The sequence below is a fragment of the Hemitrygon akajei genome, chromosome 5 (genome assembly GCF_048418815.1).
Source record: "Hemitrygon akajei chromosome 5, sHemAka1.3, whole genome shotgun sequence".
Taxonomy (NCBI): Eukaryota; Metazoa; Chordata; class Chondrichthyes; order Myliobatiformes; family Dasyatidae; genus Hemitrygon; species Hemitrygon akajei.
Window position 1 is genome coordinate 37,406,562 of NC_133128.1, and position 72,089 is coordinate 37,478,650.

Consider the following 72,089-nt stretch of genomic DNA (forward strand, 5'->3'; position numbering starts at 1 on the left):
TCCAATGCTCATAAATCTTTCCTCTCAGGATCTTCTCCATCAGCTTACAAATCACTGAAGAAAGACTCACTGGTTTATAATTTCCTGGGCTATCCCTACTTCCTTTCTTGAATAAGGGACCACAACCCTCCAATCCCCTAGAACCTCTACCGTCCTCATTGATGATGCAAAGTTCATTGCCAAAGGCACAGCAATCCTCTCCCTTGTTTCCCACAGCAGCCTTGGGTACATCCTGTCCAGTCCCACTGACTTATCCAACTTGATGCTAGCACATCCTCTTCCTTAATATCCACATGCTTAAGCTTTTCAGTCCATTGCAAGTCGTCCCTGCAATCGCTAAGATCCTTTTCCGTAGTGAATACTGAAGCAAAGTATTCATTAAGTACCTCTGCCATCTCCTCCAGTTCCATACACACTTTTCCACTGTCACACTTGATTGGTTCTATTCTTTCACGTATTATCCTCTTGCTCTTCACATACTTGTAGAATACCTTGGGGTTTTCTTTAATCCTGTCCACCAAGGCCTGCTCAAAGCCCCTTCTGGGTCTCCTATTTGCATTCTTAAGCTCCTTCTTATTAGCCTTATAATCTTCTAGATCTCTATCATTACCTAGTTTTTTTTAACCTTTTGTAAGCTCTTATTTTCTTCTTGACTAGATGTACAACAGCCTTTGTAGACCATGGTTCCTGTACCCTACCATCCTTTCCCTGTCTCATTGGAACATACCTACGCAGAACCCCACACAAATATCACCTGAACATTTGCCACATATCTTCTGTACATTTCCCTGAGAACATCTGTTTCAATTTTTTGCCTCCAAGTTCCTCCCTGATAGCCTCATATTTCTCCTTACTCCAATTAAGTGTCTCCCTAATTTGTCTGTTCCTATCCCCTCCAATGCTATGATAAAGGAGATAGAATTGTGATCACTGTTTCCAAATGCTCTCCCACTGAGAGATCTGACACCTGACCAGGTTCATTTCCCAATACCAGATCAAGTACAGCCTCTCCTCTTGTAGGCTTATCTACAAACTTTTGTACATATTGTGTCAAGAAACCTTCCTGAACACACCTGACAAACTCCACTCTATCTAAATCCCTCACTCTAGGGAAATGCCAATCAATATTTGGGAAGTTTAAGTCTCCCACCACAGCAACACTGTTATTATTACTCCTTCCCAGAATCTGTCTCCCTATCTGCTCCTTGATGTCCCTGTTACTATTGGATGGTCTATGAAAAACATCCAGTAGAGCTATTCCTAACTTCCACCCACAGAGACTCCATAGACAATCCCTCCATGATTTCCTCCTTTTCTGCAGCCGTGACACTATCTCTGATCAACAGTGCCATGCTCCCACCTCCTTTGCCTTCCTCCCTGTCCTTTCTGAAACATCCAAAGCCTGTCACTTGAAATTACCTAGGGTTACCTATATCCCTCTTTTTTCAAGCTCCATGTATCTATCCAAGAGTCTCTTAAGATATCCTATCATATCTGCCTCCACCTCCATCACCGGCAGCCCATTCCATGCACTCACCACTCTCTGTGTAAAAGAACTTACCCTTGCCTTCTTCTCTGAACCTACTTCCAAGCACCTTAAAACTGTGTCCTCTCGTGATGGCCATTTCAGCCCTGGGAAAATGCCTCTGACTATCCACACAATCAATGCCTCTCATCATCTTATACACCTCTCATCCTGTGCCGCTCCAAGGAGAAAAGGCCAAGTTCACTCAACCTGTTCTCATAAGGCACGCTCCCCAATCCAGGCAACGTCCTTGTAAATATCCTCTGCACCCTTTCCATAGCTTCAATTTTTTTAATGTCTTTTATTACCTCACAGCTCTTAAACTCAAACCCATGGTTGATGAAGACCAATGCTCCATATGCTGCCTTAACCACATAGTCAACTTGCACAGCAGCTTTGAGTGTCCAATGGACTTGGATCCCAAGATCCCTCTGATTCTCCAAACTGTCAAGAGTCTTACCATTAATACTGTATTCTGCCATCATACTTGACCTACAAAAATGAACCACCTCACACTTATCTGGGTTGAATACCATCTGCAACTTCTCAACCCAGTTTTGCATCCTATCATTGTCCTGCTATAACCACTGACAGCCCTCCACACTATCCACAACACCCCCAACCTTTGTGTCAACAGCAGATTTACTAACCCATCCCTCCACTTCCTCATCCAGGTCATTTATAAAAATCATGACGAGAAGGGATACCATAGAACCATAGAACACTGCAGCACATTACAGGCCCTTCAGCCCTCCATGTTGTGCTGACCCATATAATCCTTTAAAAAGTACTAAACCCACACTACCCCGTAACCCTCCATTTTTCTTTCATCCATGTGCCTCTCCAAGGGGCTCTTAAATACCCCTCATGTTTTAGCCTCCACCACCATCCCTGGCAAGTCATTCCAGGCACTCACAACCCTCTGTGTAAAAAACTTACCCCTGATGTCTCTCCTAAACTTCCCTCCCTTAATTTTGTACATATGCCCTCTGGTGTTTGCTATTTGTGCCCTGGGAAACAGGTACTGACTATCTACCCTATCTATGCCTCTCATAATTTTGTAGACCTCGATCAAGTCCCCTCTCATTCTTTTAGGCTCCAAAGAGAGAAGTCCCAGCTGTGCTAACCTTGCTTCATATGACTTGTTCTCCAAGCCAGGCAACATCCTGTAAATCTCCTCTGCACCCTCTCCATAGCTTCCACATCCTTCCTATAATGAGGTGACCAGAATTGAACACAATACTCTAAGTGCGGTCTCAGCAGAGATTTGTAGAGTTGCAACATGACCTCTCTACTCTTGAACTCAATCCCCCTGTTAATGAAGCCTAGCATCCCATAGGCCTTCTTAACTACCCTATCAACCTGTGCAGTGACCTTGAGGGATGTATGGATTTGAACCCCAAGGTCCCTTTGTTCATCCACACTCTTAAGTAACTGACCATTAATCCAGTACTCAGTCTTCTGGTTTGTCCTTCCAAAATGCATCACCTCACAGTTGTCTGGTTTGAACTCCATCTGTCATTATTCTGCCCAACTTTGCACCCTGTCTATATCCTCTTGTAACCTTCGACAACCTACAGCTCCATCCACAACTCCTCCAATCTTCGTGTTATCCGCAAACTTACTCACCCATCCTTCCGCCTCTACATCCAGGTCATTTATAAAAATCACAAATAGCAGGGGTCCCAGGACAGATCCCTGCAGCACTCCACTAGTCACCAACCTCCAGGTAGAATACTTTCCTTCCACAACTACCCTCTGCTTTCTTCCTTTAAGCCAATTTTTTATCCAAATAGCCAAGCCTTATCCCATGCCTCGTGACTTTCTGGATGAATCTCTCGTGAGGGACCTTGTCAAATGCTTTGCTAAAGTTCATGTAGAACACATCCACCGCTATACCCTCATCAATTTCTTTTATTACCTCTTCAAAAAACTCAATCAGGCTCATGAGGCATGATCTTCCCTTCACAAAGCCATGTTGACTATCCATGAGTAGACTGTACTTCTCCAAATGCTCTATCCTTAAGAATCCTTTACAGCAGTTTGCAGACCACCGACGTAAGACTCACTGGTCTATAGTTCCCAGGTTTCTCCCTATTACCTTTTTTAAACAAGGGAACTACATTTGCCATTCTCCAGTCCTCTGGCACATCCCCTGTAGCCAAAGAGGATACAAAGATCATAGCTAATGCTCCTGTGATCTCTTCTCTCAATTCCCACAACAACTTGGGGTGTATCATATCCGGTCCTGGGGATTTATCAATCTTAATGTTTTTAAGAAGATCCAGCACTTCTTCTTCCTTAATCTCCACACTGTCCAGCACACAGGCCCACTCTACTTCAACCTCATCCTGATCACGATCCTTTTCACTTGTGAATACTGAAGCAAAGTACCAGAATAGATCCCTGAGGCACACCACTGGTCACTGACCTCCATGCAGAATATAACCTGTCTACAACCACTTCTGTGGGCAGGCCATTTCTGGATCCACAAAGCATGGTCCCCTTGGATCCCATGCCTCCTTACTATCTCAATAAGCCTTGCATGGAGTACCTTATCAAATGCCTTACTGAAATCCATTTACACTACATCTACTGTTCTACCTTCATCAATGTGTTTAGTCACTTCCTCAAAAAATTCAGGCTCGTAAGGCACGACCTGCCTTTGACAAATCCATGTTGACTATTCCTAATCATACTATGCCTCTCCAAACGTTCATAAATCCTGCCTCTCAGGACCTTTTCCATCAATTTACCAACCATTGAAGACTCACTGGTCTATAATTTTCTGGGCTATCTCTACTCCCTTTCTTGAATAAGGGAATAACATCTGCAACCCTCCAATACTCTGGAACCTCTCCCATCCCCATTGATGATGCAAAGATCATTGCCGGAGGCTCAGCAATCTCCTGCCTCACCTCCCACAGTAGCCTAGGGTACATCTTGTCCCATCTCAGTGACTTATCCAAGTTGATGCTTAACAATAGCTCCAGCACATCCTGTTTCGTAATGTCTATATGCTCAAGCTTTTCAATCTGTTGTAAGTCTTCCCTTCAATTGCCAGGATCCTTTTCTGTAGTGAATGCTGAAGCAGCTGATCTGAAAGCTTCTGGGGACAGAGTTCCTCGGTACCCATAATTAATGCTGGGAATTCTGACTCTGAGTACACAACCCTTCCAACTATTGACAGATTAGTTATGTGATGTGCTATGTGATGGTATCAATCTGGTCTGCAAGCTTCCTTTCTGAGCAAATTCCTTGTCTGGTTCGATCCAAGTTCAATTAGTAGAACACCTTTGACTTCCACTACATCTAGCCCAGTTCTGGGGGCCTGCATCCTGTGTTCAATAGACAGTGCTGTTTTGTTTGGAAAGTAGTCCTTTTAACTTCAAACCAATTATTGCTTGCTACTTACTTTAAGAACCAAAGACAGATTCTTGTTTAAACCAAGAAGCTGAACAATGAATATTGGTTAGAAATTTAACTTACTCAGAACAGCTCTTTGATCTCTAGAAGCTCACAGCTGCTAGGTTAGAAAGCTGAGTTTGGCAAAAAGGCTGACTGGCCCTGGACAGTGATTATACATCACAAAACAATGTCACTTTGTATAAGATTCAAAATTAAGATGTGCGTTTCTGACAGGTCAGGGTTAAAGTCAAAGGACAAATGTGATTTAATTATGTCTGGGTTAAAGTCTGTAAACAAGTGTGATCTAATTATGAATGCAGAAGCCTTGACAAAATTAACTGTTTGTGGAATCATTGAAGTCCTGAGATATGGACTATTGTTTTACAGAAACGTGTAAAAAAACAACTCCAAATATGGAATGGGAAAACACTGTGTACCTCCCGAGTCAGGGAGGGGAGGGGTAAGGAAGAAGGATAAAACCTGCTGCCCTGTAAGGTTCAGGGTTCCCTTCTCTGAAGGGGCCCAGCTCTGCAGAACTGTTAATAAACTTTGTTTCCTTGAATTTGTCTTGAAGCCATTATTCGGGAGCATGGCTCATTTCTGACACTTTGTATGCATACAGTCTATGTACATTATGTATATACAGCACTTGTACATTATGTTTACGGGATTGTTTTTATTTTTATATATATCATGTCTTTTAGTTTGTTATTTTTGTGTTCTTTATGTTTTTTATGCTGCATCAGATCCAGAGTAATGATCATTTCATTCTCCTTTAAATTTTTGTACTGAGGAATGACTCTAAACATTCTTGGATCTTAAATCTTCCGTCTGATGGAAGAGGGGAGAAGAGGAATTACTTGGGCTGTGTGGGGTCTTTGATAATGCTGGCTGCTTTACTGTGGCAGCAAAGTGTACAGAGAGAGTCAGCGGAGGGGAGGCTGGTTTATATGTTGTGCTGAGCTGCATCCACATCTCTGTAGCTTCTTGTTGTCATGGGCAGAGCAGCTGCCCCATTATGCATCCATACAGGATGTTTCTCGTGGGGTTAAATTGATAAGGGCTGATGGGGATGTGTCAAATTCCTCTTGCTTCTTGAGGATATCAAGGAATTGTTGAGCTTTCTTGGCCATGGTGTCTACATGGTTGATTCAGGACAGGCCATTTGTGATATTCACTCTCTGGAATCTGAAACTCTCAACCCACTTGACACCTCTGATATAGGTAGGACTTCAGTCACTTCCCCCTTCCTAAAGTCAATGACCAACTCTTTTGTTTTGCTGACACTACAGGAAAGATCATTGTCAGGACACCATGTCACTAAACACTATACCTCCTTCCTGTACTCCAACTCTTTGCTATTTGAGATACAACCCACTATGGTGGTATCATCTGCAAATTTGTCAATGAAGTTAGAAAAGAACCTGGTCATAGAGTCATGTGTACACAGGGGGTATAAGAAGTGGCTGAGGACACAACTTTAAGGAGCAACAGTGTTTAGAATAATTGTGGTAGAGATGTGTCTGCCTATCCTTACTAATTGCCGTCTGTTGGTCAGGAAGTCAAAGATCCATTTGCAGGGGTAAATGTTGACCCCAGAGTTCAGAGTTTGCAGATGAGTTTGCTTGGAGTTATAGTACTGAAGGTGGAGCAGTAGTTAATAAACTACAATCTGACAAAGGTGTTTTTATTGCCCAGATACTCCAGATATGAATGTAGGATAGGAGATGTTATCCACTGTTAACCTGTGTTGGCAGTGGGTAAATTGTAATGGGTTGAGGTTGTAGGGAAAGCTTGACTTAATAAATACCATGACCAGCCTCTCAGAGCATCTATGATAGTGGATATTAGAATTACTGTGTGGTAGTCATTAGGCATATTGCCATGTATTTCTTGGACTCATGTTGATAATGGCCTTCTTAAAGCAGGTGGGAACAACAGAAAGAAGCAGGGAGAGGTTAAAAATGTTTGCAAATACCCCCACCAGCTGTCTGCACAGGATCTAAGTACACATCCAGGGACACCATCTGGGCCAAATGCTTTCCACAGGTTCACTCTCCAGATGGCTAATCTAATACCTGCAATGGTGAATGTGGGTTCAGCTGCACTGTCAAGATGTGTGGTGATGTACTCATTCCCTTCTGTCCAAAACAAGCACAGAATGTGTTCTAAACACATCAGGAAGGGAAATGCTGTTGTCGGCAATGCTGTCCGATCTAATTTTGTTGCCTTTTAAGCATGTAAGCCCTGCCATAATTGACCGCTGTGTTGGAACTCAATTTTTGTCTGGTGCAGTTACTTGTCATCTTTAATAGCTTTTCAGAGGTCATATTTTGGTTTCTTGTGAAGGTCAGGTTTAGTTGATTTGAATGCAGCAGAGCTGAACTTTAGTAGGGTTGGATCTCCCAGTTCATTTGTGGATTTTGGTTTATCCTTTTTGGTACAGTCCTTAACATGGTGTGTGAAGAAAGAGAAGCTGGTGCAGTTACTATTACAAGAGAGAAGGTGCTCAAAACGCTAAAAGACTTAAAGGTACATAAGTAACCCAGACCAGATGAACTGCACCCTAGGGCTCAAAGGTAGCATTAGAGATTGTTATGGCATTAGAAATGATCTTTCAAAAATCATTGGACTCAGGCATAGTGCCAGAGGACTGGAAAATTGCAAATGTCACTCTGCTCTTTAAGAAAGGAGGAAGGCAACAGAAAGGAAATTACAGACCAGTTAGCCTGACCTCAGTAGTTAGGATGATGTTAGAGTCAATTGTTAAGGATGAGGTACTGGAGTACTTGGTGACACATGACAAGATAAGACAAAGTCAGCATAGTTTCCTTCAGGGAAAATCCTGCCAGATGAACCAGTTGGAATTCTTTGAGGAGATTACAAGTAGGATAGATAAAGGGGATGCAATGGATGTTGTATACTTCGACTTTCAGAAGGCCTTTGACAAGGTGCCACACATGAGGCTGCTTGCCAAGTTAGGAGCCCGTGCTATTATAGGGAAGTTACTAAGACTTACTAGAGCACTAGAGTTACTAGAGCATTGGCTGATTAGAAGAAGACAGTGAGTGGGAATAAAAGGACACTTGTCTGGTTGGTTACCAGAGACTAGTGGTGTTCCACAGGGGTCGGTGTTGAGACCACTTCTTTTGATGCTGTATATAAATGATTTAGATGATGAAATAGAAGGCTTTGTTCCCAAGTTTGCAGATGACATGAAGATTTGTGGAGGGGCAGATAGTGTTGAGGAAACAGGCAGGATGCAGAAGGACTTAGACAGACTAGGAGAATGGACAAGGAAGTGGCAAATGAAATATAATGTTGGAAAATGTATGGTCATGCCCTTTAGCAGTAGAAATAGATGCACAGACTATTTTCTAAATGGGGAGAAAATCCAAAAATCTGAGATGCAAGAGGCCTTGGGAGTCCTTGTGCAGAACACCCTAAAGGTTAACCTGCAGCTTGTGTTTGTGGTGAGGAAGGCAAATGCAACATTAATATTCATTTCTAGAGCTCTAGAATACAAGAGTAGGGATGTGATGCTGAGGCTTTATAAGGCACTGGTGAGGCCTCATGAGTATTGTGAACAGTTTTGGGCTCATCATCTTGGAAGAGATGTGCTGGCATTGGAGAGGGTCCAGAGGAGGTTCACAACGATTATTCCAGGATACGAGGAATGTTTGATGGCTCTGCGTCTGTACTCGTTGGAATTTAGAAGGATGAGGGGTGATCTCATTGAAACCTTTCAAATGTTGAAAGGATGTTTCCATTGGTGGGAGAGTCTAGGACAAGAGGACACAGCCTCAGGATAGAGAGGCACATTCATTCAAAACAGAGATGCAAAGAAATTTCTTTGGCCAGAAGGTGGTGAATTTGTGGAATTTGTTTCCACATGCAGCTGTGGACGCCAGGTTGTTGCATGTATTTAAGGCAGAGATTGATAGGTTCTTGATTGTACATAGCATCGAAGGTTATGGGGAGAAGGCAGGGAAATGGCATTGAGGACGAGAGGAAAAGGATCAGCTATGATTAAATGGCGGATCAGACTCGATGGGCCAAATGGCCTAATTCTGCTCCTATGCCTTAAGGTCTTAAAGATCGGTTATGCAACTGTCTGTGTTCTCCTCTGCACTTGGGCCCACCTGGTCTATGTCTCTCCTGGTAGTTCATTGGTTAAAGGTACAGAAGCATTCCATAGCTTCCCCAGCCCGATGATAGATCGGCCTACTGTGCGGCTTGTGGGCTCCCATTATGTTGGCAAGCTACTATGATGCCACTAGCAGGACCACGTGGTCTACTGACTTTCTCACCTGTGGTGTTTCTAGTCTCACTGAAGCTGAAGTGGGTCCTCATTTGTTAAAGGTTACTTTCATTGTAGTGTTCTTGCAACAGTTGATCAAAATGTGAATGGAGAGTGACCGTCCCCAGATGCGGTTCTGAGCTCTGTGTTTGAACAAGTCGAGGGTACTCAGCAGCAAATGGAAACAGGAATTCTCAGTGTTCCGTACCATGTAACTGAGATGAGTAGTGTCCACCTACACTTCTTCATAGGCTTCATCCCAAATGTGGTGCACCCACTTTCCCACACCATACTGGGGTACAGACTTGCGTTAGACACCTGACCGAAATTGGTAAAATTAATTAATTAGATTAGCTGAGCCTCCTGAAAAACAATCATAGTTCTCAATCCATACAGGTGTTTGAGAAGACAAATGCTCCCCTCATCCCTGCAAGGAATCCTTGGGCCCCATCTCAGCCTTTTCTTTTCTCTAAGCAAGGATCATCCATCTGGAGTCTTCCAGTCATTTGCTGGTCAAATGCCACGTTGTTTTAACGGTTGGGTAGCTATATCCTACTAACCTTAGGAATATCTTGTTTGGCCACTGTCATGCTGTCGTCACCGATCTTTTGAAATTAGCAGTATGTCCCTGGTGCCACTGCTAGTTGGCCAAATGCTCATACAGCTGCAGAGAGATAATATCAAACCAGTTCTGGGGATGGCATGTAAGATAGACAAACACTGAGATTTATTTACAAGATGATTGCAAGGGCCTTTATGATGCAAATGAGATACAAAGTTTAAAATAGAATACTGCAAATACTTCTGGTTGTGACAACAAAGTATATGGAGACTTGGAAAGGGTGGCGAAGAATTTCACCACAATGTTATCTGGACAAACTTGAAATGTTTACTCTGAAACGTCAGATTTTGAAGGGTGATCTGATAAAGGTTTTAGAAAAACATAAAAAGGATAGATAAGGTAGACACACCGAACTTTATCTGCAGAATGGAAATGTCAATTTGTAAGCTTTAACATAAGGGGTAGGAAAGTTGAAAGGAGATTTGCGGGCAAGGTTTTTTATAAACAGAGTGGTAGTTGCCTGGAATGTGCTTCCAGAGGAGGTAGTGGAAGCAGATACAATAACAATGCTTAAGAGGCATTTAGACAGACACAGGAGTAAGACAGAGATCAGAGGGATAGAGTACAAGAAAAGAGGATTAATTAACCGGCCCCATAGGCAGTGCAGACCTGATAAGTCTAAGGTCCTGTTCCTGTATAGAGGAGCGGAGTTAATGACAAATTATAATTTTAACCAACGAAATATGGCAGTCCAATCTGTGTTTGTGTTTTCTAGTTTAGTTTTTTTTTTAGTTTGGGGTTTTTCTTTCTCTTTTTTTTCTTTTTATAATTATCTTTTTCATGGTTAATTACTAGGAAACTGGGAGGTTGGAGTCCATTTGCTACTTGGAATATGTGTTTTTACATCTTAACCGTTATTAATGTATTCCTGATCTCTATGTTCCATTATCAATATTGATATGTTTCTTAATTGGAAACTTAATAAAAATATTAAAAAGAAAGAAAGGGAGGCAAATGCAACGTTAGCATTCATTTCAAGAGCTCTAGAATACAAGAGCAGGGATGTGATGCTGAGGCTTTATAAGGCACTGGTGAGGCCTCACTTGAGTACTGTGAACAGTTTTGGGCTCCTCATCTTTAAAGAGATGTGCTGGCATTGGAGAGGGTCCAGAGGAGGTTCACAAGGATGATTCCAGGATACGAGGAATGTTTGATGGCTCTAGGTCTGTACTCACTGGAATTTAGAAGGATGAGGGGTGATCTCATTGAAAGCTTTCAAATGTTGAAAGGACTAGACAGAGTAGATGTGGAAAGGATGTTTCCATTGGTGTGAGAGTCTAGGACAAGAGGGCACAGCCTCAGGATAGAGAGGCACATCCATTCAAAACAGAAATGCAAAGAAATTTCTTGGCCAGAGGGTGGTGAATTTGTGGAATTTGTTGCCACGTGAAGCTGCGGAGGCCAGGTTGTTGGGTGTATTTAAGGCAGAGATTAATAGGTTCTTGATTGGATATAGCATCAAAGGTTACGGGGAGAAGGCAGGGAAATGGCATTGAGGAGGAGAGAAAAAGGATCAGCTATGATTAAATGGCGGATCAGACTTGATGGGCCAAACAACCTAATTCTGCTCCTATGTCTTAATGTCTTAAAAATTGGTTATGCAACTGTCTATGTTCTCTGCACTTGGGCCCACTTGACACAATATGTAGATAAGCCTACGAGAGGAGAGGCTGTACTTGATCTGGCATTGGGAAATGAACCTGGTCAGGTGTCAGATCTCTCAGTGGGAGAGCATTTTAGAGATAGTGATTATAATTCTATCTCCTTTAGCATAGCATTGGAAAGAGATGGAACAGACAAGTTAAGAAAGCATTTAATTGGAAGTAAAGGGCAATATGAGACTATCAGGAAAGAACTTGGAAGCATAAATTGGGAACAGGTGTTCTCAGGGAAATATATGGAAGAAACGTGGCAAATGTTCAGGGGATATTTGTGTGGAGTTCTGCACAGGTACGTTCCAATGAGACAGGGAAAGGATGGTAGGGTACAGGAACCGTAGTGTACAAAGGCTATTGTAAATTTAGTCAAGATGAAAAGAAGAGTTTACAAAAGGTTCAAAAAACTAGGCAATGATAGAGATCTAGAAGATTATAAGGCTAGCAGGAAGGAGCTTAAGAAAGAAATTAGGAGAGCCAGAAGGGGTCATAAGAAGGCCTTGGTGGACAGGATTAAGGAAAACCCCAAGACATTCTACAAGGATGTGAAGAGCAAGAGGACAAGATGTGAGAGAATAGGAGTGACAATCAAGAGTGACAGTGAAAAAGTGTGTATGGGACTAGAAGAGATAGCAGAGGTACTTAATGAATACTTTGCTTCAGTATTCACTAAGGAAAAGGATCTTGGTGATTGTAGGGATGACTTGCAGTGGACTGAAAGGCTTGAGCATGTAGATATTAAGAAAGAGGATGTGCTGGAGCATTTGGAAAGCATCAAGTTGGATAAGTCACCGGGACTTGATGCGATGTACCCCAGGCTACTATAGAAGGCGAGTGAGGAGATTCCTGAGCCTCTGGAGATGATCTTTGCATCATCAATGGGGATGGGAGAGGTTCCAGAGGATTGGAGGGTTGCAGATGTTGTTCCATTATTCAAGAAAGGGAGTGGAGATAGCCCAGGAAATTAAAGACCAGTGAAACCTCAGTGGTAGGTAAGTTGATGGAGAAGATCCTGAGAAGCAAGATTTATGAATGTTTGGAGAGGCATAATATGCTTAGGAATAGTCAGCATGGCTGTGTCAAAGGCAGGTTGTGCCTTATGAGCCTGATTGAATTTTCTGAGTATGTGACTAAACACATTGATGAAGGTAGAGCAGTAGATGTAGTGTATATGGATTTCAGCTAGGCATTTGATCAGGTACCCCATGCAAGGCTTATTGAGAAAGTAAGGAGGCATGGGATCCAAGGGGACCTTGCTTCGTGGATCCAGAACTGGTTTGCCCACAGGAGGCAAAGGGTGGTTGTAGACAGGACATATTCTGCATGGAAGTCAGTGACCAATGCTGTGCCTCAGGGATCTGTCCGGGGACCCCTACTCTTTGTGATTTTTATACATGACCTGGAAGAGGAAGTGGAGGGATTGGTTAGTAAATTTGCTGATGACAAAAAGGTTGGGGGTGTTGTGACTAATGTGGACGGCTGTCAGAGTTTACAGCGGGACATCAATAGGATGCACACAGGACTGAGAAGTGACAGATGGAGTTCAACCCAGATAAGTGTGAGGTGGTTTATTTTAGGAGGTCAAATATGATGGCAAAATATAGTATTAATGGTAAGACTCTTGGCAGTGTGGAGGATCAGAGTGATCTTGGTGTCCGAGTCCATAGGATACTCAAAGCTGCTGCACAAGTTGACTCTGTGGTTAAGAAAGCATACGGAGCTTTGGCCTGCATCAATTGTGGAATTGAATTTAGGAGCTGAGAGGTAATGTTGCAGCTGTATAGGACCCTGGTCAGACCCTGATGCACCATCAACAACTCTCGGAGATGTGAGTTAAGGTAGGGTTTTATTGGCTGGAAGAAAGCACAAGCAGCAAGCGACCACCACACAACATCCTGGAGACTGAGGAAGAAGCAGTGCCTCCAATCGCCTTTATACCGGGGTCTGTGGGAGGAGCCACAGGAGCAGTCAGTGGGGCGGGGGGGGGGCGTGTCCAGACAGGTATATGTAGTTCACCACATTCACCCCCCCTTTGTTTTAAAAGAGAGTCCCCATGGGGCAAATTTTCTTACAAGTATATTTACAGGTTAAGTCTATCAGGTGGTCGAATCTGTCGCTGCGATCTAAGTAGCACCGGTGGTGATTGCACAAGTGCCGGTGGTGGTGATTGCACAGATGCTGGTGGTGGTGATTGTACAGGTGCCGGTGGTGATTGCACAGGTGCTGGTGGTGGTGATTGTACAGGTGCCGGTGGTGATTGTACAGGTGCCGGTGGTGATTGCACAGGTGCCGGTGGTGATTGTACAGGTGCTGGTGGTGATTGTACAGGTGCTGGTGGTGGTGATTGCACAGGTGCCGGTGGTGATTGCACAGGTGCTGGTGGTGGTGATTGTACAGGTGCCGGTGGTGATTGCACAGGTGCCGGTGGTGATTGTACAGGTGCTGGTGGTGGTGATTGCACAGGTGCCGGTGGTGATTGCACCGGAGGCGGAGGTTGTGCTGGTTCCGGCCTGACTGGAGGTGTCAGCCCACTAGGCGTCAGTGATCCCTCACGCGTGTGCGAGGCGCCCGGTATGGGAGTGTCATGAAGAGTCTGTGTAGGGCTGAGTGTGCGCGGTGTCAGATGGTTATACACCTCGGTGGGTACAGGGTTCATAGTTACCGTGGAGTGTTCAGGGTAGTGGTCTGCTGCTCCTGCGGGCGCCAGGTCGCGGTCAGAGACTGTGTCCTCCCGCCCATCAGGTAAAACCACGTAGTCATACTGGGGGTTCGCATGTAATAGGTGAACTCTCTCGACCAGCGGGGAGTATTTATTGCTCCTCACATGTTTCCGGAGCAGCACTGGCCCTGGGGATGTCAGCCAAGCTGGTAGGGTGGTCCCAGTGACAGACTTCCTGGGAAAAGAGAATAGGCACTCGTGGAGGGGTGGCATTGGTGGACGTACATAACAGGGAGCGGATAGAGTGGAGTGCCTCAGGGAGGACCTCCTGCCATCGAGAGACCAGCAATCCCTTTGACTTAAGGGCTAAAAGTGTGGCCTTCCACACTGTGGCATTCTCCCTCTCCACCTGTCCATTTCCCCGGGGATTATAGCTCGTGGTCCTACTAGTAGCAATGCCCCTAGCCAGCAGGTACTGGCGCAGCTCGTCACTCATAAACGAGGACCCTCTATCACTGTGGATATAGCAGGGATATCCGAACAGAGTGAAGAGCTGGCGCAGGGCTTTTATGACTGATGTGGCAGTGGTGTCGGGGCAGGGGATGACAAAGGGGAACCGCGAGTACTCGTCGATAATGTTGAGAAAGTAGACATTGCGGTCGGTGGAGGGAAGGGGGCCCTTAAAGTCAACACTCAGTCGCTCAAAGGGGCGGGTGGCCTTGATAAGTTGCACCTTTTCAGGACGGTAGAAGTGCAGTTTGCACTCAGCGCAGACTTGGCAGTCCCTGGTCATCGTCCTGATGTCCTCAAGGGAGTAAGGCAGGTTCCGGGCTTTCACAAAATGGTAAAATCAGGTGACCCCCAGGTGGCAAAGATCTGCATGGAGGGCGTATAGCTGGTCGAGCTGCGCGCTGGCACATGCTCCCTGGGATAGGGCATCAGGGGGCTCATTGAGCCTTCCAGGCCGGTACAGGATATCATAGGTGGAGAGTTCTATTCTCCACCGCAAAATTTTATCATTTTTGATTTTGCCCCACTATTGGTTGCTGAACATGAACGCAACTGAGCGCTGGTCGGTCAGCAAGGTGAACCTTTTGCCGGCGAGATAGTGCCTCCAGTGCCTAATAGCTTCCACTGTGGCCTGGGCTTATTTCTCCACCGTAGAGTGCCGAATTTCAGGGCCTTGAATGGTATGAGAGAAGAATGCTACTGGCCTGCCTGCCTGATTGAGGGTAGCAGGCAGCACAAAGTAGGAGGTGTCACTCTCTACTTGGAAGGGAATGGTCTCATCCATCACATGCATCGTTGCTTTGGCAATGTCCCCTTTAATGCGGCTGAAGGCCGCGCAGGCCTCGGCAGAGAGGGGAAATGTGGTGGACTTGACCAGGGGGCGGGCCTTGTCTGCGTAATGAGGGACCCATTGTGCGTAATAGGAAAAGAAGCCCAGGCACCGTTTGAGGGCTCTGAGGGTGGTGGGAAGAGGGAGTTCTAACAGGGGGCGCATACGGTCGGGATCAGGGCCAATGACCCCGTTCTCCACGACATACCCAAGGATAGCGAGTCGGGTGGTTCCGAACACACACTTGTCCCTATTATAAGTAAGGTTCAGGGCTTTGGCCACTTGTAAAAATCATTGGAGGTTGGTGTTGTGATCCAGCCAGTCATGACCACAGATGGTGATGTTATCCAGATATGGAAATGTGGCCTTCAGTTGGCACTGGTCCACCATCCAGTCCATTTCCCTCTGGAAGACAGAGACACCATTCGTGACACCGAAGGGGAGGCACAGGAAGTGATAGAGCCTGCCGCCCGCCTCGAAGGCTGTGTATGGGCGGTCCTCCGGGTGGATGGGGAGCCGGTGGTAAGCGGATTTCAGAACTATGGTCGAGTACACCTTGTACTGAGCTATCTGGTTGACCATATCCACGATGCGGGGTAGGGGGTACGCGTCAAGCTGCGTGAACCTATTGATGGTCTGGCTATAGTCCACGACCATCCCATTTTTCTGCCCGGTCCGAACAACAACCACCTGGGCCCTCCAAGGACTTGTGCTTGGCTCAATGATCCCCTCCCTGAGCAGCCGCTGCACCTCAACTGAATGAAGGCCCTGTCCCCCGCGCTGTACCTCCTGGTTTTAGTTGTCACAGGTTTACAGTCGGGGGTCAGGTTGGCGAACAGCGGTGGGGGAGGGATCTTGAGGGTGGAGAGGCTGCAAGTGGTGTTGGTAGCGCAGCTGTCGGCATGGTGCTGGGTGGGATGTGCGGGTTGGTGTGTGTGTGTGGTCAGTAGCAGGGTATATGATGAAACCCCACAAAACTGAGGATTCCTGACAGTGAGTGGTGGGAGGGGCCCGTCATATGCCATAGTCACACTTTCGAGATGGCTCTGGAAGTCGAGCCCCAATAGCACAGGTGCACACAGTTGAGGCATGACCAGTAGAGCAAAGTCCTGATATTCTGTGCCCTGCACCACCAATGTTGCTACACAACCCCCCCCCCCCGGATGTCAGTGGAATGCAACCCTGAAGCCATGGTGACCCTCTGGCTTACCGGCCATGTCACGAGTCCACAGCATTGCACCGTGTCCAGGTGAATAAAACTCTCAATGCTGCCCATGTCAAGCAGGCAGCTAGTCCTGTGCCCCTCCACCAGGATGTCCATCATTGACCTTGCAAGCTGGTGTGGGGCGTTTTGGTCGAGGGTTACGGAGGCCAGAGTTGAATCGCCATCTTGGTGCCCGATAAACACCCATGGGTCGGAGGTGGGGCGAGGTGGCGCCGACAAAGATGGCCGCCCCCATGCCTCGCACGAGGCGGGCAGGCAAGATGGCGGTGACCAAGATGGCCACCCCCATGCATCACACACGGTACTGCTCGACCCCGCTCATGGTTTAGACTTACAGACCTTGGCGAAATGGCCCTTCTTTCCGCAGCTGGAGCAAGTAGCTTCTCGGGCCGGGCAGCGTTTTCTGGGGTGCTTTTCGAGTCCACAGAAGTAACACTGCGCGGACTTGTGACTGGCAGCAGCTGTGGTCGCTTCGCCGGAGAGTTTCGGGGAGTTCGTGGACTCGCGGGTGGCAGCAGCTGAGGTCGATTCGCCGGTGGGTGGCGGGGTCTGCGGCGTCCACGGAACCGGCGGGAGATTGTGCGGCTGGACAGCGTCGGCGTTGTGCAGAGCAGCCTCCAACGTGTTGGCCAGCTCGATCGCCGAGTGTAAGGTAAGATCGGAGTTTTCCAGCAGCCGCTGGCGCATGTACACTGACCTGATCCCCATAACGAAGGCGTCTCGTACCAGGAGATCCACATGCTGTTCCACCGTCAGTCCCTTGCAGTCGCTGGCCCGCACGAGTGTCTGTAGGGCCCGGACAAACTCGGCGCTCGACTCTCCAGCCCACTGCTGCTGCATCGCTAAAGGATGTCTTGCATAGACGGTGTTCACTGGCCGCAGGTACTGTCTTTTGAGGGTGTCCAGTGCCCCTTGATAGGGCGGCAGGTCCCTGATAAGGGAGTATACTTTCGGACTGACCCTGGAAAGGAGGATTTTGTGCATGGTAGCAGGCTCAGTCATGGGAATCTCTTCCAAGTATGATTGGGAGCATGCAAGCCAGAGTTCAAAGGCAAGAGCTGCTTCTGGGGCTTGAGGATCAATGTCCAATTTTTCCGGACGTAAAATACTTCCCATGTTTTAAAATTTCCAGCCAATAAAATTGATGCACCATCAATAACTCTCGGAGATGTGAGTTAAGGTAGGCTTTTATTGGCTGGAAGAAAGCACAAGCAGCAAGCGACCACCACACAACATCCTGGAGACTGAGGAAGGAGCAGTGCCTCCAATCGCCTTTATACCGGGGTCTCTGGGAGGAGCCACAGGAGCAGACAGCAGGGGGGGTGCGTGTCCAGACAGGTATATGTAGTTCACCACAGACCCCACTTGGGGTACTGTGCTCAGTTCTGGTCGCCTCACTATAGAAAGGATGTGGAAACTATAGAAAGGTTGCAGAAAAGATTTACAAGGACGTTGCCTGGATTGGGAAGCATGCCTTATGAGAATAGGTTGAGTGAACTCGGCCATTTTTTCTTGGAGCAACGGAGGATAAAGGTGACCAGATAGAGGTGTATAAGGTGATGACAGGCATTGATCATGTGGATATTCAGAGGCTTTTTCCCAGGGCTGAAATGGCTAGCACAAGAGGGTACAGTTTTAAGTTGCTTGGAAGTAGGTACAGAGGGGTAAGTTTTTTACAGAGAGAGTGGTGAGTGCGTGGAATGGGCTGCCGGCGACAGTGATGGACGTAGATACGATAGGGTCTTTTAAGAGACTCCTGGACAGGTACATGGAGCTTAGAAAAATAGAGGGCAATGGGTAACCCTAGGTAATTTCAAAGGTGAGGACATGTTCGGCACATCTTTGTGGGCCGAAGGGCCTGTATTGTGCTGTAGGTTTTCTATGTTTCTATGTTTCTAAGCCTTGGTTAGTCAGTTTGCAGATGACACTAAAATGTGTGTTATCATAGATAGTGAAGATAGCTATCTAGAATTAGATGGTATCTTGGACAGCTGGGTAAGCAGTCTGGGGAATAGCAAATGGTTTAGTTCAGATAGGTGAAAAATATTGTATTTTGTGAGGACAAAGGAGGGTAGGACTCTCACAATGAATGGTAGAGCCTCCAGGAGTGTAGTAGGACAAAGATTCCTCGGATTACATGATTCACTAAAAGCAGTATCTCAGGTGGGCAGGATGGTGAAAAAAAGCATTTAGCATAATAGCTTTCATCGGCTCGAACATTCAGTATGGAAGCCAGGATGTTATATTGCAGTTGTGTACCGTATTGCTGCCCCAAAATAAACTTCACAGCGTAGGTGAGTGATAAACATAGTTTTCATTCTGATTTGGAATAATGCTTTTAAATGTGGTCCCCCTGCTATAGGAGAGATGGTATTGATCTGGAAAGGGTGCAGGGAAGATGTACAAGGATGTTGTCAGGATTTGTGTGACTGACATAGAGAGAGCTTGAGCAGGCTAGGACTTTATTCTCTGAAGTGTAAAAGAATGTGGGGTGATCTTCCAGAGGTATATATAGTCATGAGGGCATAGAGAGGATGAATGCATATAATCTTTTACTCTAGGTTAGTGAATCAAGACATAGAGGACATAGATTTAAAGAGAAAGGGTAACACACACAAAAAGCTCGAGGAACTCAGCAGGCCAGGCAGCATCTATGAAAATAAAATACAGTCGGCGTTTCGGGCTGCGGCCCTTCAGCAGGTTTTGGGTGTCAGCCCAATGTGTCAACTGTATTTCTTTTCCATAGACACTGCCTGGCCTGCTACATTCCTCCAACAGTTTTTGTGTGTTGCTTGGATTTCCAGCATCTGCAGATTTTCTCTTGTTTGTGATAGGAGAAAGGGTATCTAGGCTGAATTGATGTATCTGAGACAAAGTGCTTGCTTCCTTCCGTATGAGTCTGTTTCTGTGATCTTATTTTTACTACAGCTATCTGTCCATCTACATCTCTTCCCTGTAATATGATGTTACATCTATACTCTGAGATAACTTTCAAAGTTCAGTTCTTTCCTTCATTTCTGACCTTCTACCTTCCCGTCTGGCAAGATTCTGAACAACTCCCTTAGGGTATTAAAATCCCTGCATTTTCTGGGCTTCAATTTGGTAAGTTAAGAAGATGAACCTTATGTACAAATATAGTTATTTTACTGAAATATTCCATTCTACAGTTTGGAGATGAAACAGATGGAACATGGAAGAAATATCCAAATCCAAAGTTTAATCACACAGCAGAGCAGCTAAAGGAAGAAACTCCGTCATCTTGGACTGACAGACTTTTAAAATGTGGCTATCAGAATCACAGCTTCACCCCCTGAAGAAAGATCAGAGGGTGCGGCTCTGATCAAAATGATTGAATGGCCAAAGCCTCCCAGACCTAATGTGCCTTTTCAGAAAAGCAGTGACCCATCACATGCATATTTTGTTATTTTAAATTCTGGAAGGACTTTCTATGTTGGAGATCAGTTACAGGTGATGGTGCGTATGTACGATTTTGAAGGAAATCCGAAGCAATACGGGGGTGACTATCTCCAAGCCTGGATCCACACTCCAGAGTTGAAAGCCGATTCAGCAGGAACGGTTATAGATCATCAAAATGGAACTTATCACATCAATTTTACCTTATTCTGGCCAGGAGAAGTCCACGTGTCTGTTTCTTTGGTTCATCCCAGTGAAGGGGTTCAAGCCCTTAAAAGAATACGGAAGGAAAACCCAGACAGAGTGTATTTTAAAAGCACTTTCAAATCGGGGAATACCTTGCAGATCACTCTGTAATTTCTGTTTGTCGCAAACTAAACCACTCTGTAACTTTACTGATCTCAGGACTGGGGAGCCCTGGTTCTGTTACAGACCAGAGAAGCTTCCCTGCTCATCTCGTGTCAACCATGCGATGGGAGGTTATTTGAAGAACCTCTTAATTGGAGAAGAATTGCATTATTTTCAAAGGTATGGAAATCATTCTCATTAGATACAAGCATTCATTTTCTTCACATCTATAAACTTGTTTCATAAACTAATCAAATTAATTTCTTTAAAAGAGCAATGTGATTCATCTCTGTAAGCTGAAACCACGCATCTGGCTGAAATTCTCATTCAGCTTAAGGAATACAAAGGGTGGCAGGTGCTGCAGAGATATTGAACTGTCACTGCTGATGAAGGGTCTCGGCCTGAAATGCTAACCAGCCCTCTGCCTCCACAAATGCTGCTTGGCATGCCCACATCCTCCAGCTGTTTAGTTTTTGCTTTCTTTTATCCCTTCTGAGGATGGGAGATTATTGTTGATCTGGAAGTATAAGCACTTTAATGTGGGAAACCTCCAAAACTGTGGTGGTAGTGGGCATAATCACACTCAGATCACGACAATCTGCCTACCACGAAATGTTGTAGATGGTCTGTAAAAACCAATTTCTATTGGAGCCTAGTGAAATCTGACCTGTTGCAAGATTCCTGTAGTCTGAAACCCGAGCAAGACTTGGTTCCATTGCCAGCCTTTGGGCATTGGTGGTTAGGTTATTCATAAATAGATGTGTCTTAGCAGAAGTACCCATGACCCCTTTGATCACTATTGACGATTCACAGAATAAAAAACTGACAGTGTAGTAAATCACATACATGTGATTCTGCAGATGCTGGAAATCCAGGGTAACACGCACAGAATTCTGGGAGAACACAGCAGGTCAGGCAGCGTCTATGGAGTGGAGTAAACAATCATCATTTCAGGCTGAGACCATTTATCAGGACTTTATATCCCTGTCCAATGCCTCGGTAAAGCTCATGAAGTTGTGGTCACTGACTCTGAATTGCTTTTCCACTGAGAGATCTCCCACCCGACCAAATCTAGTATGGCCTCCTCTATCAGCCTGTATATATAATATGCAAGCAGTCCTTTCTGGATGCATCTAACAAATTCCACCTTATCTAAACACTAAGGTGCTGTCAATTAATATTAGGAAAGTTGAAATCACCCATGACAACAACCATGTTACTTTTGCAATTTTCAAAAATCTCTCTCCTGATCTGGACTTAGTGTCTCTAGTGTTATTGGACGGCCTATGAATGCTCCTAGTAGAGTGATTGCTCCCTTCATATTCTTTACTTCCACCCACACTGACTCAGTGGACATCCTCCCTTTCTGCAGCTTTGAAACTATCCTTGATTAGCAATGCCATTCCCCATCTCTTTTACCTTCCTCCCTTTTGAAACAGCTAATTTCCAGAACATTCAGTAGCCATTTCTGACCTTTTGACAGCCAAGTCTCTGTAATGGCCTTAACATTGTAGCCCCATGTATTAATCCATGCTCTAAGTTCATTACCCTTGTTCCTCGTATTTCTGTCACTAAAATAGACACATTTCAATCCATCCAACAGACTGCATTAATACCTTCCTATCTGCCTATCCTTCCTCACAATCACTCTGCACACTGAATCTACCTTTACAACAACTGCCCCATCCTCTAACTTATCATTCAGTTTCCCATCCCCCTACCAAACTCGTTTCAACCCTCTCCAACTGCTCTAGCAAACCTGTCTGCAAGGATATTGGTCCTCCTCGAGTTCAGAAGTAACCTTTCCTTTTCATACAGCTCATACCTTCGCCTGAAGAGAACCCATGATCCACAAGTCTGAAACCCTGTTCCCTACACTAGTTCTTCAGCCACATATTTATTTGCCAAATCATCCTACTTTTACCCTCACTGACACATGGCAGAGGCAGCAATCTGGAGATTGTCATCCTTGAGGTCCTGCTTTTCAAGTTCTTCCTTAGCTCCTCATATTATTTCTTCAGGACCTTATCCCTTTTCTTAGTTATGTCATTGGTACCACAACTTCTGGCTTTCACCCACCCCCTTGAATTAACAATCAGTTGTTGCTGGCTCTGTCTTTAGGTAACAATATGCTCAAATGATAAACTATCCTCTTTTATCTCTATGCTTCCTACAAAATTAAACATTTATATGTCACATTTCATGGGTGCAGTAGATTAAGAAATAATAATATGTTTTCAGTCAGAAAAATATCAAGAGGCCAATATTACCCAAAGATCAAGATTATGTAATTGTAAAGCCTTCACCTTATTCAGGTAAGATAATACTAATATACTGACTTAACAAATTAGAGATTTGTGTACGAGGAATTATGTTAGTAATGTTGGGAGTAGTTCTTCCATGCTGAAGATTCTCTTATATCCTAAACTGAATTTAATACCTTACATTGATTTTTATTAATTTTAGGAACATATTAGAAACAAATACTGTATTTTGTTTGTTGCAACATGAATTTACTTGGTTGGTCAATAAAAATAGGATTGTGTTGATGAATTTGCTTTTCTTAATGTGGAAAATTCTCAAGTGCTTGAAGTTCCACATGTTATCCTGATCCTAATTTTTAATTTAAATAAGTTGTCTGGATATCTATGCTCTCTATGAAGTATGAAGGAATACTGCACTTTTGCAGACGCTATGCATTAAACTGGGGCTGGCTCTATCTCCTCAGGCAATTTTGGCATCCCAAAGCATATGTTCAATGAAGAGGAGGGGAATGGTTGTTCAGACACTTTCAGCCAGCATTACTCTGACAGATTGTCTGGTCATTATTAGAGTACATTTGTTGGTCTTTGCCAAATTAACTCCAAAATTTCTCATTTTACAATGGTGATTGCACCCTTTTTAAAGTCCCTACATTGGCTTTAGATTGCTCTGAGAGACACTGAAGTGAACATGAAAGATGCATTTGAAATTCATGTCATTTTTTTTTACTACATTGACATATCAAGCACAATTTTTAGGAGCTTGTTTACTTTCTATGTTATTCCATCTAAATAATTTCATTTCATTCCCCACATGTTGCCATTGCTTATATTCCTTCCAGGTAGCCCCCAACTTGATGGTATAAAGATCGAGGTCTCGAATTTCTGGTAATTGCTCCCCCTTCACCATTCCCATCTTCTGTTTCCATTTCTCACCTTCTCACCTTATCTCCTTACCTGCTCATCATTTCCTTCTGATGCTCCTCCCCCTTACCTTTCTTCCATAGTCTTCTATAGTCTCCTATCAGAGCCCTTTATCTCGTTCACCAATCAACTTCCCAGCTCTTCATTGCACCCCTCCCCTTCTCCTGGCTTCACCCATCACCTACCACCATGCACTTCTTCCTCCCCCCTCCCCACTTTCTTACACTGACTTCTCCACTTCCTTTCTAGTCCTGAAGAAGGGTCTCAGCCTGAAACATAGACTGTTTACTCTTTTCCATAGAAGCTGTCTGGCCTGCTGAGTTCCTCCAGCATATTGTGTGTGTGTGTTGGTTTGGATTTCCAGCATCTGCAGATTTTCACATGATTTTCATTACTAATTTTCTGTCTAATATTCTCTTGAAATTTGACATTAATGCTTTTAAACAGTGGATTATAAATCAAAGGCATTGTACTTAAATTTCTCTCTCCTAATTTTTAGGCAAAAATCTCAGCGAATGTCTCCCTGGCAAGCCATTCCTTTCACCAGCTGGATTTTATTATCAGGATAAATGGATATCAAAGACCTGTAGACTTCAGAACTTTGACATGCCAGCAAATGTTATCAACTGTCTTCGTGGGAAATTTGTTTATATTTTTGGAGATTCCACTATACGCCAGTGGTTTGAGTATTTGATACATTTTGTACCAGGTCAGGATTCCCATTTCTCATTATTCATTGTAGTCTAATGCTTTAAGCTTTATATTTACTCCAATTCATAATCAAGTCTGTGTTCTTCTCGTGCAACTTACACTTTCTTGCACATGAACATTTTATGCTTCTTGAGGATGAATAGCGTTACCATTTCTCCATAAAACACCTAAGCTGCAAGGACACGTACAATCTCTGAATTATACAAAATAGGCAATAATACTTCCACACAGAAAAAAAACCTGACAAATATTATAATAAAATCCACGAGTTAAAGGTCGACAATTGGAAACTTTGGGTGTGCATGCAAAGACGGCTCATCATGAACCCACCAATCTCAGACTTGCACAGTGGGAGGAAAAGCTGTAATAATTCATGGAATTCAAAGTGCTGACAGTTATGAGGTATTTTTTTCAATAAAAGAAATGTCTTCAGTTTGAGCTTCTCCAAGGACAACCATATTTTTTGCCTGTCCAAATTACATCAATAGATCTTATTTGGTTCTAGCCGGGTACTAGCTCCTAGAAATACTTACAAAGGTCTTAATGTATGATCAGTTGAGAACAATGCTTGAAACAAGTAAATTATGTTCTGCTTACTAAATATACCAATCACAATATCTGGGCTAACAGTAACAAAAAGTAGCAAAGCCTACAAAAAAGTAGTGGATATGGCCTAGTCCATCACATGAAATGATTTTCCACCATTGAGCATGTCTACACAGAGTGCTGTTGAGTGAAAGCAGCTTCCATCATCAAGGAACCCCACCATCCAGGTCATGCACTCTTTTCACTGCTGCCATCAGGAAGAAAATACAACAGCCTCAGGACCCACACCAACAGGTTCATAAACAGTTCTTACTCCTCAACTTGAGAGGATAACTTAACTCAACTTCACTCACCCCATCATTGAACTGGTCCCATAACCTCTGGAAGCCTTTGCTTTCCTTTTGCGTTTGCACTGTTTGTTGACTTTTGTATATTGGTTATTTGTCCGTCCTGTTAGATGCGGCCTTTCATTGATTCTATTGTGTCTCTTGTAGAGGGGGTAGTGGTGGGATGCATTCCGAGAAGATAATCCATCTCACAGTTTTCCATAGCATGAAGCTGTGATCACCTGCACATGCATCATGAACCTACATTGGAAAATAATGTATTTATTTATTTAGTGCCTTCCCTAAATAAATTCCATGAGAGCAAATTTCCTACTGTACCTCAAAATATTGAATTTTGATTCATAAAGTCTATAAAGACAAATTTACTTTATTCAAATGGTTGTAACATGGAGGTCACCTGTGTACTTGGAATTAGAAGAAGGAAAAGTGGTACAAATCATGATTGAAAGCTCTTCATCAGAATGTATTGTTACGTACCCCGTAACTGGGTCACTTACCAGCAAAGATAGAGAGGTCCGTTAAAGTCTGATGGTACTATTTTTAAAAGTATTTATTGATAAAGTGGCACAAAAATAAGATTAATGCAAACATACAGATAATATACGTCATCAATACTAAATCTAAAAGCGCGGGTATAATAATAATCAATACGAAATAGCTCTATCGTTGTCTAGGGGATAATGTATTGTCTGATGGAAATATAACAGTCACTGTTAGTTCGTTCAAGCTGCAGCGTTTTGGGTTTAAGAGAGACGGTTTTAAACTTGCCCAGGTCTTTTATGATGCCAATCCTTTGAGTCGGGGGAGTTGATTTCCCGGTTGCTAGCTAAAAGCCGTTTTCCGTGGTACCAGCCACTAGACCCAGGCAACAGAACTGAACGCACGTGGCCTCCTTCAAATGGCTTCCCGCTATTACGGGATCGCTAGCGTTTCTTCTGGTGCATCTGAGGGGCTGTTCCTACAGACCCTCTTTTATCCTGACTCGCAGGGTCGTAGATGTCAATCAGGTTGGGGTGATGCAATCTCTTTCTCACCCAGCCCACTTTTCCTCAGGGCGTTCATGTAACATAGTATCTCAATCCACAAATGTGTCTCCAAGAGACGATGGCCATGTCCCGTAGCTTTACATCGCCGGGGAACGAGGCATTCTGCACGTCTCTCTCTCATTTCCTGGGTCCCCTGACCCAACCCAATAGTGATCTTGTGATTCTCACAAAAGAGGGGTCTGCAGGCATAACAGTATGCATCATTCATAACAAGTGATTCAGCAACAGAGATTCAACTAAATGGGAACCATCTAATAACTTTTACCGGAAGATGATTGTAAAATGATCATTGTTTTTAAATATTCCATGATGCTTAACTTTGAGAGGAGAGAGGCAAAATGTTAAAGATAAAAGAACTCAGAGGAATGGAATAAAGGCAGTAGTGGCGAGGAATTATAAATTAGAAAATAAAGTAAATTTAGTTTTGATGGGGAAAAAAAGTGGGAGGAAACGTTTTGGGTTGAAATGTCATGAAGTCCTGATGCCTCCCACAGATGCTGCTCAGACCACTAAGTTCCCCCAGCAGATAGTTAGTTGGAAATGATAATGTAGGGTATTAAATAAATTAGGAAATTGGAGACAGGAAACATAACAAAGTCAACACAATAATCATAGGTGACTTTACATATAGACTAGATTTATCAAATTAACAATATAGTATAAGGATGAATTCATAGAGTATAGAACAGATGTCTTCCCACAGCAGTGCAATAAGCAGTCAGTGAAGGAACAGAAACTTTTAAATATACTGTAACACTAAGTATCTGGTGATTCAGTAAGCAATTTTAATGCCCTGGTTAAGATTTCTCCTGCTGTGCTTTGAGGTATTTAATTTTACTATTTATCTGTTGTTACGTACCCGTGACACGTGACAGTGGTACCCTTGTCACGTGACTGGGGTTGAAGTTATACTGGACATGAGGTAATGGTGGAGTGATGTCATTTTCCCGCCAGTAGAGGTCATGTGACAGGTTTTTTCTACAGGGTATAAAAGGAAGACCCACCCTGTCAGGTGGGGCAGTTCGTGGCTGGATTTGCCAAGATGACTTCATATCACTGTGTGATTTAATGTGATGACGCAGTTTAGTTAAAAATGAAGTTTTATATAATGCCTAAAGTTTAAAAGGTCAGAGCCAACGGTTTCTTTGCTGATGGAGAGTGAAGTTTGGAAGACAAATCGAGAAGAATCGATTTTCGATGGATTGACTTCGACCTTGTGTGATCCTCATTCGGAAGGATTTCATTTACTATTCTCACGATAGTCTCCGCTGGGAAAAGCGGGAGATTTGAGAATATTTTGGAAGGAAGGTCAGTCACTTTAAGTTGTTATATTTAATAAAATTCGACGTGGGAGTTCGACGCTGGGAATCGAAGGACATCGACGTGGAAGAGAATTTAAATCGCTTTAAAAAGTCTCTCCTTTTAAAAGTACCGTGAGCTTTTGAACTGTCGGCATATCGTTCTTTGAACTGTTTTCATTCGGCAATTCGCTTTGGAGAACTGTTTTTTTTCAATACTACTTTAAAGACTGTTTGGGACTGCAAAGCTATTAAGAACTGTCTGACCAGCTGCCAGCAGCTGAGCTCGGACCATTGTTTGGGTTTGTTTACATTTGAAGGGGGTTTGTTATCAGTGTTTAATAAACGTGTTATTTGTTATAAAACCCCTTGCCTAACTCATCTATATCGTTGTTGCCCGAATACGTAACATAAATATGGGGGTACGTCCGGAATTGAATTGTTTGAGTTTAGTAAGCTTTTTGAATTTTGAATCGGTGTTTTGGTAACGGGGATTGCTCGGTTTTTTTTTGTTTGATTGGCTTGTGAGTGGTATTCGGCAACGATGAATATTGATGAGTTTCTGGATTCGCCAGACGCGGACTTGTTAGCGAAGGCGAAAAAGACTGAAGTCTCTGAAATTGCTATTCGGTTGCATCTTAAAGGGATTTTGCCAACTACATCAAAAGCTGTAATACAGAGAAAGATCGCATCACATTTTGTGGCTTCGGGTCATTTTGAAGAATCGGTTTTAGAATCGTTTCCAATAAGTAATCTGGAGATGCAGTTGCAAATTGAACAAATGAGGTTGGAACAAAGTAAAGCAGAGTTAGAGAGGTGTAAATTGGAATCTGAGCAGAAGAAAAGAGAATTTGAATATGCAATGGTGAATTTAAGGTCTGAGAATCAGTCTTCTGATAATAGAAAACCGTTTGTTGCTAACCAAGAAATTAAATTGGTCCCTCCATTTAGTGAAACAGAAGTGGAGAGATATTTTCAACATTTTGAAACTATTGCTCGGATGTCAGAGTGGCCGAAAGATAAATGGTCAGTGTTATTACAGAGTGTAATCAAAGGCAAGGCACGACACGTTTACACAGCTTTAACTGCTGCGCAAGCATTAGATTATGATATTGTGAAAGAAAATATTCTCAAATCGTATGAATTGGTCCCAGAAGCGTACAGGGAAAGATTCAGGAGTTTGAAAAAGTCTGTGGAAAAGACTTATGTGGAATTTGCCTATGATAAAGCTATGTGTTTTGAGAGATGGGTTTCTTCTAAAAATGTAAATGAGGACTATGATACATTGAGAGAGCTGATTTTGATGGAGGAATTTAAAAGAAGCATTCCTGTTGAAGTAAGGACCTACTTAAATGAGAGGGATACTGATAAATTGCAGGACTGTGCTAGATTAGCTGATGAGTATGTTTTAATCCATAAGAATAAATTTCCTCAGGGTAGAATTTTTAAGAGGAAAAATAATATGGAGACTCAAGGTAAATCAGAAATTAAATTAGAGGTTAATGAGAGAGGTAAGGAGGAAGGAAAACCTGTGAAGGAAAGACAGTTTGGTCTTATTTGTAACTATTGTAAGAAGCCTGGCCATGTAATAGCTAACTGTTTCAAATTGAAAAAGAAAGAGAAGGAAGCAGTTCCAGATGCTTGTGTGCAACATACTGAAGCACCTGTAAAGTTACAGGGTTTGGTAAACACAAATGAGGATTTGTTAGAGTCTGACAAAGTTAGAAAGGGATATGATCATTTTATAACTGAAGGGTTTGTATCCTTGAAAGAAGGATCTACTCTGGTGCCAATAAAGATTCTTAGGGATACTGGAGCTTCTCAATCACTGATGTTAGATAGTGTGTTGAAGTTTAATGAAAAGAGTGATACTGGTGAGGTAAATTACATAAGAGGTGTTGGAAGTGATTTTATGCCTGTACGTTTACATGAAGTAAATTTAAAGTCAGGGTTAGTTACAGGATTTGTTAAGGTAGGATTACAGCATAGCTTACCTGTGAAGGGTATTTCTTTATTGTTAGGTAATGACTTGGCAGGTGGACAAGTTTTTCCTGAAGTGCATTTGACAATGGAGTCAGAGGTACCTGAGGTGAATTCTAACACAGATTCTTCCTGTGTTGTGACTAGAGCTATGGCTAAAAAAATTGATGTGCAGAATGAGGTTGTTACTCATGACTGTTCAACTCAGGATTTGAGTTTTGAGGATGTGTCAGAAACTTTCTTACCTTCGTTGTTTGAACAAGATTCTGGGAGTAAGTCTGACTATGAAGATTTATCTCTGTCTCGGAAGGAGATGATAGCAGAGCAGAATAGAGATCCTGAGATTATAAAATTAAGGGAACAAGCTTTACTAGGTAGTGAAATTGAGAAGGTGTCAGTAGGATATTACTTGGAAAAAGGAGTGTTGATGAGGAAGTGGAGGTCGCCTACAATTCCTGCAAGTGAGGAATGGAATGTTGTTTATCAGGTGGTTGTTCCTAAAGTTTATCGGAATGAGATTTTGACTTTAGCTCATAGTGTGCCTTTAGGTGGACATCAAGGGGTAAGGAAAACTGTGGACAAGATTTTAAAACATTTTTACTGGCCTGGTTTAAGAAAAGATGTGGCGATGTTTTGTAAGACGTGCCATACTTGTCAAATTGTGGGTAAACCAAATCAGGTTACACCAGTAGCTCCATTACAACCTATTCCAGCATTCGGTGAACCGTTTTCTAAAGTTATTGTAGATTGTGTTGGTCCATTACCAAAGACAAAAACTGGTTATCAGTATTTGTTGACTATCATGTGTACTTCGTCTAGGTTTCCAGAGGCAGTACCACTTAGGAATATAAAAGCTAAAACTGTGACGAAGGCTCTTATAAAATTCTTTACTTATTTTGGATTGCCTAAGGAAATACAAACTGATCAAGGTAGTAATTTTATGTCTGGATTGTTTCAACAGATAGTTTATAAATTGGGAGCTAAGCAAATTACTTCGTCTGCATACCATCCAGAATCGCAAGGTGCTTTGGAGAGGTTTCATTCTACTCTCAAGAATATGATTAGGACATATTGTGTGGAGAATGAAAGTGACTGGGATGAGAGTATAAGCTTACTTTTATTTGCAGTAAGGGAATCGGTACAGGAATCTTTAGGTTTTAGTCCATTTGAACTTGTGTTTGGACATAGAGTTAGAGGACCTTTAGCTTTATTGAAGGAACAGTGGATTAGTAAGGAAGTGCATACTAATTTGTTGGACTATGTTTTGAAATTTAAGGACAGGTTACATAAAGCTTGTAGCTTAGCCAAGGAAAATTTGAAGTTGGCTCAGGAGAAAATGAAGACTTGGTATGATAAGGAAGCTAGGATGAGGATGTTTAAGCCTGGAGATAAGGTGTTGGTTCTTTTCCCAGTGCAGACAAATCCTTTACAAGCTAGATTTCATGGACCTTATGAAATTGTGTCTAGAGTTAATGATGTGGATTATGTAATAAAAACTCCAGATCGTAGAAGGTCAACACAACTTTGCCACATAAATATGATTAAACCATATTTTGAGAAACAATCTGATACTGTGACTGTTGTGGTTAGTGAGAATGAGTTGGATTTAACTGGGAACATGATAGATGATTCATCTGACTTTCATTCTAAATCTAACATTGTTTCTGTTAGGTTACCTAATTCGACTATTTTGGAAAATATGGATGAGAAATTAGCACATTTACAGCTAGAGCAGAAACAACAGATGAAGGAATTGATTTTTAAGTATAAGGATTTGTTTCCAGATGTTCCGAGAAGGACTACTATAGCTTCACATGATGTAGATGTTGGAGATGCCAAACCTATTAAACAACATCCATATAGGATGAACATGGAAAAATGTGAACTTGCTGAGAAAGAAATTGAATACATGTTAGAGAATGATATTATTAGACATTCTAACTCGAATTGGAGTTCGCCATGTGTTATGGTGCCAAAACCTGATGGTAGTATTAGGTTTTGTACGGACTATAGAAAGGTGAACGCTGTAACGAAAACAGATGCATATCCAATTCCTAGAGTAGATGATTGTGTAGATAAGGTTGGAAAAGCAAAGTTCCTTACAAAGATTGATTTATTGAAAGGGTATTGGTGTGTTCCATTAACGGACAGAGGTAGAGAGATTTCTGCATTTGTAACTCCATCTGGGTTATATGAGTATAATGTTCTTCCATTTGGGATGAAGAATGCCCCAGGTACTTTTCAGAGGATGATTAATTCTGTGATTCAGGGATTGAAAGATACTGATGCTTATATTGATGATTTAGTGACAGGAAATGATACTTGGGAAGCACACATTATTGCGGTGGAGAAATTGTTTGAAAAGCTTTCAAAAGCTAACTTGACTATTAATTTAGCCAAGAGTGAATTTGGACATGCTACTGTGACTTACCTTGGTTATGTTGTAGGTCAAGGTAAGGTAGCTCCTGTTCAGGCAAAAGTTCAGGCAATTTTGGAAATTCCCACTCCAACGGGGAAAAAAACTCTCAGAAGGTTTTTGGGAATGGTAGGATATTATCGAAAATTTTGTAAGAATTTTGCTAATGTTGCCCTTCCATTAACTAATCTTCTGCAGAAGAATGTAAAGTTTGTATGGACGGTGTTTTGTCAGGAAGCATTTGAAAAATTGAAAACAATGATATGTGAACAACCTGTGCTTAAGGCACCTGACTTTGAAAAACCTTTTTCATTAGCTGTAGATGCTAGTGATGAAGCTGCGGGAGCAGTATTGATGCAAAGGAATGAGGGTGATGAGGTTGATCATCCGGTAGCATACTTTTCTAAGAAATTTAATAAGCATCAAAGAAACTATTCAACAATAGAGAAAGAATTGTTATCTCTTGTTTTAGCTTTGGAATATTTTGAGGTATATGTTGGTACAACTCAAAAACCACTTATTGTTTACACTGATCATAATCCGTTAGTTTTTCTGAGTAAGATGAAAAACAAAAACAGAAGATTGTTAAATTGGAGTTTGATGTTACAAGAGTACAATATTGTGATAACTCATATTAAAGGTAAAGATAATGTGGTTGCTGATTGTCTATCTCGATGTTGACTGTACAATGTTTTTTTTTGGAGTGGTTTTTTTTTTATTGTAACACTCCTACTGTATTGTATATTGTGTATGTTATGTAATTTATACATTTGTTTTTTTTTTGTAAGTAATTGTTAAAAATTTTTGTTCTTGATAGACCAAAAATGTTTTTTTTTTGGAGGGAGGTGTTACGTACCCGTGACACGTGACAGTGGTACCCTTGTCACGTGACTGGGGTTGAAGTTATACTGGACATGAGGTAATGGTGGAGTGATGTCATTTTCCCGCCAGTAGAGGTCATGTGACAGGTTTTTTCTACAGGGTATAAAAGGAAGACCCACCCTGTCAGGTGGGGCAGTTCGTGGCTGGATTTGCCAAGATGACTTCATATCACTGTGTGATTTAATGTGATGACGCAGTTTAGTTAAAAATGAAGTTTTATATAATGCCTAAAGTTTAAAAGGTCAGAGCCAACGGTTTCTTTGCTGATGGAGAGTGAAGTTTGGAAGACAAATCGAGAAGAATCGATTTTCGATGGATTGACTTCGACCTTGTGTGATCCTCATTCGGAAGGATTTCGTTTACTATTCTCACGATAGTCTCCGCTGGGAAAAGCGGGAGATTTGAGAATATTTTGGAAGGAAGGTCAGTCACTTTAAGTTGTTATATTTAATAAAATTCGACGTGGGAGTTCGACGCTGGGAATCGAAGGACATCGACGTGGAAGAGAATTTAAATCGCTTTAAAAAGTCTCTCCTTTTAAAAGTACCGTGAGCTTTTGAACTGTCGGCATATCGTTCTTTGAACTGTTTTCATTCGGCAATTCGCTTTGGAGAACTGTTTTTTTTCAATACTACTTTAAAGACTGTTTGGGACTGCAAAGCTATTAAGAACTGTCTGACCAGCTGCCAGCAGCTGAGCTCGGACCATTGTTTGGGTTTGTTTACATTTGAAGGGGGTTTGTTATCAGTGTTTAATAAACGTGTTATTTGTTATAAAACCCCTTGCCTAACTCATCTATATCGTTGTTGCCCGAAAACGTAACACTGTAAAACTAGTATGTCCTGCTGGTAGAATATTTTGGTTTCAGCTAAAGACAAGGAGCCATATTGTTCAACTTAGGAATATTGTGTCAGCCAATCAGGATGGTAGGATTGGGAGAAGGTTCTAGGGAGAGCTAGAATGAGAGAGATTTGTGATGGACAGTGGTGGGGTTTGTGGTCTTTTGGAGGGAGATGCAGAGAAGAGAAGATCGGGAAGAGGTGATTGGAAGGAGTGTCTTGTGAGATGGAGTCCAAGATGGGAAGCTGTACTGGTGACTGGTGATGAGAATGCAGTGCTGTGAGTAATGGTTATACCCAGCTTTTGGAAGAGATGGGCTTCAACGGTCATGTGCACATTTAGATCTGTCTAACTGTAAAGGGCCCTTTAATTTTATTCTTTATTTTCTTTTTCTTAATAACTGTTTGATAAAGCTGAAATTGGTAACATACTCTAATGTTTTATGCTAGTGTGTGATTTGTCATTTCTTGGTGATGGTTAATTCCGTATGGGCAATATTTATGCAGCATTAGTTCAAATCAGGGTTCTGTTAATCAGAATATCCCAACCCCCCTGTTTGGTTAGGCTCCAATCATACAGACCCTAGATTTATATTGTTATAAAGGTGGCCTCTTCACTGCTGACTCACATGGCAGTTAGCAGAGTTAGTTGTTACACCAAATTTGTATATGAGCCCAGTGAGAGGGTTACATTTGTGGGCGCTTGTCCAGGATTCAGTGAATAATACGTGAGTGCTGTTTAAGTATTGATTAAGTGGTTTGTGTATTTAAGCCTGTGTCAGTGAAAGTGATGAAGGTACTTTATTATGGACGCCACAGGAATTAAGGTATGTTGTGATTTGGAGAGATTATCCACAAATAATACTTGTGTTCTGAGCAGGGTGGATACTCAAAGTCCTGATGAACTGCTAATTAGAGTACGGAGTTCTGTAAAGGTATTGAGGAAAGTCACATTGGTTGAATGGCAGTTAGATCAATTGGCTGGTAAGAATGTCATGTTAGTCCAGACTAGTAGTGACGTAACTGAAGTTGCACTGCCTGGAGAGGGCCATCCTTACCTTTAGAGAAGTGGACATGTAGCTGAGGGTAAAAACGTTAAAGATGAATTGTAAGTTGCTGAGTGTGAAGACTTTAAAGACAAGTTGATCTCATTTCTGCAAAGTGAGAGAAAGTAGTTGTCTGATGTGAAAGGTGGAATAGGTCGTTCAGCAGCTGAATTAAATTCTGAGCTGGTTTCAACAATTACTATTGATAAATGCAACACATACCTGTGGAGACTCAAAGACCATAGGTTGAGAGTGTTTTCTGGAGTCAAGCCACACAGATGGGAGTTTTGCAGGATGGAGTGAAAAACCTGCAAGCTGAGGTTTCTTGGCTGATGTCGGCTAGTGCTGCCACCAAGCGTGACAAGTCCAATAAGAAAGTGAACCCACCAGTAGGATGTACTAAGCAGAGAGCTGCTGCTGACAGGGGCTCTGGGCAAGGGAAGCAACCAGTATTTTGCGTTACCACTGTGGTGAGGATGGACATTTCAAGCAGGAGTGTAAAGGACAAGAAAACCTTTGGAAAATAACTTTAAAGTTGCTTAAACAGAAAAGGAAGTCAGGAAGCTTCAGAGAGACCCAGTAAGGGAACAACCTGGCACCTTGAAGAACGGGAGTGCCTCTAGTATTAAAGCAATGTGCACGTTTTCCACAGTGGGGAAATCAGAGGCAAGACTATGGCAGGATAGAGCTGTGGATCATTTGGGAGCTTCTGGTTATGCTATTCCACAGGCATATTGCAACTTAACTGCTCTGGATACAAAGCAGTTGCCTGCCTTGAGTCCTGTGGAATTGGCAGCAGCCCAACCCTTGTACAGTAAAGGTGCCATTTAGTCATCTGTTGCCAAAGGGGGTATGGCCCAACTTGAAAAGACAAAACACCCTACCAATGAGGGAATGGAGCAAGCTGGAGTTGAGGAACCAAGTTTTATACAGGGTCACATCTCCTCCAGATAATCCTTGGTGTTCCCAGTGGTTTCAGGTAAAGATACGGAGCTGTGTTGTTCAACTTAGGAATGGTTAGTCAGCCAATCAGGATGGTGGGATTGGGAGAAAGTTCCAGAGAGCTGGGCAGAGAGAGTTTTATGATGGACAGTGGTGGGGTTCATGGTCTTTTGGTGGGAAATGCGGAGGACAAGGTAAGGAAGAGGCTATTGCAAGGAGTGCTTCACGAGATGGAGTCCAACATAGGAAGTTCTGTCAGTGATTAGTGATGAGAATTCAAAGCTGTGAGTAATGGCCATACCCAGCTTTTGAAGGAGATGAGGCTCCAATGGTCTTGTGCACATTTAGACTGGTCTAACTGAAATGGGGCTATTATTTTTGTTCTTCCTTTTCTTTCTCTCATTATCTGTTTGATAAAGCTGAAAATGGTAAATATACTTTCTTTATAATTTTATGCTGGTGTGTCATTTCTTGGTGATGGGTAATTCTGTAAGGGCAGCATTCACTCAAAGCAAGGTTCCGTTAATTGGAACATCCCCACTTTCCTGTTTTGTTGAACCTCAAATCATACTGACCCTAGATGTATATTGTTATAAAGGTGGCCTTCTCACCACTGAGTCACATGGCTGTTTACAGAGTTAGCTACTGAGCCAGGTTTGCATCTGATCCTGGTGAGAGGGTTACACAATGATCATAATATAGAATTTTATATAAAGATTGAAAGTGATTGAACACAATTGGAAGTGGTCTTCTAGCTGAATATAGCAAACCGAACAGAGTCAAGGAAATGTTGGGAAAGGGCTTCACTGACTATTATAGGTTGTCCATGGCAAGAGAAAAAGAATAAACACAAGCGATTTTGCAAATGCTGAATATTCAGAGCAACACACACAAATGGTTGGGTGAACTAGCAGGTCTATGGAGGAGAAAGCAGTCGATATTTCAGGTTGAGTCTCTTTATCAAGACTGCAATCGAAGGGAAGAAGCCTTTTTACTGAGAAAGAATTTGCTGCAATATCTACTTAGGCTGCAAGTAAAGTATTATTTATAAACTAACAATGGCTAACTTTAAAAAGAATCAGAAATAGCTGACAAGTAATATACAAATATTGAGACAAATAAGCTAGGACAGTGGTAAAGCTTTGGAATGTAAAGGTAATATCGATTCAAATGAAAAGTGTACCCTGCTGAAAAGCAGTAAGTCTGAAGACTGGGGACATTTCAGAAACCTGCAGAACAATACAGATGGAAAGGAAAAGAGTTTGAGGACTTCCATGGAAAAGTAAAAATGAAAAGATTATCCAAAATCAATATGGTTCCTTTATAAATTGAGACACAAAATATTATACCAGGCATAATGGTGAACTGTAAGGAAGTTAAACAAATATCATGAAATAATGCAAGAGTAGACTTATTTTCATGAATTCTACAGAGCCCCAATGAGACTTTGTGTGGGAAATAGTGTGCGGAGGAAGGAGATACTTGTGTGAGATGGAGTTTAGTGAAGGATCACAATTGATTTCTGGGATGTTGGATCTGTCATAATAAGAGAGATCATGTTGATTAAACCATACTTTTCTGAGTTTAGTAGAATGCATGGCTCTGTCATGGCAACACAGAAAATTCAGGGTAATTTCAGTGGAGCATCCATAACCAGAAGTTACTGTCTCAAAACATGGGGCTGGCCATTCAGGACAGAGATGAGAAAACATTTGGTCACCTGGCAGACAGTGAATCTTTGGTTCTCACAAATAGGCTACCCAGAAGAGCTGCAACTCCTCAGATGAAGTGTGTTTTCAAGAAAAAGACCATAAGACATAAGAGCAGAATGAGGCCATTTGGCTGCTAGTGTCCCTTTCCAATCATCTTTGGCCAGCTCCCCTCTCATGCCTCTTTCATCCTTCTACTCCACTGTAATACTGATACATTCGACTTTAGCTGCTCCCTCTCAAATAGCAGGACGAATTCTATCATATTACATTTACCTTTCTTCCGAGGGCTCCTCACTTTAAGCTCCCTAAGCAAATCCAGCTCATTACGCAACACTCAGTCCAGAACAACTGATCCCCTACTGGGCTCAACCACAGACTGCTCTAAAAGCCATCTCGTAGGTTTTCTACAAATTGTCAGTTGTTGCTCCTTTTCACACCTTGGGCAGTATGTTTTGCCATTTCCATAAGATCATAAGACATAGGAGCAGAATCAGGCCATTTGGCTCATCGAGTCTGCTCCACCATTCAGTCATGGCTTATCCTTTACTTTTCCCTCTTTAGCCCCACTCCCCTACCTGCTCCACATAACAATAGACAATAGACAATAGGTGCAGAAGTAGACCATTCGGCCCCTCGAGCCTGCACCGCCATTCTGAGATCAAGGCTGATCATCTTCTATCAATACCCGGATCCTGCCTTGTCCCCATATCCCTTGATTCCCCTATCCATAGGATACCTATCTAGCTCCTTTGATGCAGTGTCCAATCAAGAACCTATGAATCTCCATCTAAAATACACCCAGTGACCTGGCCTCTACAGCCGCCTGTGGTAATAAATTTCACAAATTCATCAACCTCTGGCTAAAGAAATTTCTCTGCATCTCTGCTTTAAGTAGACGCCCCTCTATCTTGAGGCTGTGTTCTGTTGTCCAAGATTGCCCCACCATGGGACAAAATCCTTTCCACATCAACTTTATCTAGGCCTTCCAACATTCTTAAGGTTTCAGTGAGATCCCCCCTCATCCTTCTAAATTCCAGCGAGTACAGACCCAGAGCTGTCAACCATTCCTCATATGTTAACACTTTCATTCCCGGAATCATTCTTGTGAAAACCCTCTGAACCCTCTTCAATACCCTCATATCTTTTCTTAGATGAAGAGCCCAAATCAGTTCACATTACTCAAGGAGAGGCCTCACCAGTGCCTTATAAAGCCTCAGCATCACATCCCTGCTCTTGTATTCTAGACCTCCTGAAATGAAAACCAAAAAAAGGATGCTTTCATCCCCACCCACTGCCAATGCTATAATCATGCCAGTAACTTTCTGATAATACCATGGTTCCTAACTTGATAAGCAACCTCATGTGTGGCACCTTGTTAAAGGCCTTCTGAAAGTCCAAATATACAACATCTACTACATCCCCTTTATCTATCCTACTCAAAGAATTCTAACAGATTCAACAGGCAATATTTTCCCTTAAGGAAAGCATGCTGATTTTGTCCTATCTTGTCCTGTGTCACCAAGTATTCCATCCCCTCATCCTTAACAATTGACTCCAACATCATTCCAACCACTGAGGTCAGGATAACTGGTCTATAATTTCATTCCTGCTGCCTTTGTCCTTTCTTTAAGAGTGGAGTGACATTTGCAGTTTTACAGTCCTATGGCACCATGCAATAGTCCAACGATTTTTAAAAGGTCATTACTCATGCCTCCACAATCTCTACCACTACCTCTTTCAGAACCCTAGAGTGCAGTTCATCTGGTCTAGGTGACTTATGTACACTTAGGCCTTTCAGCTTTTTGAGCCGTCGTTGTCATGACTATCCCTCGAGGTCAAGGATGATGGTCTTCGCTCCATTGATCTATCGTGGCCCACAGAGCGAAGACACCTGTGCATGTATTTGTTTAATGTGTACTTGATGTTGCACTCCAAGAAGAACACGATACTTCACAGATCAATCAAATGATTCCAATGGCATGGAAACCACGACGATTGGAGCTGATGAATTTGTTGCAGCCTTCATCTGCCTTCACAGCCATTGAGTTGGAAATAAACTCATCCGTCTGTTCCACCGTTGAGGTCTTGTTCAGATTGTTCTTTGTCAGGGACCTCACCCTCGACCTTACCGCCATGGGTGACCCTACCAGGAGCGTACCTCCAGTCGGCATCACTCTCAGAATCTCAGGACCACACAAACTTCTCCACCACGACAAGGTGGCAATCCATGGAGAAGCTTTTTGAGCATCTTCTCCCTTGTAATAATAACTGCAATCACTTCTCTTCCTCACCCACTTCAACATTTGGCATACTGCTAGTGTCTTTCACGGTGAAGACGGATACAAAATACTCATTTAGTTCATCTGCCATCTCCTTGTCCCCCATTATTATTTCTCCTGTCCCATTTTCTAGCGGTCCTATATCTACTCTCATCTTTCTTTTATTTTTTTACATACAGTGGCATGCAAATGTTTGGGAACCCCTGGTCAAAATTTCTGTCACTGTAAATAGTTAAGTGAGCAAAAGATGAACTGATCTCCAAAAGTCATAAAGATGAAACATTCTTTTCAACATTTTAAGCAAGATTAGTGTATTATTTTTGTTTTGTACAATTTTAGAGTGAAAAAACGGAAAGGAGCACCATGCAAAAATTTGGGCACCCCAACAGATTTGAGCTCTCAGATAACTTATACCAAGTTCTCAGACCTTAATTAGCTTGTTAGGACTATGGCTTGTTCACAGTCATTGTTAGGAAAGGCCAGGTGTTGCAAATTTCAAAGCTTTATAAATACCCTGACTCCTCAAACCTTGTCCCAAAAGCAGCAGACATGGGCTCCTCTAAGCAGCTGCCTAGCACTCTGAAAATTAAAATAAATGATGCCCACAAAGCAGGAGAAGGCTATAAGAAGATAGCAAAGCATTTCAGGTAGCCGTTTCCTCAGTTCGTAATGTAAATAAGAAATGACAGTTAACAGGAACGGTGGAGATCAGGTTGAGGTCTGCAAAAACCAAGAAAATGTTCAGAGAGAACTGCTCATAGGAATGCTAGAAAGGCAAATCAAAACCCTTGTTTGACTGCAAAAGACCTTCAGGAAGATTTAGCAGACTCTGGAGTGGTGATGCAGTGTTCTACTGTTATTTTGAAACTGTAAAAGATGGAAATAAAAAAAGTAATCTTGCTTAAAATATTAAAGAAATGTGTCATCTTTAACTTCATGCCTTTTGAAAATCAGGTCATCTTTTACTCACTTAACTATTCACAATAACAGAAATTTTGACCGGGGTGTCCAAACTTTTACATGCCACTGTACTTGAAAAAGCTTTTACTATCTACTTTGATCTTGTTGTTAGCTTGCTTTCAGATTTCATCTTTTCCCTCCTGATAATTCTTTTAGTTGATCTCCGAGGTTTTTAAAAGCTTTCCACTCCTCTATCTTCTGGCTAATTGTTGCTTTGTTGTATGCCCTCTCATTTGCTTTACTTCCCTTGTCAACCACAGTTGTACTATTTTGCCATTTCAGTATATCTTCATTTTTGAAATACATCTATCCTCTTCCTTCCTCATTTTCCCCAGAAACTCACACCATTGTTGCTCTGCTGTCATCCCTGCCAGTATCTCCTTCCAATTTACTTTGGCCAACTCCTCTCTCAAACCTCTGCCACTGAAATACTGTTATGTCAGACATTACTTACTCCCTATCAAATTTCAAGTTGAACACAATCATATTGTGATCATTGTCTCCCAGGGTTCTTTTACCTTAAGTTCCCTGAGCGCCACCAGTCCATTACATAACACCTAATCTAGTATAGCTGATCCCCTAGTAGGCTCAATGCCAAACTGTTCTAAAAGGCCATCTCGTAGGCATTCAACAAACTCACTCTCTTGAGATCCATTACCAACCTGATTTTCCCTATAGACGTGCATGTTAAAATCTCTTATGACTATCATAACATTGCCCTTTTGACATACCTTTTTATTTGCCATTGTAATCTGTGGTCCACATCCCATCTACTGATGGGGTTCTTTTACCTTTGCAGTTTCTTGACTCAACCCCCAAAGACTGAACATTTTCCAATCCTATCTCACACCTTTCTTCTGCTTTGATGCCATTCTTCATCAGCAGAGCCATGCATCCCCTCTACCTACCTTCCTATCCCTCTGATACAACGTGTAACCATGGACATTCTGCTCCTGACAACAACCATCCTTCAACCATGATTCAGTGATGGCCACAACATTATACCTGACAATTTGTAAAAGTGCAACAAGATCATCCACTTTATTTCTTATACCGTATTTGCTACCCTTTTTGATTCTGCATCCCTCATGCACTGATACTCACACTACTGGCTCCAACTTTCTCCTATGATCTGCCTGCCCTTCCAGACAGTCTGACTGTATGCTATCTTTGTTATTTCACCATCCGTCCAATCCTGACTCCCTTCACTCTGATTCCTATTCCCCTGCCAAATTAATTTAAACACTCCCCAACAGCTGTAACAAACCTGCCCATGAGTATATTGGTCCCCCTGACCCTTCAGGTGCAACCCGTCCTTTTTGTACAGCTCATACCTCTCCCAGAAGAGATCCCAATGATCCAAAAATCTGAAGCACTGCCCCTGCACCAGCTTCTCAGCCACACATTTATCTGTCAAATCATCCAGTTTCTACCCTCACTGGTGTGTGGCACAGGCAGCAATCCAGAAATTACTACCCTGGAGGTCCTGTTTCTCAGCCTTCTGCCTAGTACTCTAAATTCTCTCTTCAGGACCTCTTCTTTTCCTTCCTATGTCATTGGTACCAAGATATCTGGCTGCTCTCCATCCCCCTCCAAAATGCAATGGGTGCGATCCAAGATGTCCCTGACTCTGGCACCTGGGAGGCAACATAGCATCCGGGTGTCCCGTTCACATCCACAGAATCTTCTGACTGTTCCTCTGACTATTGAGTCCCCTCTCACTACCGCTCCCCTCTTCACCCTCTTTGCCTTCTGCACCACAGACACATGCTCAGACCCAGTAACCTGGTCTCCATGGCATTCCTCTGGGAGGTCATCCCCCAACACATTATCCAAAACAGTATACTTATTATTGAAGGTAATGGCCATAGGGGTGCCCGACACTAGCTGCCTATTCACATTTCCATTTCTCTTAACAGTCACTCAGCTACCCATCTCTTGCAACTTAGGGGTGACTACTTCCCTATAATGATCTCCTCGATGATCTCTTCATTCTCCCGTAAAAGCCGAAGGTCATCCAGCTGCTGCTTCAGATCCCTAACATGGTCTTCAAGCAGCTGCAGCTGAATGCACTTCACACAGATGTAGTTTCCTGGGACACTCTGGGTCTCTCAGGACTCCAACATCCGGCATGAAAAACACACAACAGCCATTTACTACACTCAGTACAGTAAGAGAAAAAAAGACTATGATGTTTAGATATGAGTGGATTTGGAGATGGTACTGGAAATAGGAATTGGGGTTACCCATGATTTTATTGGATGAGAAAACAATAATATAGGGTTAAATGGCCTGGAGTTCCCTTCCAGTGGCTTGGCTGGCTCTCTGCCTCTTCTGCCACAGCAGAACACTGCAACATGACAGGATCATTATTGCTCCAGGAGAGAAGCATTGACTTGCATGATGGTCTTCATATGGATCAAACATAGTGTGAACATTGAGGGGCTCATTGCAGGGAGGAGTACCTCTCAACACAACACACAGACAAATGGCCATTTTCAGTGAGATCAGTCAAAATCTTATTGAATGACCGGGCAGACACAAGGTGCCAAGTGGTTGAGTCCAGCTTTGATTTATTATGTTCTTTGTTTTGTTATGAGTGATGAACAGACATGATGGACAATGGGGTGCAGAGTTAACCATTCCCAACCTCCCCCCGAGAACTACGAACTATTGCTGTTGCTATGCTGCTCATGAGAGAGAGAGATAAAGCCCAGGCAAGAACATTTGCTACAGATAAGAGGGGGAGAGAGACTGTTGATTTACTGTATTATGACTCTTCCTGGATTATTTACCTTTCACTACAAGGACTTTGCTCATTAACATTCCTCATGAGATAGCAGGAGTGGCCTGATTTGACGGACACGGTCATTCAGAGTTGATGGATAGCTGAGACCCCGTGAGTGGGGATAAAAAGACAGGTCTAGAGAGACACCCTTCAGACACACCAGTGGACACTGACTGAGTGTTGGGAACCCACAGAAAGTTGGGGGCTTCGGAGACCGAACCAGGATATCGGTCAGTAAAGCTCACAGTGTTACAGCAGGGCCGGTGGGGACTTGTGTGTGTGTCCACTCATGCCAGAGTGACGAGTCCACCACAGAAGGACAGTCTAGCTGAAGAACAAAGGGGTCATAACCGAATGACCACAACAACACGACGGATTAAGAAAGAAATAGAAGGTTTGCCTGCTGTTGCTGTTACATCTCGCTCTCTCTCTCTCCAACGATTTCAATACAACAACCATAACCACCTCAGCATTTATGAACTGAACTGAACTCTATACTTTCCTATGACAATTCATTTACCCCTAGACATCAATAGAGCTTGTTTATTATTGATTATTATTATTCCTACACTTTTAGGTTTATTACTGCTAACTTGTTTTATATGTATATTTGCATTTTTGATATTGATGGATAGATAGATAGATAGATAGATAGATAGATAGATACTTTATTCATCCCCATGGGGAAATTCAACTTTTTTCCAATGTCCCATACACTTGTTGTAGCAAAACTAATTACATACAATACTTAACTCAGTAAAAAATATGATATGCATCTAAATCACTATCTCAAAAAGCATTAATAATAGCTTTTAAAAAGTTCTTAAGTCCTGGCGGTTGAATTGTAAAGCCTAATGGCATTGGGGAGTATTGACCTCTTCATCCTGTCTGAGGAGCATTGCATCGATAGTAACCTGTCGCTGAAACTGCTTCTCTGTCTCTGGATGGTGCTATGTAGAGGATGTTCAGAGTTTTCCGTAATTGACCGTAGCCTACTCAGTGCCCTTCGCTCAGCTACCGATGTTAAACTCTCCAGTACTTTGCCCACGACAGAGCCCGCCTTCCTTACCAGCTTATTAAGACGTGAGGCGTCCCTCTTCTTAATGCTTCCTCCCCAACACGCCACCACAAAGAAGAGGGTGCTCTCCACAACTGACCTATAGAACATCTTCAGCATCTCACTACAGACATTGAATGACGCCAACCTTCTAAGGAAGTACAGTCGACTCTGTGCCTTCCTGCACAAGGCATCTGTGTTGGCAGTCCAGTCTAGCTTCTTGTCTAACTGTACTCCCAGATACTTGTAGGTCTTAACCTGCTCCACACATTCTCCATTAATGATCACTGGCTCCATATGAGGCCTAGATCTCCTAAAGTCCTCCACCATCTCCTTGGTCTTGGTGATATTGAGACGCAGGTAGTTTGAGTTGCACCATATCACAAAGTCCTGTATCAGTTTCCTATACTCCTTACCTGTCCATTCCTGACACACCCCACTATGGTCGTGTCATCAGCGAACTTCTGCACATGGCAGGACTCCGAGTTATATTGGAAGTCTGATGTGTACAGGGTGAACAGGACCGGAGAGAGTACGGTTCCCTGCGGCGCTCCTGTGCTGCTGACCACCGTGTCAGACCTACAGTCTCCAACCGCACATACTGAAGTCTATCTGTCAAGTAGTCCACTATCCAATCCACCATGTGAGAGTCTACTCCCATCTCCGTTAGTTTGTGCCTTAAGATCTTGGGCTGGATGGTGATAAAGGCACGAGAGAAGTCAAGGAATGTAATCCTCACAGCACACTGACCCCATCTAGATGAGAGAGTGATTTGTGCAGCAAATACGTGATAGCATCCTCCACTCCCACCTTCTCCTTATACGCAAACTGAAGAGGATCCTGGGCGTGCCTGGTTTGTGGCCTCAGATTCTGTATTATCAGCCGCTCCATGGTCTTCATCACGTGCGACGTCAAGGCAACAGGTCTGAAGTCATTCAACTCCTTTGGTTGTGGTTTCTTCGGTACCGGGACAATACAGGATGTTTTCCACTGTCTGGGTACTCTTCTCTGCTCCAGGCTCATGTTGAAGATACGTATTGTGCAGTTTACTAATAAACACCTTTAGTTTGGTACCACCAGACTCCAACGGATCCTTCTTTCTCTGCTGGTCAGACACCTAGTTATGGGTACGTAACAGTTTCCTGCAGGGAAGACTTCACATCACAGGGTAAATGGTTTATGCAGCAGCCTGAAGAAATAAATTAACTAGTAACTGACCTGTAGGGAGTTGATTCCTTTAAATGGTACAGGTAGAGGTCCCTTCCTCCTGTTGAGCAAGTGTTACTCTATATGTGTTTAAAGTTTAAGCCAGAACTTGAATTTCAATTGAACAGTGCTGTAATCATGCTGGTAAATGGCATGTTCTGCTAATTCAATAAACATACTTCCACAGACATTCATTGCTGCCCAACAAATTCAACCTGACTGCATCTTCAGCAGTTCTGCCTGGAAATAGTTATGCTCACTGCCTCTTCCATTCTGAGAATCTAAGACCTCTCAAAAGCAGATGTAAAAATCTGAATTTTACACGACAGAATTCCATGAGATGCAAGCAAAGTTCAGCATCAAATCATCGTATTATTTCAATGCACTAAATATTACCACAAACAGAAGGTAACAAATGGTTGAAATTATTTTGAATTTGGTTCCAATTAATTACTCACTAATGACATCCTCTGTGAAAGTTACCATGGTTGATTAGTTTTTGACAATGTATTTCACTCCATAATTCATCCTAGCCATGTCTCATCCTTGGCAATCCAACCATAGCCAGAGTACTTACAACACTGTAGTTTCTCTTTAAATAACAACTATATAATTCTGTAATCTTTCATATAGCTGTCATTGACCATCTTTGTCTTCAACACGAGGTACATTGGTGAAATTTTCTGAAGAGGTGACATGAAGTTTAACATCACTGCTGAAGACCAATGCTTTCAGCCTCTCCAGTACTGGACATAGAATGAAAGGTGTACACTACTGTGCAAAAGTCTTACGCATGTATATATAGCTAGGGAGCCTAAGATTTTTGCACAGACAGACAGACAGACAAACAAACATACTTTATTGACCCCGAGGGAAATTGGGTTTCCTTACAGCCGCGCCAACCAAAAATAGTGTAGAAATATAGCAATATGAAACCATAAATTATTAAATAATAATAAGTTAATCATGCCAAGTGGAAATAAGTCCAGGACCAGCCTATTGGCTCAGTGTGTCTGACACTCTGAGGGAGGAGTTGTTAAAGTTGGATGGCCACAGGCTGGAATGACTTCCTATGACGCTCAGTGTTACATCTTGGTGGAATGAGTCTCTGGCTGAATGTACTCCTGTGCCTAACCAGTAGATTATGGAGTGGATGGGAGTCATTGTCCAAGATTGCATGCAACTTGGACAGCATCCTCTTTTCAGTACAGTATACATTGTCTTTCCAGTTACTAAATAGCACTTACTACCACTGAGCTAATATAAAAATAAGTACTCTTATTGCAGCTCTCCAACCAACCTTCTGTGTTAAACAGTATACAATACTTTGCAGAAGTCCTAGGCACCCTAGGTATATATTTAAGCCTAAGACTTTTACACAGCACTGTAGCTCTAGTTTTACACATTGATCTTTGAAAGGTTATGCTGGTAAAATATTGTTTTAGTTGTCACTTAATAAATTATTACTCAGAATTGTTTAAATCATTTTCTCTTCAGGCCTCAGAAAGTTCGATCTGGGCCACTCATTGAAAACTGGACCCCATCTTGCTCTGGATGTGGACAACAAGATCAAGATAGATTATTTTGCGCATGGGAAACCAATACGCATCCAGCCCATATCGATTCAGGACCTGCAATTCATTGCAAATAAATTGGATGGCATTCAAGGAGGAAAGAACACAGTTATAGCCTTCACTATCTGGTGCCATTTCAATACTTTTCCGGTGGAGCATTACATCCGACGACTACAGAACATTCGGAGGTCAATTCTACGCTTGCTGGGTAGAAGTCCTGATACAGTAATTGTAATAAAGACAGCCAATGTCCAGGCCCTTTCACAAGGGATTAGTCTCTATAATAGTGACTGGTTCTCCTACCAGCTTGATTTAGTGATGAGAAGGATGTTTGAGGGCATCAATGTGGCATTTGTGGATGCATGGGAGATGACTATAGCCCACTACCTGCCACATGAACTACACCCCAAGGGAATCATCATCAAGAATGAAGTATTTGTGTTCCTTTCATATGTGTGTCCTTTGAAAAAGGGTTAAATGCTACCTGAACCTTTTTCATCCTGAGAATGCTATATGTTTATAATTTGAATTCCAAGAACAATTTTTTTTTAAATTATGTCATTCAGGTATTTTAAAATAATCAAAAAAATTGTAAACTCTTCCCTTTCTGTTCTGATTTTAAAATTAATCATTTTCCACATTATGATCAGGACTTAGGTGAAACAATGGGAGTATGGGACATTGTGAATCTATTGGGAAAAAGTAGCTGAATCAAGTTAATACAGAATGGAATCAGAATCAGGTTAAGGTTTATTATTACTGAATCATGATGTGAAATTTATTGTTCTGTAGCAGCAGTACAGTGCAAAGACATTATTTTATAAATTACAAAATAAATAAATATTGTAAAAAGAATAATGAGGTTATGATCAAAGACTGGATGAGCGTGGCTCTTTCGGCTTCTGTACAGTACTGGGTAAAAAATCTTAGGCACATATATATTGCTAAGGGGCCTTTTGCACAGTACTGTATTTCTCAATGAGGAGCATTGTTAATCTGGCGGGAGCAAAACATGTCGGGAATGGCAAAGGTGGAGTCCCACAGGAGAGGTGTGGGACAGGTGGCAGAGAAGGAGTTCCGGGGGCGTTGGTGCAGGTGCAGACACACACAGACCTGAGACACCAGGCAAAGTCATTTGATTCCAAACAATTGTTTTATTGATCATCATAAAATGTCTTTCTGGTGCTTCCTGCTCCCTCCCTTTTCCCTTCTCTTTTTTCCAACCACGATTCCCCTCTCCCTGTCACCTTCCCACTCTCAGTCCACAGTAGAGACCCATATCAGAATCAGGTTTATCAGCATTCACATGTGTTATGATTTTTTATGTGTGGCAGCAGTAGAGTGAAATACATGAAATTACTAGAGTACTGTATAAAAGTCTTAGGCACCCTAGCAATATATAAGACCATAAAACCAAAAGATATAGGGAAAGAATTAGGCCATTTGGCCCATTGAGACTGATCTGTTATTTCAACATGACTGATTCATTTCCCTCTCAGCCCCAATCTCCTGCTTTTTCCTTTCCTTGTATCACTTCATGCTCTGACTAATCAAGAATCTATCAACCTTTTCCTTAAATATACCCAAAAACCTGGCCTCCACAGCCACCTGTGGCAATGAATTCCACAAATTCACCACCCTGTGGCTAAAGAAATTCTTCTTCATCTCCATTCTAAAAGGAAGTCCCTCTATTCTGAGACTGCGTCCTCTTGTCTTGGACTCCCCCATCATCCTCTCCACATCCACTCTATCGAGGCCTTTTAACATTCAATGAATTTCATAGAGATCCCCCATCATTCCTCTGAATTCCAGTGAGTACAGGCGCAAATCCATCAAAAGTTCCTCATACAATTGACCTTTCAATCTAGGAATCATTTTGATGAATCTTTTTTGTATATCTTCTTTCTTATATAATGGGCAAGTTAATGCTCAAACAACAAAGACAAGGTTTTTTTTCGCTTAAACAACTTTACTTTCATCGACAACTTCCAATAGGGGTGCCATCTTTTATACCCACAATATCCCCTTTCCCCCTCGTGTGCATGCCCATAACAGGGAAAGTGCACATGCCTACTTAATACTTAGATAACCGAAATGAACAGAACTGAACAATCTCCTATCCTTTTTCGTATATTCATTTTATAAATTAAAAACAATTTAAAGACAATTTAAAAATAATTCAAATGTCCATTAGGACATGAGATCTAGTTCTAGCCCTTGATGTTGATACAATTCCTGAGGTGCCAAATGTCTTCACTAAGTGCCTTTAACGGCACAAGAGCTGGCTCTCCCTTCTTTGTGAGACAGTCAGCAAGTTTTCCTTTGTAGTTGACTATAGTGCATGAGAGATTTTCTGTGTTTAGACAAGTTTCTTGACGCTGCTCATCTCTTGACAAATCCTCTTTTCTGTAACTGACTGGGTGGATTTGATGGTAAAGAGTATTTGTCTATGACACAAGTTATTTGTAGACTGTCCTTTGGTTCACCATGGAAAGGACCAGAAGAGAGTGTGGCCAGATAAACAGTATTGTTAATACCTTCAGATTTTGCGAGAGTTTCTCCTGCCAGTGTACAACTCTTTCAATCCTTTTTGATTGTCAACAATCTTCCCTCTTCTCCCATCAGCACAATAAAATGTCCCCTTGAGTCCATCCATCTGGAAGACTCCCAAGCAAGGCAGCACTGAAGACAACGAGCCTCAGTGAGCTATCTTTTCCAAGCTGTTGCAACTTCAAGACTACCTTTTCAGATTGAATTCTGCACATTATTTTGTTTGCCTCATGTGAAGTTTGCACTGTGGCATTTTTGTGCTGGATGTCAAGTTGCAGACATCAAAGATGATGTCAGGTCTGCTCTGACTTGCCGCCCAAGGAATCTGACCCATCTTTGACTTAAGTTGCTTAGCTTTAGCTTCAACGTATGGCACGTGAGGATTCCATGCGGATTGTATGAAGATTCCTTCTTGGTGCAGTTGTACTGTTCTTTCATAGCAAGACTGTCTGTCCCCACATAGCATTTCATGTTCCTCATGTCCAACCTAAAAGGCGGACTTTAGCTGAGAGATACCTGTTGTGGCAAAGTTTTCTGAGCCTCCCCATATGAAGTTATCTATATGACAGACAAGTACTCCAATCACATGACATTCTGAATCTCAACACTAAAAGCCAGCTAGATCTACTTGTGGTATCCTTCCTCCTGTTTTCAACATTATTTCCTTGATCTTTTTATACAAGCAGAGTGACGCATCTGCTAGACCATATACATACTTTTTGAGTTTCCACAGCGTTCCTTCACTTCTGGCTTCATGTAGGGGTTGAATGTAAATATCATTTGACAGACCATTCCCTGTAAGAATGCAGATTCTATGTCCATGCAATGGGGCTGCCAATGCTTTTGATGTATCACTGAGAGAAGTACACGGAGAGACTCTGTTGCACATGTCTGTGAGTCTTTTCAGAGTTCTTTTATGTTCAGTTCCTCAAAACCACTAGCCACCAAGCTAGTGTAATTCCTGTTGGAGTCGCTATCAGGGTGCACACCCATCTTGTAGACATTGTCATTTGAATCTGGCTTCCTCAAACACTCCATTACTTCTGTAACTACTGATTTCATCCTGTTTTGCAGATTCAAGCAACACCTCATTAGTGCATGCAGTGCTGAAGTATGTTTCCCAACCTATTCACTCCCTGTAGGGCCCTCTAGAGTAGGTGGCCTGTCAACCAGTACAGTGGGAACATTACTGCAAGAACTGTATGCTATTGTTGTCTTTGTTTCAATGTTAAAGTTCTCTGCTGTATTTCTGAATTCATCATTGTTAAATTCACTGCTGTTATCACTGAATACTTTCCAAGGTGGGCCTTCCACACTTGTCCACGAATGGATGAAGTTTTTTTTTAACTATATCTGAGCTCTCTTTGTGTTTACAATGCTACCAGCACTGAAACGTATGAACTCATCAATGATGTGGAGATACTACACTCCCTGCTCCAGTTCATGTAGGTCTATGGCTCCTGTTTCATCGTATTCAGATGCTGGTGGCAGACCAACCTCAGGCTTGATCTTTCCAAAGTTTTGGCATGTCTGATAGCTTTAGAATGGAAACATAATCTGCATTTTTATCCCCTGAACTCTTAAGCAGTTCCTGTAGTCTAGCAATCGAAGTGTGTCCAAACTGCTTGTGAAGTTTGAGAACAGTTTGTATTTCTCATCTACCTTCATGTTTTCTGTGACAGTACTTCATTCTCACATTGATTCTCAGTAATGTCTTTATCTTGAATGATCACACAGTAATGTCCAGGGCTGGTGAGCTCAAGAGACACTGGTTGTTAAGTCTCTTCAGTTTGCCAGACCTGGCCATTACTTGCTTGCTCATTCTCCATACCCAGGATTGCCCCTGTTTTCTTTGGGGAGGATTTACTCAAGAATAATGGAATGTTCATTGTTACCACCTTTGTTTCGATGTAACATTTTGTCTGCCTTATTTTTGTGGGAATTTTCACTCTTTCGGTGGAATGTATATTCTTTCCATCTCTAAATTTGAATGCTTTGATACTAAGTGTATCTGTGTTCAACAGTTTCTGCACTTCATTCTGGTTTAGTTCACTTACATAGTTTTCAAGCCATTTTTCTCCACACACTGTGCATGCGTATGCAATATCAATATTAGAGACTCTATCATCAAAATCTCTGCCTCAGATTTCTTTGCATTAGTAAGCGATTCCTTTGTGATGTGGCACACTTCTACATCTTCACATTTGCTATTTTCTTCAGCTAGCCTAAGTTGTCTATCCTGTGCAGAGAGTTTCTTGCCCAGTGGTAAATACTTTGATATACCACACATTTTGATCTTCTGCCGTACTTGTTTATTAGACTTGTGCCAGGTAATGGTGCCCTTGTCTGGTCCCTCTGAGACCTACGCTTGCTATACTCACGTTTCTATTCAGTGAAGTATGTTGTTTCCTGTCTCAAACTAATTCTGACTGTTGTCTTGGCAGCCTTTTCTCCAAAAAAATCCTCTTCAATGCCGACTTCAGAGATAAAACTACAAGTTCTGTACATGCAGTTAACACTTACTGTCTGTCCATTATGTCTATGTATGCAGTATCCAACAATTTAAAAGCAATACAGTATCAGGAAGTTCCATTTATATTTACACATGCAACTGGACTTCAGTTCAAAATCAATAATATAATCAGTCATATTTTTAGAATTGTCTCTGTAAGTTGTGTTGAAGTCTAGATATGACTCATAAATCTGATCCTTTCCTTCCTTCAAAAAATCATAGTCGAGTAAATTTATTAGCATATTCATACCATCATCTTTGTTCAAGTCTTCCATCAAAATTCTCATCCTAGTCTCTTTTGTTCTTCCCAAAAGCAACAGCACAATGGTAAGGGCCTGCTTGTTCTTTTTGAGCTTCGTAACAAGAGTCCATATTCCAATTTCATTTCTCCAGCTTTCGTAAGGCTTGCTCTCTTCGAATTCTGGCAGGATCCTAGGATTGGAAACCATCCTCTGCTACCACTGTTAACACTCAAACAACAAAGACAAGGTTTTCTTTCACTTAAACAACTTACTGTCATCGACAACTATTGGGTTTTGACTATTGATTTTTATGACTTTTGGCTTGTTGTTATTGGGTAGTCTGGGTGTGTTAATGTCGAGTTACACAGTGTTGAAAAAACACTTATAGCACATTATGCATGGAAGCATTCTGGGTACTTGTATAGTTTAAACTGTCCTTCAAAAATGTGTTAGATTTAGATCTCTCTCTCTCACACACACACACACACACACACACACACACACACACACACACACACACACACACACACACACCTCTGTCTTTGATATATTTTTACAGGAGAAATAATCTTTAACAAGTTACACAGCTGATAAACAGTTTCACAAGTTGAAGTATCTTTGTTTTGCCAACATTCATTCTGTGATCTGCTTGGTAGGATATCAAACAGTCCCCTCTGCTGGACAAACAGGATATATGATAATACAACTGAAGCTTTTACCATTCTTTTATACTTTCCTTTTACGTTTGAGCTCCGAAGTGAAACACTTGGAGTCATACAGGCACTTGTCATAGAAAGAGGTCCTTCTTCCTCTGGTCTATACTAACCCAGACTGGCCTGGATTTAGCCTTATCCCTCTAAACCATTCTTATCCATTAAAAAAAAGTTGAATTTCCCCATGGGGATGAATAAAGTATCTATCTATCTATCTATCTATCTGTCTATCTATCTATCTATCTATGTACTTGCCCAGGTCCTTATTAAATGTTGTTATTGTGCCTGCCCCGACCACTTCTTCTGGCAGCTCATTCCATAAACTGACTGCATTCTGGGTGAAAAAAAAGTTACACATCAGGTTCCTATTAAATCTTTCCCCTTTCACTTTAAACACAAATCCTCCAGTTCTGGAATCCACAATTTCTTCAGGGTGTTAGGTACTAATTTGAAGGATACGACGTCCAGGGTTCTGATCTCAGGATTGATACCCATAGACCATAAGACCATAAGACAAAGGAGCAGAAGTCAGCCATTCAGCCCATCGAGTCTGCGCCGCCATTTCATCATGAGCTGATCCAATCTCCCCTTTAGTCCCATTTCCCCGTCCTCCTACCATAACCCTTGATGCCCCGACTACTCAGATACCTATCAATCTCTGCCTTAAATACATCCAATGACTTGGCCTCCACAGCTGCCCAAATCAACAAATTCCATAGATTCACCACCTTTTGGCTAAAAAAAATATTTCGCATTTCTGTTCTGAATGGGCACCCTGCAATCCTCAAGTCATGTCCTCTCATACTAGACTCACCCACCACGGGAAACAACTTTGCATCATCCACTCTGTCCATGCCTTTCAACATTCGAAATGTTTCTATGAGGTCCCCCCGTCATTCTTCTAAACTCCAAGGAGTACAGTCCTGCCCCAACCATACTACCCATGCTGCGTATGGCCTGAAATAGGAAGATAATACAGTTTAACATGTTGCTAAAGAGATAGTGCAGTCGTGAGGATCATTGGGCTCTCTTCCTGGGAAGGTGGGACCTGTAGAGATGTTGCAGGCTGCACAGCAAACTGAAGGGTAACTAATATCCTTGCGGAAACGTTTGCTAGTGTTGCTCCAGCGGGGCTGAAACCAGAGTTACAGGGGATCAGAACCAGAGTGCTGGAGCAGACAGTGAAGTGATTGTGAGAAAAGATGTTATTAAACCTATATGCAAAGGCAGGAATTAAAAAGTTAAGCATGGTGGGAATAATGTTCTGAGTTTCATTACAAGGAGTACTGTAGGTGAGGCAGATGAGCTTAGAGAAAGGATCAGCACACAAGATTGTGATATTGTAGACATTGGTGAGAATTGGTTGCAGGAGGGACAAGACTGTTTCAGGGTTCCATTGTTTATGATGTTACGATGTTGAAGTTCTATAAGATGTTGATAAAGCATAATTTGGAGTATTGTCTGCAGTTCTAGTCACCAGGAGCAGCCTGAGGAATATTCCATCAGGCCCAGGGGAGTTACCGTCCTAATTTATTTTAACAACTCCAATACCTCCTCTCCCTTAATATCAACATGCTCTAGAACATCAACCTCACTCATTTTGTCCTCACCATCATCAAGTTTCCTCTCATTGGTGAATACCAAAGAGAAGTATTCATTGAGGACCTCACTCACTTCCACAGCCTCCAGGCACATCTTCCCAACTTTATCTCTAATCGGTCCTACCTTCACTCCTGTCATCCTTTTCTTCTTCACATAATTGAAGAATGCCCTTACCCTACTCGCCAAGGCCTTCTCATGCCCCCTTCTTGCTCTTATCAGCCCCTTCTTAAGCTCCTTCCTTGCTACCCTATATTTCTCAATAGACCCATCTGATCCTTGCTTCCTAAACCTCATGTATGCTGCCTTCTTCCACCTGACTAGATTTTCCAACTCACTTGTCACCCATGGTTCCTTCACCCTACCATTCTTTATCTTCCTCACCGAGACAAATTTATCCCTAACATCCTGCAAGAGATCCTTAAACATCGACCACATTTCCATAGTACATTACCCTGCAAAAACATCATCCCAATTCACACCCGCAAGTTCTAGCCTTATAGCCTCATAATTTGCCCTTCCCCAATTCAAAATTTTCCTGTCCTCTCTGATTCTATCCTTTTCCATGATAATGCTAAGGGCCAGGGAGCAGTGATCACTGTCCCCTAGATTCTCATCCACTGAAAGATCGGTGACCTGACCCAGTTCATTACCTAATACTAGATCTAGTATGGCATTCCCCCTAGTTGGCCTGTCAACATACTGTGACAGGAATCCGTCCTGGACACACTTAACAAACTCTGCCCCATCTAAACCCTTGGAAATTTTCAGGTGCCAATTAATGTTAGGGAAGTTAAAGTCACCCATGATAACATCCCTGTTATTTTTGCACCTTTCTGCCTCCCAATCTGCTCCTCGGTATCTCTGCTGCTACCAAGGGGCCTATAGAATACCCCCAATAGAGTAACTGCTCCCTTCCTGTTCCTGACTTCCACCCATACTGACTCAAAAGTGGATCCTGCTTACTTTGCCCACCCTTTCTGTAGCTGTAATAGTATCCCTGACCAGTAATGCCACCCCTCCTCCCCTTTTCCCCCCTCTCTATCCCTTTTAAAGCACTGAAATCCAGGAATATTGAGAATCCATTCCTGCCCTGGTGCCAGCCAAGTCTCTGTAATGGCCACGACATCATAATTCCATGTATGTATCCAAGCTCTCAGTTCATCACCTTTATTCCTGATGCTTCTTGCATTGAAGTACACATACTTTAGCCCTTCTACCTTACTACCTTTATACCCTTTATTCTGCTTCTCTTTCTTCAAAGCCTCTCTATATGTTAGATCTGGCTTTACTCCATGCACTTCTTTCACTGCTCTATCGCTCCGGGTCCCATTCCCCTCACAAATTAGTTTAAACCCTCCCGAACCATGCTAGCAAACCTACCAGAAAGGATATTGCTCCCCCTCGAGTTCAGGTGCAACCCATCCAATCTGTAAAGGTCCCACATTCCCCAGAAGAGATCCCAATGATCCAAAAATCTAAAATCCAGCCCCCTGCACCAACTCCTCAGCCACACATTCAACTGCCATCTCCTCCAATTCTTACCATCACTATCACATAGCACTGTCAGCAATCCTGAGAACACCACCCTTGAGGTCCTGTTCTTCGGCCTTCTGCCTAATTCCCGAAACTCACACTTCAGGACTTCATCCCTCTTCCTGACTATGTTGTTTGTACCAGCATGTATCACGACTTCTGGTAGCTTTCCCTCTCGTACCAGGATGTCATGCACCCCGTCAGAGACATCCCGGACCCTGGCACCCGGGAGGCAACAAACCATGCTGGTGTCCTTCTCACATCCACAATATCTCCTGTCTGCTCCACTGACTATAGAGTATCCAATGACAACAGCTCTCCTCTTCTCCATCCCACCCTTCTGCACCACAGGGTCAGACTCAGTGCCAGAGGCCCTGCCACAGTGGTTCACAACTGGTCGGTCGTCCCCACCAACAGTATCCAGGACAGTAAACTTATTATTCAGGGGAATGTCTACAGGGGTGCTCTGCACTACCTGTCTACTCACATTCGCTTTCCCCCCCTCTGACTGTCACCCAATGACCTGCTTCCGGCAGCCTAGGTGTGACTACCTCCCTGTAGCTCTCATCTATGACTGCCTCATTCTCCCTTATGAGTCGAAGGTCATCCAGCTGCTGCTCCAGATTCCTCACACGGTCTTCCAGATCGCCCAGCCGCATGCACTTCTAGCAGATGTGACTCTGCAGGAGAGGGGAGTTCCCCCAGGACTGCCACATCTCACAGTACAGGCATATCACCGTCTCAGGAGGCATTGTAAAGACTAATAGGGAACAAGCTTGTCCTCCGCCTCTTCCCGTCGAAGCCTCTCGAGTCAAAGCCGCAAAGTTCCACTCCTTCACTGACCCACTCACTCACTGGCCACTTTCCTCTGACATCCCCTCTGTACCTACTCCCCAGCACCTTAAACCTGTGTCCTCTTGTGACAACCATTTCAGCCCTGGGAAAAAGCCTCTGACTATCCAACACGATCAATGCCTCTCATCTTCTTATACATCTCTATCAGGTCACCTCTCATCCTCTGTTGCTCCAAGGAGAAAAGGCCGAGTTCACTCAACCTATTCTCATAAGGCATGCTCCCCAATCCAGGCAACATCCTTGTAAGTCTCCTCTGCACCCTTTCTATGGCTTCCACATCCTTCCTGTAGTGAGACGACCAGAACTGAGCATGGTACTCCAAGTGGGGTCTGACCACGGTCCTATAGAGCTGCAACATTACCTCCCAGCTCCTAAATTTAATCCCACAATTAATGAAGGCCAATACACTGTATGCTTTCTTAACCACAGCATCAACCTGCGCAGCTGCTTTGAGCGTCCTCTGGACTTGGACCCCAAGATCCCTCTGATCCTCCACACTGCCAAGAGTCTTACCATTAATACTATATTCTGCCATCATATTTGACCTACCAAAATGAACCACCTCACACTTATCTGGGTTGAACTCCATCTGCCACTTCTCAGCCCAGTTTTGCATCCTGTCAATGTCCCGCTGCAACCTCTGACAGCCCTCCACCCTATCCACAACACCTCCAACCTTTGTGTCATTAGAAAACTTACTAATCCATCCCTTCACTTCCTCATCCAGGTCATTTATAAAAATCATGAAGAGTAAACATCCCAGAACAGATCCCTGAGGCACACCACTGGTCACCGATCTCCATGCAGAATATGACCCATCTACAACCACTCTTTGCTTTCTGTAGGCAAGCCAGTTCTGGATCCACAAAGCAATGTCCCCTTGGATCCCATGCCTCCTTACTTTCTCAATAAGCCTTGCATGGGGTACCCTTTCAAATGCCATGCTGAAATCCATATACACTACATCTACTGCTCTTCCTCCATCAATGTGTTTAGTCACATTGTCCTCAAAGAATTCAATTGGACTCGTAAGGCACGACCCGCCCTTGACAAAGCCATGCTGACTATTCCTAATCATGTTATACCTCCCCAAATGTTCACATTTCCTGCCTCTCAGGATCTTCTCCATCAACTTACCAACCACTGAAGTAAGACTCGCTGGCCTATAATTTCCTGGGCTAGCTCTCCTCCCTTTCTTGAATTAAGGAACAACATCCGCAACCCTCCAATCCTATGGAACTTCTCCCGTCCCTATGATGATTCAAATATCATCGCCAGAGACTCAGCAATTTCCTCCCTCACTTCCCACCGTAGCCTGGGGTACATCTCATCCGGTCCCGGCGACTTATCCAACTTGATGCTTTCCAAAAGCTCCAGAAACATCCTCTTTCTTAGTATCAACATGCGCAAGCTTTTCAGTCTGCTGCAAGTCTGCACTACAATCACCAAGATCCTTTTCCATAGTGAATACTGAAGTAAAGTATTCATTAAGTACCCCTGCTATTTCCTCCGCTTCCATACACACTTTCCCACTGTCACACTTGATAGGTCCTATTCTTTCACGCCTTATCCTCCTGCTCGTCACATACTTGTAGAATGCCTTGGGGTTTTCCTTTATCCTGCCCACCAAGGCCTTCTCATGGGCCCTTTTGTCTCTCCTAATTTCCTTTTTAAACTCCTTCCTGTTAGCCTTATAATCTTCTAGATCCCTAACATTACCTAACTCTCTGAACCTTTTGTAAGCTTTTCTTTTCTTCTTGACTAGATTTATTACAGAATTTATACGTCACGGTTCCTGTTCCCTATCATAACTTCCCTGTCTCATTGGAATATACCAATGAAGAAATCCACACAAATATCCCCTGATCATTTGCCACATTTCTTCGGTATCTTTCCCTGAGAACATCTGTCCCTAATTTAAGTTTCCAATTTTCTACCTGATAGCCTCATAATTCCCTTTACTCCAATTAAACACTTTTCTAACTTATCTGTTCCTATCTCTCTCCAATGCTTTTGTAAAGGAGATGGAATTGCGATCACTATCTTCAAAATGCTCTCCCACTGAGAGATCTGACACCTGACCAGGTTCATTTCCCAATACCAAATCAAGTACAGTCTCTCCTCTTAGGCTTAATATGTAGGCTTATTGATTGATAGTGATATACAAAATTATGAGGGATATGGATAGCATAATTATAAGCAGGGTATTTCCACCGTGGTTGTGTGAGACTAGAACAAGAATTAGCACACACAAAATGCTGGAGGAACTCTACAGATCAAGAAGCATCCATGGAAAAGAGTCTCGAAGAAGGGTTTCAGCTTGAAACATCGACTGGCTATCCTCGACTGAAACCACCCTGGGTCCAAGGTTGAAGTCCAACAAGCCCAGTAAATATGAGTTCCACAAGCATAGAGAGTCGCACAGAGACAAGCAAACTCTTTGATCCTTTGTTCTAACACATTAACTCAGCCCAGCTTCTTTCATTCAAACAACATGTGTTCATTAACACAATGTTCAGCATAGCCTTATAAATCCATAGTCACTTTAAAGGACACTGCTCATTCATTATTCACTATTTTTCTGGACACAATATTCCTTGGACTTAGAGAAAGACATTAATTTTACATATAATCAATAAGCCCGAATCCAAAAAACAGTCCATCAAGTCAATTTGACAAGCACTAAGAAAGAATGCATCAACTTAGCTCCCTACAGACATTTTGTCATCACCAAACATCCTCATGTTAATGATGCCAGAGTCTAGGAAAGAATCCAGTGGCTATCAGCAACATTAGACATTAACAAACCTGCAGTGTTTACTTTGCACTGACACTCTACATGCTGCAAGTTCAGAAAGTGTTACGTTTTATTTTGAACTGTTCAGACATTCATTCAATGTGTTACAAAATTAAATACAACACAGAAGGACATACAAGGATAGTGTCTGCACGGTTAGCGGTAGGGCACTGAGAAGTGCAGTGCACAGTGTGATCTGGATACACTGATCTATAATTCCTTGATCATGGTGTCACAGGTAAATTGGGACATATAGATATATATATATAAAAAACTTCTGGTATATTTGTCTTTGTAAACCAATGCACTGAATTACAGGGGCAGTGATGTTATCTTGAAGTTGTATAAAATGTAGGTGAGGCCTAATTTGGAGTACTTTGTGCAGTTCTCATCACCTGCCAACAGGAAATATATAAATAAATTTGAAAAAGTGCAGAGAAAATTTGCAAGAAGGTTTTGAGGACTTAAGGACCTGAGTTAAAGCTTGAACAGATTAGGATTTTATTTCCTAGAGCGTAGGAGAATGAGGGGAGATTTGATAGAGGTATACAAAATTATGAGGGGTATAGACAGGGTAAATATAAACAGGCTTTTTCCTCTGAGGTTGGGAGGGAGTAGAGATCATACTTTAAGGATGATTTTGTTCACGCTGATGAGGGTGGTGAGAGTGTGGATTGAGCTGTTACCACAAGACCTAAATGTGGGTTTGATTGCAACACTTAAGAGAAATTTGGATAAGTACATGGATGGGCAGGGTATGTATGGTTATGGCCCAGGAGCTGCTCGACAGGACTAGGAAGAATAATAGTTCAGCACTTACTGTTCAGCCAATGAGCATGTTCCAGTGCTATAGTGCTCTATGTGTATCTCGATAGGTTCTAGTCAATAACTTCCAGTGAAGGATCAGATTCTAGCTAACTAAAGTAGTTTGATTGCACCTAGAGTTTGATTTATAGTTGGCTTGTTTTTATTGGGTAGTGTGGGTGTGTTAAAGTTGAATTGCACAGAAATGTTTGAGAATCACTGATATAGCACATTATGCATGGAGACATTCTATGTGCTTGTGTAGTGTAAAATGTCCTTCAAAGATATGTCAGATTTAGATTCATACATTCAGTCTTAGCCAGAATTAGATCTTTTAAAACCCTCTCCTATTTGTCACTAATAATGGTTATGGCAAGTTATTTCATTGTACTGACATACACTTACAAAAACCAGTTAGATCATTTTTGCAACCAACCTCTCTGTACTTCCAAAAAAAAACATTTACTTCACCAACAGATTGGAAAACTGTGGAATAATGATACATGCTCCTTGATATTCCTTGGTGACCTGGTCATATAACTAATTATGTATCTGATATGGAAAGGGTGGTGTATGAGCTAACTGAAAGATCGCACATGGATTTGGTGTCCAAAATAGCAGGTGATTTATTAAAAATCTGGTACACACCAGGAAACCAGTTAAAGATGATGTACCTGAGCATGAATTAGGTACAGTTATTACATTCTCAGTTAACAAGATTACCCGTAAAGCTATATTTTACTAACATAATGGTGGCTACAGGGAGACTTAATTAATAAGTAATCATTAATTAATTATTAATTAATTAAAAAGTATATTAAGTATTAATTAATAGGCCAGGTCCTAATTATAGAATAAAATTGTCCAGAAGACTGCACTCCTGGTCGTCACAAGTGGGTAATCACTTCCCCAGCTATAGGTTGACTCATAGAGCCTAATGGCCGAGGTAAGAATGACCTCATATAGCACTCTTTGGAACAGCACAGTTGTCTTAGTCTATTACTAAAAGTGCTCCTCTGTTCAGCCAAGGTAACATGCAAAGGATGAGAAACATCGCCCAGATTTGCCAGGATTTTCCATAGGGTCCTTTGTTCTAGCACAGCCTCCAGTCTTTCCAGTTTGACTCCAATAGCTAGCCTTTCTAACCAGTTTATTGAGCCTGTTGGCATTACCTGTGTTGATGCCATTGCCCCAGCACACCACTGCATAGAAGATTGTACTGCCAACAACAGACTGGTAGAACATGTGAAGAAGAGGTCTGTACACTCCAAAGGATCTCAGTCTCCTCAGGAAGTAGAGGTGACTCTGGTCCTTCTTGTGCACAGCCTCGGTATTGGTGCTGCACTCAAGTCTGTCATCCAGGTGCACCCCAAAGTACTTGTAGGTCCTCACTACATCCATGAGCTCACCATCAATAGTAACAGAGAGCAGTGCAGGCTTAGTCTTCCTAAAGTCCACACCCATCTCCTTTGTCTTACTGATGCTGAGCTGCAGTTGATTCAGCTTGCACCATTCAACGAAGTACTCCACCAGAATTCATCCTCCTCTTCACCCTTTATACGCCCAACTACTGCTGAGTCATCCGAGAATTTCTGCAGATGAAATGACTCACTGTTGTATCTAAAGTCCAAAAGATTGCTAGCAGTTACAGAAAGTTGTAAAATTAATCAGGTCCACCTTGGGGACTTGCCTCTTTAGTATCCAAGACGTCTTCAAGGACTGGTGCCTCAGAGAGGAGGCGTCGTCCATCATTAAAGACATACCGTCTTCTCATTGTTACCATCATGGAGGAGGTACACAGTGTGAACGCACACACTCAGTGATTCAGAAACAGCTTCTTCCCCTCTGCCATACAATTCCTAAATTGAATCAATGAACACACCTCACTTTTGTTATTGGAACGCAGCAGGCCAGGCAGCATCTATAGCGAGAAGCACTGTCGACGCTTCAGGCCGAGACCCTTCGTTAGGATGAAGGGTCTCGGCCCAAAACATCGACAGTGCTTCTCCCTATAGATGCTGCCTGGCCTGCTGTGTTGCACCAGCATTTTGTGTGTGTTGCTTGAATTTCCAGCATCTGCAGATTTCCTCGTGTTCACTTTTATTATTTCTGTTTTTGCACTTTTAAATTTAACTATTTAATATACATATGTAACACCCATGTAAAAATTTCACTGCTATGTTGTAGGGTCTGTCTGCTTTCAGCTTATCAGGGTTTGATCGAAGATAGGGGGCTTTATTGCTCAACTTAGGAATGTGGTGTCAGCCAGTCAGGATGGTGGAATTGGGAGAAGCCTCTAGAGAACACCTGGCAGAGAGGTTTCTGTCACAGACACTGGTGTGGCTTGAAGTCTTTTTGACGGGACCTGGGCCAAGACAGGAGGGAAGGTGACTGAGGATGCCGTCCCTGTGGCACAAATTGCTTTGTGCAGATGAATGGCCTCAAGGAGGAAGGTCCAGTACTCCTGTGGGGGAGCCCATTTATTCAAGATGGATTGTGAACAACATTCAGAAGGTGGTGTGTGTTTTCACGCACCCTGTGGGTCCAGCGTCTGAGCAACAGACAACTTCAAGATGAGCTCTGACTCATGTGCACATTTGACTGTTTCATTATAATGGGCCCTTTTGTTTTGTTCTTTTCTTTAATAGCTATTTGGTTAATCTAACGTTCTTAAATATACTTCCTTATAACTGTATGCAGTGTACAGTCTGTTATTTTTAGCCAAAGGGTGATTGCATGGGAGCAGCAAGTTACACAGTACTCACACAAATTGGGGCTTGGATAAGCACGACATCCCAGCCTGGCAGGACCCAGATCGTATCAACCCTGGACAAGGTAGATTTCCTCGCAGCTGAGTCCGGTGGTTGTTAGTGAGGTGCAAACGAGCCACATCTCTAGAAATGCTCAGTAAAGAGGGGTTTCACACACAGAGACACACACACACACACACACACACACTTAAGGCAGTTCACAGTTCTTTTTCTATATTATCATGTATTGAACTGTACTGCTGTCACTGTCATCACGGTTCGATATGGCCCAAGTGCAGAGTGAGAGACACTGAAGCAAGTCGATAGTTCACAGACTTTAATACAAACAGTGTTAAAAGGAAAATTAAACAATAAGCATTAGGCCAAAACAGGGCCATTAACTAAAACTCTCAAAGGAAAAGGAAGCCCACACTGAGGCTGAAAAGAACATCTAAACATTAAATGAATACCTCTAGTCTTCAGAGTCAGTTAATTTAAAAGTCCAATATCTCAGGGAAGGCCAAATACAAACCAGAAGCGAAGCGTTGCTATACTCTGTCCAAGTCTCAACAATGACAAGAATGGAGTTAAATATTATCACAATTAAATAATAATTACCTGCCACGTGCAAATTCACAGGCGTAATTGCCATATCTACTGTGCTGCCGAATCTGTGGTTGTGACAAGCTGTTAACAAATTTCACAGCATATACCAGTGATAATAAATCTGATTTGAATTGCTATTCTGATTCTATTATAGCATGAAAGCATCCAAATCAGGATCAACGTACAGCAAGGAAAATGTGTGGTTCTGGGTAGCTGTTAACAAAGACAGGCTTCCCTATCCTACCCAGCCCCTATCTGATCCACATACCTTGTCATTCCGAAACCATACATCGCTTGTTATTCTGATTGACAATAATTTCCTGTTTTTTTAAAATTTCTGTAGTCTTCTGTCATGGCTGGATAAGTGGGCAGTGAGGTGAAGGGGAGGGATCTGTACCAACAAGAATCTAATTTGTCCTAAATGGAAGCAAACAACCTCTACAGTGTTGGATTTTGGTGCAGAAGCCTGAAAGCATCAACAATTCAGAAACAGCTTCTTCCCCTTTGCCATCTGATTCCTAAATGGACATCGAACCTTGAACACTACCTCACTTTTTAAATATATATTATTTCTGTTTTTTCCATGATCTTTAATCTATTCAATATACGTTTACTGTAAGTGATTTACTTGTTTATTTATTATTATTATTTTCTTCTTCTTCTTTATTATGTATTGTACTGCACTGCTGCTGCTAAGCTAACAAATTAAACAACTCATGCTGGTGATAATAAACCTGATTCTGATTCTGAGAATTGATATTTTTCTTGCAGCTTAACTTCCCCACGATTGCTTGTGTTTCTTTCTAATTGCCTATAGTTGGTTGGCGGCTGTCCGTCTCAAAGGACAATGAGTGATGGTGATCATCATCTCAAGCCTGGGTGGAAGGTATGGAGATCCTGAGATCCCCACTCGTCAAGATCCCTCCCTCGGTCTCACCAGTGTAGTCCAATGAAAAGCTGATGAAGCAATATGCTTGGCACCACCTTTCAGACTACATCTGCAGCATGCTACCACCCACATTGGACTCCCTACAATTCAACACAACCGATCAACAGATGAGACAATAGCCACAGCTCTACACACCATACTTACATATCCGGAGAGGAGGGATGCTTATGGAGAATGATGTTGTTGGACTACAGTCCAGCATTCAACACCATAATTTCCTCTAGACTCCACAAGAAGCTCAGAGACCTTAGTCTTCACCCTGCCTTGTGTAGCTGGATCCTGGACTTCCTGACACATTGCTGGAAGATGGTAAGTGTAAGCTCCTTCAAATCTGCCCCTCTGACTCTCAAAGAAGGTGTCCCTCAGAGCTGTGTCCTAAGCCCCCCTCCTTTACTATCTGTATACCCAAACCTGTGTCGCTACCCTGACACAGTGGTGTAAAAAAAACAGCCTCTCCCTCAATGACACAAAAACAAAGGAGCAGGTTGTGGACTACAGGAGGAACGGAGACAGGCTAATTCCTATTGACATGAATGGATCTGGGATTGAGAGCGTGTTCCTTGGCATAAACATCACAGAGGTTCTCATGTGGTTTGTACATACTGGCTGCGTGGTGAAAGAAGTACAACAGCACTTCTTTCAACTCAGGCATTTGAAGAAGTTTGGTATGGGCTGCCGAATTCTAAGAACTTTCTGCAGGGGCATAATTGAGAGCATCCTGAATGGCTCCATTACTGCCTGATCTTGTAAGTGTACTTCGCTTAATCGCAGGACACTGCAGAGAGTGGTGCGGACAGCCCAGCACATCTGTAGTTGTGAACGTCCCATGATTCAGGACATTTACAAAGACAGGTGTTAAAAAGGACCCGAAGGATCATTGGGGACCCAAGTCACACCAACAACAAACTGTTCCAGCTGCTATCATCCCGAAACAGTACCGCAGCATAAAATCCAGGACCAACAGGCTCCCAGACAGCTTCTTCCACCAGGCTATCAGACTGATTAATTCATAGCTGATACCACTGTATTTCTCTGTTATATTGACCGTCCTGTTGTAAAACTATTTATTATAAATTCAACATTGCTTATGTAGATGGAGATGTAGCGTAAACATTTTTACTCCTCTTGTATATGAAGGATGTAAGTAATAAAATCAACTCAATTCAATAATTCCAGCATACAAACCAGTGGGCAAATTGATCAAACTAGTACTAAAGGAGATGAAAATCTGGCCTGAGGGTGCAGTCTCTGCACTGCAGGACTGCTTCGATAATATCAACTGAAGAATACAAGGAATCTGTTTACAAGGAGGCTAGTAACAAGGAGGCTGTTACTTTTGGCAACCTTGTTAACATCGAGGAACATGTGGATTCTGTGAGCAGCTACATAGAGAAGTGTACTGAGGATGTTACTATTACAAAATGCAAACGGTGAGGGCAAAATGGGAGCATTCTCAGATAATTTACAACCACTTCTGCAAAACCAGAGTCTCCTGTGGCACGTGGCAGGGAATTCACAGGATTACGGACTACAAGTCAACTCTGCGCGCCAGTGACCAGGATGTTTCACTCGCTGAAAGTCTGAGTGTCTTCTACGCCCGGTTTGATGTACAGAACAAAGTGCTGGCGAGGAAGGCACCCCTTCCCCAGGGGAGCAGAGATTTTGTCCGGCTGAAGCTGAGGTGAGGAAGACCCTGGCCAGAGTCAATCTTCGCAAAGCTGCGGGCTGATAATATACCAGGTTAGATTCTGAAAGACTGCGCACCACAGCTGATGGATATATTTAACATCTCTCTAAAACAATCCATTTACCCTTCGGTTTTCAAAGCAGCAAGCATCATTCCAGTGCCAAAGAAGGGGACAGTAACCTGCCTAAATGACCGTCATTCAGTGGCATTAACAACAACCATTATGAAATGCTTTGACCAGCTGGTCATGGAACACATTAAAGTCTTTCTGCTGGCTACACCAGACCCTTACCAGTTTGCTTATTGCTGGAATTGATTCCTGATGATGCAGTAACCTCTGCCCTCCATTTGCCCTGTCCCACTTGGAAAATAGGGTCTCATATGCCAGACTGCTGTTTATAGACATCAGATCAGTGTTCAATGCCATCATACCCCAGAAACTCGTGAGTAAACTGTCTTCGCTGGGTCTCAACACCTCCCTCTGCAATTAGATACTGAACTTCTTAACAGTAAGGCCACAGTCCATCCTTGTGGGCAGCAATGTCGCTTGTCCCTTTACACTGAGCACTGGCAGCATTTCCCCAAGGCTGTGTGCTCAGGCCTCTGCTGTTCACACTCCCGATGTGTGACTTTGTCACAGGATTCAGCTCAAACCATGTCATCAAGTTTGTGGAGGCCGCAATGGTGGTTGGCCTCATCAAGAATATTGACGGGGTGGAGTAAAGGGAAAGGATAGAGTGGCTGGGGGATTGTTGTGAGAAGAATGACCAAAGCCTGAATGTGTAGAAAACAAAATAAATCATTGCAGACTTCAGGAAGGTGCAGATAATACATCCCCCTCTGTGAGTACGTGACTCCTTCGTAGAGAGATTTAAGTGCACCAATTTCCTGAGAGTTCACATCATGGATTACCTCACCAAGTCCCTTAATATCACCTTCGTACCATTGCAAGACTCTAGGAACCTACACCCCACTGCATTCAATGTAATATCGGGAGACTTCAACTACGTCTCTCTTCCAACAACCTATACACATTCCATCAGTTTGTCGAGTGTTATACAAGAGGTAATAAAACAGTCAATCTCTTGTATGCAAATGCTAAAGATACATAGAGCACCACAGCCCTCCAACAACTGAAAGATCAGATCACATTCCGGTTCTCTTCATGTCCTTGTATAAGTCCAAAGTACACCAGTTGCTACCTACTATGAAGGTAGTGAAGAAATGGTCTCCAGAGGCCATCAAGGCCTTGAAGAGCTGCTTTCAGGTTACTGACTGGAATGTGCTTTGTCCACCATATGGGGAGGATATTAATGGACTTACTGATTGCATCCCTGGCTACATAAAATCATGTGTGGACACTGAAATACCATCAAGGACTGTTTGCTGATTCCCCAACAACAAACCATCGGTCAGCAATGATCTGAAGGCTCTTCTGAATCAAAAAAAAAGACTTTAGATTAAGAGACAGGGAGGAACTGAAACATGTGCAGGGAAAGTTGAAGGAGAAGATTAAAGTCGCTAAATGTCAATTCAGGAGAGAGCTGGAACACGCATGGACAGAGTAGCAAGGAAAATGTGTGCTTGTGGGTAGCTGTTAATGAAGACCAAGATTCCCTTTCCTACCCAACCTTTATCTGATCCACATACCTTGTCATACTGAAACCAAACATCGCTTGTTATTCTGATTGACAATAACTTCCTGTTTTTTTTTCATTGTTGTAGTCTTCTGTCATGGCTGGATCAATGGGCAGTGAAGTGAATGGGAGGGAACTGTACCAACAAGAGTCTAATTTGTCTAATGGAAGCAACCAACCTCTGCGATGTTTGATTTGGGTATAGAAGCCTGAAGGCACTCAGTCAGAGATTCAGGAACAGCTTCTTCCCCTCTGCCATCCAATTCCTAAATGGACATTGTACTCTTGAACACTACCTCACTATTTTAATATATATTATTTTTGTTTTATTCCATGGGTGGAAGGTATGCAGATATCCTGAGATCCCCACTCGTCAAGGTCCCTCTCTCGGTCTCACCAGTGTAGTCCAAAGGAAAGCTTATGAAGCAATATGTTTGGCACCAGCTTGGCCGCAGGAGCTGCCGGAAAGACTTTAGCCACTTTAGAGGTTCCACTCCAGATTTACAGTCTTGGTTTACTCCCATAGCCTTCGTCTCTCCTGATGCTGTCCACAAGACAATTGCATATATACGTGAATTTTTCAGTGAACATTACACTAATTATGGAACAGTTGCTTCTGTATTTTTCTAGAAATTCATACTTTCAGTGCAAGGTGTCACACTTTTGACATTTTTATGTTTGTGAAGTTCATAGCGAGTTCACTGTAATTATGTTGTTAGCTGTATAGATCACCCTTCCCCCCACCCGGCTAATGCTGACAAGACACTGCATGAGGTCTACAGTGCCATCAGTGACTTTCAAATAAAACTGGTGATTTTAACCATGCAAACCTAAAAACAGTTCTGCCTCAAGTCCACCAGCATGTTGATTTAGCTACCAGAGGTGAAGATACACTACCTGGTTTACAGTACCATACTAGGTGATAGGAAACAGTCCTCCAACCCCACAATTGGAATCTCAGATCACTGATCTGTAACGTTATCATTCTAGATGGCGCTGCGTATGGCGGTCGTGTTGCGAGCTCTGTTCCAACTTTACAGTATGCTGCTAATTTCTGCGATTTCATTCGCATTTCTTGTTCAGATAGCTGATAGGCACATCAGATATCATAAACTGATTCTTCAAAATATCAGGAAGACGGCATTTACCAACCATGTGATGCCTTTTCTACACTGGGATCACTGCTGGAGCGATCAATGGGAGGCTCAGTTGTTAGGACTGTATCACTGCCTGGTATGAGAACTGTACCTCCCTTCATTGCAGGGCTCTGCAGAGAGTGATGCGGACAGCCCAGCGCATCTGTAGTTGTGAACTTCCCATGATTCAGGACATTTACAAAGACAGGTGTGTACAAAGTATCATTAGGGACCCAAGTCACCCCAACTACAAACTGTTCCGTCTGCTACCTCCCCGGAAACAGTACCGCAGCATAAAATCCAGGATGAAAAGGCTCCGGGACAGCTTCTTTCACCAGCCCATCAGACTGATTAATTTATGCTGCTACAACTGTACTTCTCTGTTATATTAACTGTCCAGTTGTAAAATTATTTATTATAAATTGCACATTGCACATTTAGATGATGTAAAGTCAAGGTTTTTACTCCTCTCGTATATGAAGGATGTAAGTTATAAAGTCAATTCAATTCAATAATTCCAGCATAAAAAACAGTGAACGAATGGGACAAACGAGTTCTAAAGGAGGTGAAGACCTGGCCTGAGGGTGCAGTCTCTGCACTGCAGGACTGCTTCGATAATATCAACTGGAGAATATCCGGGGAGCCTGTTACCTTTGGCAACCTTGTTAACATCGAGGAATATCTGGATTCTGTGACCAGCTACATACATAGAGAAGTGTACTGAGGATTTTACTATCACAAAACGCACACGGGTGAGGGCAAATCAGAAAGCATGGCTTTTGGCAGGGGTCTGTTCATGGCTGAGGGATCGTGATGTTGCTTTTAGACTGGGAGATGCATCATCTCTCAGGGAAGCAAGAACTGTGCTTTCCCGCTCCATCAGGAAGGCAAAACGGGAGCATTCTAATAGAATTTACAACCACATCTGCAATACCAGAGTCTCGTGTGGCACGGGGCAGGGAATTCACAGGATCACGGACTACAAGTCTACTCTGCGCGCCAGTGACTAGGAAGTTTCACTCGCTGAAAGGCTGAGTGTCTTCCACGCCAGGTTTGATGTACAGAACAAAGTGCTGGCGAGGAAGGCACCCCTTCCCCGGAGGAGCAGATATTCTGTCCGGCTGAAGCAGAGGTGAGGGAGACCCTGGCCAGAGTCAACCCTCGCAAAGCTGCGGGGCCGATAATATACCAGGTTGGGTTCTGAAAGACTGCGCACCGCAGTTGACGGATATATTTCACATCTCTCTGAAAGAGTCCACTGTCCCCTCGATTTTCAAAGCAGTAAACATCATTCCAGCATCAAAGAAGAAGGCAGTAAACTGCTTAAATGGCCGTCGTCTAGTGGTATTAACAACAACCATTATGAAATGCTTTGACTGGCTGGTCATGGAGCACATTAGAGCTTTTCTCCCGGCTACACTGGACATTTACCCGTTCGCCTATTGCTCAATTTATCCTCTGATGATGCAGAAGCCTCTCCCCTCCTTTTGCCCTGTCCCACTTCCGAAATGGGGTCTCATATGCCAGACTGTTGTTTACAGAATACAGTTCAGTGGTCAACACCATCATACACCAGAAACCAGTGGGGAAAATGCCTTCGCTGGTTCTCAACACCTCCCTCTGCAATTAGATATTGAACTTCTCAACAGTAAGACCACAGTCCATCCTTGTGGGCAGCAATGTCTCTTGTCCCATTACGCTGAGCACTGGCGGCATTTCCCCAAGGCTGTGTGCTCAGCCCACTGCTGTTTGCACCGCTGACGCGTGACTGTGTCACAGGATTCAGCTCAAACCATGTCATCAAGTTTGTGGATGCCGCAACAGTGGTTGGCCTTATCAAGAACGTTGACAGGGTGGAGTAGAGAGAGGAAGTATAGTGGCTGGTGGATTGGTGCGAGAAGAATGACGAAATCCTGAATATGGAGAAAACAAAATAAATCATTGTGGACTTCAGGAAGGTGCAGATAATCCATCCACCTCTGTGAGTACATGGCTCCTCCGTGGAGAGATTTAAGTGCACCAAGTTCCTGAGAGTTCACATCATGGATTACCTCACCAAATTCCTCAATATTATTTAATTATTTGGTATGATTAACTTATTATTAATATTATGATTTAATTATTTATAGTTTTATATTGTTATATTTCTACACTATTCTTGGTTGGCGCGGCTGTAAGGAAATCAAATTTCCCTCGGGATCGATAAAGTATGTCTGTCTGTCTGTCTGATATCACCTTCATACCATCGCAAGACTCTGGAAAATACACCCCAATCCGCTCATTTCAGTCTCGGGAGACTTCAACCCTGTCTCTGTTTCAACAACCCTACCCACATTCCATCAGATTGTCGAGTGTTATACAGAGGAAATAAAACACCAGCTCCCTTGTATGCAAATCCTAAAGATGC

At 42.7% G+C, this 72,089-nt stretch overlaps 1 protein-coding gene across 1 annotated transcript; it reads left to right on the forward strand.

Moving 5' to 3' along the window:
• The first annotated feature begins 18,665 nt into the window (after positions 1-18,665).
• On the forward strand, positions 18,666-47,786 carry LOC140727199 (NXPE family member 3-like). Its single transcript, XM_073044467.1, is given in 7 exon segments — positions 18,666-18,728; positions 19,901-20,041; positions 20,043-20,497; positions 20,499-20,675; positions 22,737-22,810; positions 24,180-24,389; positions 47,233-47,786. Coding segments are annotated over 7 exon segments (1,674 nt in total).
• Positions 47,787-72,089: the final 24,303 nt, after the last annotated feature.